The sequence below is a fragment of the Amborella trichopoda genome, chromosome 2 (genome assembly GCF_054954075.1).
Source record: "Amborella trichopoda isolate Santa Cruz 75 chromosome 2, AtrichopodaSantaCruz75HAP2 v2.0, whole genome shotgun sequence".
Classification (NCBI taxonomy): domain Eukaryota; kingdom Viridiplantae; phylum Streptophyta; class Magnoliopsida; order Amborellales; family Amborellaceae; genus Amborella; species Amborella trichopoda.
Window position 1 is genome coordinate 7,585,123 of NC_142337.1, and position 72,089 is coordinate 7,657,211.

General features: G+C 37.7%; 3 protein-coding genes and 1 non-coding gene across 14 annotated transcripts in view; 2 read left to right on the plus strand and 2 right to left on the minus strand.

Moving 5' to 3' along the window:
* Window positions 1-6,709: 6,709 nt before the first annotated feature.
* On the plus strand, window positions 6,710-32,421 carry LOC18443209 (putative E3 ubiquitin-protein ligase RING1a). Of its 8 annotated transcripts, none has more exons than XM_088857749.1 (11): window positions 6,710-7,014; window positions 7,109-7,148; window positions 8,284-8,774; window positions 11,469-11,527; window positions 28,667-28,748; window positions 29,107-29,227; window positions 29,361-29,402; window positions 29,517-30,053; window positions 31,299-31,406; window positions 31,705-31,923; window positions 32,040-32,421. In XM_088857749.1, exons 5-11 carry the CDS (start codon window positions 28,693-28,695, stop codon window positions 32,079-32,081), a joined length of 1,125 nt encoding a protein of 374 aa, XP_088713875.1. In that variant the 5' UTR covers window positions 6,710-7,014; window positions 7,109-7,148; window positions 8,284-8,774; window positions 11,469-11,527; window positions 28,667-28,692; the 3' UTR covers window positions 32,082-32,421. The 8 variants fall into 8 exon arrangements, with proteins under 8 accessions (XP_088713875.1, XP_088713874.1, XP_088713878.1 ...); XM_088857748.1 differs by lacking the exon at window positions 8,284-8,774 and adding an exon at window positions 9,765-9,926; XM_088857752.1 differs by lacking the exon at window positions 31,299-31,406.
* A 3,732-nt stretch (window positions 32,422-36,153) lies between these two features.
* Window positions 36,154-38,920, minus strand: LOC18443210 (uncharacterized). Its single transcript, XR_016049013.1, has 2 exons — window positions 38,015-38,920; window positions 36,154-37,849 (listed from the first exon to the last, which is right to left on the minus strand). It is a non-coding gene; the product is annotated as an uncharacterized LOC18443210 (transcript).
* Window positions 38,921-39,473: 553 nt separating this feature from the next.
* On the minus strand, window positions 39,474-41,391 carry LOC148783072 (uncharacterized). Its single transcript, XM_088857754.1, has one exon. It carries the CDS (start codon window positions 41,139-41,141, stop codon window positions 39,927-39,929), a length of 1,215 nt encoding a protein of 404 aa, XP_088713880.1. The 5' UTR covers window positions 41,142-41,391; the 3' UTR covers window positions 39,474-39,926.
* A 9,022-nt stretch (window positions 41,392-50,413) lies between these two features.
* Window positions 50,414-72,089, plus strand: part of LOC18443211 (translation initiation factor 3 (IF-3) family protein) — a 29,685-nt gene continuing 8,009 nt past the window's right edge. The window contains exons 1-7 of one of the 4 annotated variants that reach the window (XR_016049014.1): window positions 50,414-50,716; window positions 55,693-55,820; window positions 55,896-55,992; window positions 56,412-56,479; window positions 61,591-61,689; window positions 62,458-62,514; window positions 62,675-62,798. Coding sequence is in view for 3 of the 4 variants with exons in the window: in XM_011628348.3 (XP_011626650.1) it covers window positions 55,695-55,820; window positions 55,896-55,992; window positions 56,412-56,479; window positions 61,591-61,689; window positions 62,458-62,514; window positions 62,730-62,798 (516 nt within the window). In the remaining variant the exon portion in view is untranslated. The remainder of the gene's footprint in view (window positions 50,717-55,692; window positions 55,821-55,895; window positions 55,993-56,411; window positions 56,480-61,590; window positions 61,690-62,457; window positions 62,515-62,674; window positions 62,799-72,089) is intronic. The other 3 variants (XM_011628348.3, XM_088857757.1, XM_088857755.1) reach the window with 3 other exon arrangements.

Below are 72,089 nucleotides of genomic sequence, written 5' to 3' on the forward strand. Positions count from 1 at the left end.
TTTTAAATAATTTATTTAATGTAAAAGTGTATTTCAAAAAATCATTTTACTTTATATAATAGTCCCGATAAATCAGATGCCTTTTTTATTTATATTACTTTTTTTAAATTTGATCCATAAAATTATAATAAAAGGACTTCTTAAATTTTATTTAATTTAACAATTGTCTATTCATTATTCCCATGATACTCAAATTTCAAGTAAAGCGTTTGAAGTGTACACTATCTCGAATATAATCCCATAATTTTCTATTCATTATTCATTATTTCATTTTTTCTTTTAATTTTTTATATATATTTAAGTGCATCCTTTGAATGAAAATGGTGCACGTAAGCTAAAGTGACATTAATTGTGACTTTTCTTGTGGAATACAATTTTACTTGTGACTTTTGTTTTGGAGTTCCTTAGGGACTTCAAGAACCTCAGACCAATAACTTAGACTTTGGTCAATTGTTTGAAAATGTATGGCAGCCATTGCATTGAGTATCCTGAACAAGACTTTGTCAATTTTCCCATTAAAAAGATAGGCACTATGCTTTAAATAATGGGAAAATATAATCTAAGGGGTTCAAACCTTAACAAAATCATCGACGCATTAAAATTATTTACAAAAGATTTACTTTTTAACTTTTATTTCAATTTGTTATCTATTCCAAGTATTTTTTCAAAAGTACCCAAACTACTTTGGTCGAAAGCTTTGAATAAGTGGGACCATTTTAGGAACTTGACTCATCTTGAACAAGTAGAATTACTCCTCGTAGATGGGTCAAATTACTAAATTATCGTGTTTGCGTGTTAAAGGGTTTCTAGCCATGTATAGGGGTAATTTGATCATTTTAAATTTTTTTTTAAAGGATACTGGAGTGAAATAAAAATTAAAAAGCAAATCCCTTAACATCAGCTGCGATGTTTTGAACCCCCACCCCCCCTAATGATTTTGTAAAGGGTTTTGATCTCTAAATGGTATTTTTTTTAATGATAGGTACCGATTTACACAAGGTAGATAGAAGATAACAATGTTTCACAAAATCAGAATTGGCCAAATTCTAATTCAAAACTGTTAATTGAAAGATAAAATAGTACAAAACGACTAGGACATCCAAGCGATTTTAGTTTTTTTAATTATTTTTTATTTTTAACTAGAATCATCAGTGACACCACTCCATCCCTCTCAGACAATTTTGAGTTAGATTAGCAATGGTTTAATCATTAGAAAACATTCTAAGTGATTTTTAAGGAAAATTTGATGGGCTCTACTCGAATACTAGATAATAACTCTTAAATAAAAAAGATACATGAATAATAACTGATTTTAAATGAATTGCATGAAAAAATGGATTTTCAATAAAATATTTGTGACATCAGTGGAAATTTGAGTTAGTGACAACATAATCAAGACATTTTAGGATTTTAAGCAAGGGTAATCGATCTTATTGAGTATATTGCAAACATTAATCGATTACTTGTATAGCATGTTCAACTGGCTCTTTTTTGCTATTTTGGTTTTAAATGACTATGTCTTTAATTTTGTTTAGCCTTGCAAGAGCCCTTCTAGTTTCATGGTAATATTTTAGAAAGGAAAAACATTGTAGGACCCCCAATTTTTAAGCTTATTTGCGATAGGCCCTCCAACTTTTCTCTTTTAAGTGGCGTTAAATTTTTCTTAAAACTATGAACTACCCTGCTTGTCCCCACTCTCCCCTTTTTTCTCGCAATTTTCACTTCAAATTTGGTATTAACAATTTCTCTTATACTACATGAGATAAAAAAGAATGGAAAAAGATGTTCTTATGTGGTATAAGAGAACTTTATTCCAATTTTCATGTAAAAAGGTTAGAAAAGAAGGGAGGGAGGGAGGGAGAGACTGAGAGGGGTGGAGGTAAGTTAGTTATATGAAAACTTGAATGCCGCTTGAAAAATAAAAGTTAAGAGGGGCTACAACAAAATAAGTTTGAAAATTGACAAATAATGAGGGGCCACATAAATATGGTTATGGTGAGACATGTGGCAAGGCATTTGGGCAGCGAGAATTCTGACAAATATTTTTCACTGTGGTTATTAGTTAGTTTCTCCAAATAAGGCATTTGAAGTATTTACCACAGTGATAATCCTCAATATACTAGGGCGACTGCATGAGCATCACAAACAAATTAAAAGCACCCCGAAAGCTGAGTGTCTCGTTTCTGAGCCTCGAATCTTGAAAATAAATCCATCTATGTCCTAAATCTCTCTTTCTGCAAGAAAATAAATCCATAAGTCTCTGTTGGGTTTATGTTGCCTTTAAAGGCCTTATGAGTGCTTGTAAAATGAAATGATATATTGGAACATGAACTCAGTGGGAGTGTGGTCCCTCGTGGACCATACTAAGCAAATGATGGTTTGTTGATACCAATCTTTGCTTAACGATCTAGGCCAGTCGGTTGAGAAAAATCTATGTTACCTGGGCATGAAGAACAAACTGATGAGGGTTTATGGGTTAGCCTTTGATGAGGTTGGAGAACATGCTCGGATGAGTGAGCTGAGGGACTGTATGACCCTTATGTGTGATGGTGGCCTATTGAGACGGGGGCCAAAACTTTATCCATGTTCCATCACACGGCATGCATATTGATAGATCGTTCGGAAAATCTATGTATCCACCTTTGGGTGAAGTGTATGTATGTGCGAGAGATACTTCTATGCGCGATAGAGCTGTAGTCGCATCAGGTCGTGGTGACATTGACTCGTCTCTAAGGGAGGACCTGTAATCCACAAACTAGGATTGCGACCCCTTGATTCATCGACCTGATTTTAGTAACCTGCTAATGAGCCCCTGCTTAGAGTGTGGGTCATGAAAAACACTGGGTCGGTTCGATAAAGCTAGTGTGGTCTGTAGTCCACAGTTGAAGGTGGAGTACCCCGTTATTACAGATTGGATTCTTAAAACCATATAGATCATTTTCCCATCATATTAATTTAATTGTGTTCATTTTATTATTGAAATGATTTTAGTTTTATTATTTGAATTTTTATGAATCTCTCAATATTTTATTTGTGATTTTTTGACTTATAAAAATACAGTTATTGTTCTTACAAAGTAATAAAAATTTAAATATATATTGTAAATTGTTTTATTCAATTTTAAAAATAATATTTTTTCCATGGGGGCCTATAGTGCACATGGGCCCACTAAAAGACATGTGGGTGGGGGCCCATATGTGCCACAAAAGGGTGGCGAGCCCCACCCTCTTTGGATTCTCTTGTTTGCTTTTAAGATAATGTTAGTTTGATTTGTGGCATGTGGTTAAATCTTGTAAGGGATATATTGATCATGGCTTTATCTATTTTGTAGCAAGTTTGTTTTAAAGAGATATAGTCAATTTGAATTGATATGGATCTTATTTTATTTATATTTGGTAGTATTTATCTACTTGATATTATTTGACATATCCTTATGGGATATGTGATATGGATCGTGCAATTTTATATAATGCATGATATTTTAAATATATTTATGGGAAAATGGTTTAGAAAAGGGGGATAATGGTTCATACACCTTCTATAATGTTGATGGCTCATCTATGAAATGGAAGGCTCAGATCTCTCACCCCATAAGTCGCCCTTGATCAACGGTCTATGTTCATTCTCACAAGAAGAGACAAGCTAAGGAAAACCCAAAGAAATCACATTGTGAAATAACCTATCTCATGTTTGATCTCTCTCTCTCACATTGTGAAAGAACCTAAGCGTTTAAGTTATGGAGTTATTCTCTCCTATATCTTAAATATGAATTTACAGCTAAGGATTTTAGGGTTTAGCAAAAAGAGAATCCATATCTCTTAAATTAGGTTGCTAAGATAATTCACCTAGAGTTTGAGTTTGTGATAAAAGGAGTTCATGTTCCATTGATGTGGCTTGACTGAAATTTGCTTTTCCGATTTGAGATTGAAGCTAGATCGTTGATCCCGCACCTTCAGATAGTAGTGACTCGGTGTGGGGTGTAATAAGCCCGGTTGAAGTAATCTATGTCACTCTTCCTTTTTGTTTATTGCAATCTTGTCTTTTATTCTTAAGCATAGTGTATAGTTGTTTCAATGACATCAAGTTGTTAAGATCTTGATTTTATTGTTATATTGATTTTATTTTGAAATTTATCTTATTATAATAAAGACCACCTGTAAGTGATATTTTGCCAAAAGAAAGTGGTGAAAAAAATAAAATAAAAAATGTATTCCCCTGTTAAATCCCATAGGTCTTTCTTTCAGTCTCCCCAAGACTAGTACTCCACTAGAAGTTCTGAAATATAACTGGGGGCAAACTAGACAAAGTTCCCCACTCGTTTGGAGGAGATATTTTTATTTACAAGTAAAAATAATTTAATTTCATAATAATAATAGGCCCCTTCTTCTCATATTTCTTAAAAAATCCCACATATCCTTAAAATACAATGAGAATGACTCACATTTGACAAAGAAGGTCTATCACGTGTCCATCAGATACACTTTCATACGTGCATTGCATAAACACACTGTGGACAGTTAGGAATGTCACGAGAGAGAGAAATACGCTCAAGAGCCGTAGAGAGAGAGGGAAGCCTTAGGTGACTAGAGAGATGCAAACACAAGGGAGAGCCATAGTGTTAGAAGAGAGAGATTTTAGAGAGAGAAAGAAAAGTTAGAAATTAGAGAGCAGTTTGAAAGAGAGAAAGAGGAGTTAGAGGTTAGAGAGGTTTTAGAGAGAGGGCAAACCCATGCTGTGTCCACTCAATCCTTGTTTTAGGCAATATGAAAACTTGAATACCGCTTGAAAAAGAAAAGTTAGGAGGGGTTACAACGAAATAAGTTTGAAAATTGATAAATAAGGAGGGGCGTAGCAAGGCACTTAGGCAACAAGAATTTTGACAAATATTTGTCATTGTGGTTATAAGTTAGTTTCTCCTGATAAGGCATTTGAATGATTAACCGCAGTGACAATCCTCAGGGCCAACTACACGCACGTGTCAAGCACAAACAAATTAAAAGCACCCCAAAAGCCGAGTGTCTTGATTCTAAGCCCTGAATCTTGAAAATAAATACTTCTCTATCCCAAATCTCTCTTTTTGCAAAAAAATAAATTCATTTCTATCTCCCCAAGACTATTACTCCACTAAACGTTTTGAAATATAAGTAAGGGCAAACTAGATAAAATTCCCCGCTTATTTCTATATTTGGAAGATTTTTTTTATTTACAAGTTAAAATAATTTCATTTAATAACAATACTAGGGCTCTTTCTTCACATATTTCTTAAAAAAACCCACACATCCTTAAAATACAATGAGAATAGAATGATAACGAGACATATTCCTTAAAATACAATGAGAAAAACTCATATTTGACAATTGAAGGCCTATCTCACCTATGTACATGAGATACACTTTCACACGTTCATTGCATAAACTGGCTTTGGACACTTAGGAAGGACACTTGAGAGAGAGAAACACAAGCGAGAGCCATAGTCTTAGAGGAAGAGAGAGAGATATAAGAGAGAGAGAAAGAAGAGTTAGAAGTTAGAGAGCGTTTTAGAGAGGGAGAGAGAGAGGAATTAGAGGTTAGAGACAGGTTTTAGAGCCACCTCAATCATTTTTTTAGGCTAATATGAAATCTTAAATCCCGCTTGAAAAAGAAAAGTTAAGAGGGATTGCAACGAAATAAGTTTCAAAATTTTAGAAATTGACAAATAAGGAGAGGCTAAATCAATATGGTTATGGCGGGACACATTGCAAGGCACTTAGGTAGCGAGAATTCCAACAAATATTTTTCACTGTGGTTATAAGTTAGTTTCTCCAAATAAAGCATTCGAAGAATTAACCGCAGTGACAATCCTCAATAAACTGAGCCGATTACACACGCGTATCAAGCACAAACAAATTAAAAGCACCTCAAAAGCCGAATGTCTCTTATGAGACCGAATCTCGAAAATAAATCCATATCTGTCCCAAATCTCTCTTTCTGTAAAAATAAATTCATCTCCAACCCCACAAGATTATTTCTCCACTAAAAGTTATGAAATATAAGTAGGGGCAATCTAGATAAAATTCCCCGCTTATTTCTACATTTGGAGGGATATTTTTCTATTTACAAGTACAAGTAATTTCATTTTATAATAATAATAATAGGGGCCCTTCCTTCACATATTCCTTAAAAAAATCCCACATATCCTTAAAATACAATGAAAATGACTTATTTGCAATAAAAGGCCTCTCACATGTGTACATAACACACAGTTTCGCACGTGCTTTACATAAACATACTTTGGGCACTTATGACACTCGAGAGAGAGAAACACGAGCCAGAGCCATTAGAGAGAGAGGGAGAGATGTGAATAATAAATTTTATAGAGAGATTTGGAGTGTGAAAGTTTTTAGAGAGAGAAAGAGGAGGAAGGCTTTGGCGCTTAGGGAGATGGAAACACGAGCGAGAGCCATAGTGTCGGACGTTTGAGAGAGAGAAAGAGGAGTTAGAGGGTAGAGAGAGAAAGATTTTAGAGAGAGAAAGGAGTTAGAGAGAGAGAGAGAATTGCAAACCCATGCTGGTCCGCTCGTGCCACCTCAATCCTTCTCTTCCTTTCTTTCTTCTCCTGATACCAAAGGAAAGAACGAAAAAAACGTATCGTGGAAGAAATGAATGCATGTGCTACTCGTTAAATTATATAAATCCCGTATAAGGCCGACCCATTGTAGAGAGAGAAAGAGCAGAGGAAAGAGAGAATAGGTGAGAGAGAGAGAGAGCAGAGAAGAGAGAATAGGAAAGAGAGAGAGAGAGAGAAGAATTCAGTAAATCTGTGCTCTGAATCCTGATAACTCAGGAACTAAGCACGATACACAGGGAGTCTCAGAGAGAGAGGAGTTAGAGAGAGAGAGAGAGAGAGGGAGTTAGAGAGAGAGGTATCTTCTATTTCTTGGTGTTCTTGTTTTCATCAAAATCTGAGAGAGAAAATGCCTGCCCAGAAGCGTTCAGTTAGTCCAGACTCTCCTCCAATGGAGCACAATTCGGATGGTACTTTCTATCGATCGTTTTCTCTCTCTTATTTCCACTTTCTCTCTCTAGTTTTTTCGTATCCTGACCCACAACGTACACTTTTTGATCTCAGATTCACAGGAGAGCCCTTCTTCAAGCGGGGACAAGGACGAGTATGTTCGGACTTGGATATCACCTCCACTCTTTCTCTCTCTACACATCTCTCTCTGTTTCATGGATTTTTTGATAGACCTGTTTGATGATCACCTGATATGCTTTACCGTTGTTTTCTAACATGGTTGGTTTTGTGGGGTTTGAGCTTTTGGGATTGAAACCAGCTTTGAAGTTTGTCGTGTTGAATGTTCATGGCGTGGAGATTGTTAATGCAGAGATGTCGTTATGAATTGTCTGATATTTTGAGATATGGTTCCTACGTAATGTGGCCGGCTTTGGTCCGATTGTTTCATTTGATCAATCTGATGAGAGAGAGAGAATTATTTGCTAGTGAATGGGGCAGACCAATGTGCTGTTCATACGGGTTCTCTTTGGCGTTCAATCTGCATTATACTTGCAGTCGTGGGGTTAGCTCCTGGTTACCTGAAAGCTTCAGGGGTCCTCCATGAATGTGTGTGTGCACGGGTGGGCTAGAGAGAGAGAGGTTGTGGGCCTCTGTCTTTTATTGTTTATTAGCTAGAGAGAGAGAACTGGGATGGGGGTTTCATGTTTCTTAGATGGAGAGGGCCGGGTTTGGGGGGGGCTGTTTCTTGCATATTTCTTTCACACCGTGCTATTTGGTGTTCAATCTGCATTGGCGTTGCTTGTCTCTCTACTTGTGATGTGGGGGTACTTCTTGCATGGAAGCGTAGGGCCCATTGGATCAAACTTATTTGCATCCTGGAGATATCCACTGCATATATTGGAATAACATCTTAAGGATAGTTGGAATAACATCTTGAGTGTAGTGTGTTTTATTATATTTGGTTGTGATTTCTGGGAAATTTTGAAACTTGGGTTTTGTTACGCAAAACCAAATTCAAAAGATTGTATGCTATGTCTCTGATGATTTGATTATTTTCTTCTTTGGATAAGTGTCCATGTTCATATAATTTTTAACCCCCCCCCCCCCCGCCTCCCTCTTTCACTGCTTCTGTGCATAAGTATCAAAATTAGATTTGATTGAAATCATAAGTGGTGATTGGGTTTCTGATCCTTGAAAATTTTATAGCTCATATAATCTCTGCATGCATAATGTAGCCAACAAGGAGACTGATAAAGGGCGTGCTTTTTCATTTTCTGTTGATTGACTAGACCTTGAGCATTCTGAATTAAGGATTATGCGGTTACGAAGCAGTCATACTTGCATGCGGTTACGAAGCAGTCATACTTGCATGCGGTTACGAAGCAGTCATACTTGCATGGAACTCTATCAAGGCATGGACAACAGTGAGGGTTGAAAAGACTCGTTGTCTTACTTAAATGAAGTGCTTTCTGAGTTTCTTTTTCTCTATGAAATTAGCCACACCGTGTTTATTTGTGACTTTCAATGGTCTCTTTCCTTGATAGTCACTGCTTTAAGTTGTGGCTTAGAGGAAAACATAGTTCTGTTCATGGTGCCTATGAGATTTTATCATATTTCCACATTCAAGAAGTTACATGACATGTTCACTGCGGAACTTGACAGCCTATCTCTAGTTTCCGTGGAGATTCTTTGCTTATTTTTTGGGGTTAGTGTCATCCTAAGTCTTCATAGCCTATGATCCTGTTGGTGCCATCCCAAAAACTCATGCAACAGTCCTCAGGTGAATGCAAAGGTTTTTCTGTTTCAGTGTCCTAGCTTTAATAGTTTCCTTATTTTCACTTCTAATTAGATCCCTCTGAGTCTCTCTTCATGATTGTAAAGGCCACCAGTTATGATTTTTAAAAAACTTCCTAAACTCCTCTATGATAAAGATAAGGTTGGAATATGAGCTGTAATTTTGAACCTTTTGGAAAATGAGTGGAAAATTTTCCTTTTATGCTTTTAAATCTTCATGCTTAGTTGATCAAAACTTACCGAATGCTGTTACTCATTTTTATTATGGCAGTCATCTCAATACTGACATCGTAATATAAGTAACAATACATGAGAAGTTCAAGAACTTAGCATATGCCAAAGTTTTATCATGGGTTTACACTCGGCGGATGATGTTGGATTCTTAAAGTGGAAGCTCAATAAGTTTAAATTTATTCTTGTCACTATTTCATTTTGTCCTTAAATACATCTCATTGATCAAATTTTGTGGCCTTTGAAAAGAATAATACTAGATCCACATGTAATGCGGTGTTGGTCCATCGATTAAATGGGTTTAGTCAAATTGAATGGGTATGCCATCCGCATGCTAGTCCAAGTCATTTATGTTACCTGCATATGCTCTGCTCTAATCATCTTTCTGGTACTCAAGCCAGTGACTTGATATAAGTTTGACTCATTTAGTCTCTCTTGTAAGTCCTTAGATCCCACACTTGGTCAATCAGTACCGATCGATATAGACACTAGACTTATGGTCCTATTTTTTCGCACCTTGTAATTTCTTTACCAGTTCTTTCTATACTTGCCTTTTAATTAATGAAATCTTGTTGCTTTAACAAAATGTCTTAGTTTTGCACATTAGGACAGTGCACCACTAGCTACTAGGCTATGACTACATAAAATTTTGCGGTATCTTCATTCATAAAGAACAATTATCACCTGAAGATAGAGCTTCTAGAAGTCAACTATTCACTTGCACTTGTTGTGTGGAATGTGCAAGGTGTGATTCTGTTTGCGGCTATGAATCATCTTGGGAATCCTAGATCACTCAGGAGAGATACCTACCACCCCACATACCAAAAAGAAAGAAAAAAAAGAAGAATAAAGAGAGAAAGAAAGAAAAGCAAAAAGAAAGATGAAGTGAGGCTTTCTCTCAACTAGTGTGAGTTACACTGCTCTTATGTGATCACAAACTTGCATGATTTTACATGATCTTCGAATAATTGCACACTCATTGCAACTCCAAATTAGAAGCTTATTGGCAAGCTTTATTATTTTATTTTCCAAAAAAGAAAAAAAGGAAAGAAAAACTAGATGCTTACTTTCAGTTAAATGATATCACAAGGTTAAGATTAAAAATATATAATCGCCAAAACTATTTTAACATCTTCTACCTGTCTTTTTTTATCCTTTCTGTAATAATTTAGTTGCCCATCTAGCTGCATTCTTACAAAACAGATCCAGCCCCAAAGCCATAATAAGTGGACTTGCATGTATCTCACAAGAAAGATGATAGATACAGTAATTTGGCAATTATCCACCATGTTGTGAACACAATGCAACTTTCTTCTATGTCCTTAATCTCCAATTGAAATGAATCTAAATATTTGGCATTTGTTTTTTTGCCTAGTCACAAAATTGATTCAGTAGCTTTTTCTTGATTCAGTCATACGTGACTAGTCCATATAATGTAAAAGTTATTTGGCTGCACAAGTGTCCTTTTCCTCTTTCATGGATAGTATGTTTACAGAACTTCATTCTTTCTGCAACAGGATGTGATTTCTTCTTCCATGAGGAATATGCAGCTTAATGTTGTCACTTTTTTGTCTAGGTTTCCCTCCTTGCTAGGTGTTACCAAAACACCACAGGTTGATGTCAATGCTAGAATAAGCAAAGAACTCTTGGTTCATTAGATGTTTCTTAGTTCGCATTCAGTAGTCTACAGTGAGCCACATTTTGGTGCTTGTTTTTTTTTAGTGTGTTAACTGTTATATTAATTAAGCAAAAGGATTACAAAGCAGATCGTGTACAGATAGAGCGTGTACATGATTGGGTCAGCCCCTTGGCAGGTGCCCTGTACAAACCCCCAAGGGACCAAGAAAAAACTCTACATTGAAACGGCTTAAAAAAGAGAAACAAGAAAGGGGGGGGGGGGGGGGGGAATGTAAATTTGTAATATCCTACAAGCCCTAAGGATTGAGGCTTGTGCCTTCCCTAGCTAGAGCGTCGTACCTTCTTGCACAATTACCTTTGGGGGAGGACCATACATACATTATTCTAAACTTGCTTGGTCATTTCATAAAGTAATGTTTGTGTGATCTTGTTTTGATGGAGCCGAGAAACCCACAAACTTATTTTCTCTTCACATGCCAAATAATACAATGTAGGCGGTGTCCTGACTTGGTCAGAAAAAATGATGAGCTGACTGTTAGCTCACTAGTAGCCATTTCTAAAATCTTGGTCTTCGTCATGAAAAGTCTCCAGATCCATGATAACATCATGGGGTATACAGATACAAATGTCCAAAATTTTCAAAAAAAGGATAATATAACTTTTCTTTTCCACCTGACACTATTATTATAGTGGAAATTGTATGATATGACTCGAATAATTTAATACAGGTTTCTAGCATACAGTCCTAGCTGTTGCTTTTATGATTTGATTGCAATTTGAATATTGACAAGTTGTGTTTTTGCTTATACAGGTTTGTCCTGGTCAAACTGTCAGATATACGCAAAGAAGTTCAATGCCCCATTTGCTTAGGTAACTTTGCTTTCTATTCAACTATTTTTAACTCTTTGTTTTACGTTTGAGATATATGCAAGTGCTCTTCGTAGTTAGAAATGCAAATGCTTAATGGTGTAGAGGAGTTTTGAGTCATGATTCTCTCTGTTTGGGTGTGCATGTGCATGGTTAGAGAGAGAGAGAGAGTTTAGAACTGTATAAGCACAAATTTCAGATGTACCAGATGCACTATTTGTCCCATTTGTGGACCATTTCCTGAAATCCCTACTATTTATTCAGTTTGTTTTTCACTAGCATGTCAGCATGGTTCTGATTCCTTCATACTGACCACATAAAACACTAGGGAGTGCATGGGTAATTCCTTTAAAATATGGGACTGCATTGATGCTTATTATTATTTGTCTTCCCCGGGGTGTTGCAGCTTTTATGGCAATGAGCAAGTCATTGGGTCTATGTTTTTCTAGGTGAAAATAGGTTTGTGGTGGGAGAGGCCCTTTAAGAAAGTAGTTCATTCATCATGTCTTTGATCTCATGAGGGGTCTGTGATCAGGTCAACATCCTGACAAATGACATGAAATGAAGGGCATTGAAGAAAGTGCCCTTGGTCGAAGTAGTCCTTTCGCCAAGCTTTCTTGCAGTCCTCTTGAGTATCAGCTCTCCCAGCTTATCGAGTTGGACTTCATATTCTTGAACCACACATAAAGGCAAAACTTGGTAGATGGAAATGAGACTAATCACCTAAATCTTGGCAGTTCAGCCACCTCTGAATCTTTATTTTTTACTTTTATCTTATTGCATTTTGAGCTACAGATCTACTCTTGATTAATCTAATGTTGTGTGTGGTCCTCATCACACCATGACACAAGTTTGAAAGCAAAGCCTGTCAAATGGGACTTGCTATCCATAGCTCTACTTGTGGAAGAGCCTGGAATTTGTCTCAGTGTGGTTGCTTTACTAGGCATCCTAAGTCCTAACCCAGATCCATCAATATAGTGAATGAGAAAGGTGACTATGGGTGTGCTTGCCAAGGCATTCTGGAGATCTTGAATAGCCTTTATGAGTCCCAATTATCTCAACAATAATAAATAAATAAAGAGTTTCAATTTTCTCAATGGAGAAGGTCACATTGGAGCCAAATTATGCATCCATCCAGTTCGGTTCACGTTTTAGATGTCACCATAGTCCATTTGTCCCATCATATAAGCAAGAACTTCCAATCAACATGATCATAGGCTTTATTTATGTCAATTTGACGTCAGATGTTTCTTCTTCTAGATATGGAGTCTGAAGACTCATAGCCCACAAGGGATTTACCCATTTTGCGTTAGTGTTTCTTCCCCCACTCTTCACTTTTACTAGTTGAGAGAAAGCATAAGTTGCTTCATTGCTATATGTAATTCTTCAGACTTGAATTCCTCCTTATGTGCTAGAGTTTCTCGGCATACTGTGATCCTCTGTGAAATGGATGTTGGTTTCACTGTGTCAGAATCTAGAGAGAGGAGAAAAGAGAAAAGAAAAAAAAGAAGAAAGAGGAGAGAGAGATGAAAGACAAGAGAAGAGAGTGTCGTGAGATCCACACAACCATTACACTCCTATCAAACTATATTATTAAAAAATATGTGAGGGACAAAACTACCCATTCAAATAAACTTAGGAAACTTAGATCCTAGGACCTAGATAATAGAGGTCTTGTAGTACTCCCCCTCAACCTAGAGCATAGGTGTCACCCATGCCTAGTTTGGAACATATTACGACTGAGGCCTTTGGTGAAGATGTCTACCAGCTGCGGATCCTGAGATTTCACATATGGAGTAGACATTTACTTTCTAGCAACTTCCTCTTGGATAAAATGCCAGTCTACTTCAATAGGCTTAGTCCTTTCATGAAACACTATATTAATAGCTATATATGTGGCATCGTTATTATCGCAATGCATCTTTCTAGGTTTAGCAATGGTAAACCCCATCTCCTGCATCAGTGTTTTTAGCCACATCAATTTACATGTAGTTTATGACATTGCTCTATCTTCAGCCTCTGCACAAGATCCATGACATCATTTTTTTTCTTGTTTTTTCATCTTACGAAGTTTCTACCAATAAATGTACAATAACCTATGGTAGAATGCATGTCAGATGGTGAACATGTCCAATTAGCATATGAGTAACTTTCAATGGCTAAATTATTATTTGGCTTGTAAATCAAACCTCAACCTAGGACTTCCTTCATATACCTTAAAATTCCATGAACAACATCCCAGTGAGGAATCCTGGGAGCATGCATAAACTTACTCACAACACTCACTAAAAAGCAAAATCAGACTTGGTGATGGTTAGATAAATCAGCCAGCCTACCAGTCTTATGTACCTGCCTAGATGCTCAAACAACTCTCCCTAATCAGCCAATGATTTTGTATTTGAATCCATAGGCGTATCCACCAACATTCCAATTTCTGTCAACTAATCAGTCATGTATTTTCTTTGAGACAAACTAATGCCATGCTACCTAGCTACTTCAATTCTTATTTGATGTCTCTTTAAATGACTGATACCTTCTTGGTCATGGCCAGTAACAATAATATCATCAACATAGCCAAACTACAACAATTATTCTAGAGTCTTATTTCCAAATAAACATTGAATGATCTGAATGACTGCGCTGAAATCTATTGTCTATAACAACTTCACTGAATTTTTCAAACCATGCACGTGGGGACTGTTTCAGGCCATAAATGGCTTTCAACTTGCACAATTTATCCAACTACCCCTGAGCAACAAAGCCAAGTAGTTGCTTCATGTACACCTCTTCTTGTAAATCACCATGGAGGAAAGCATTCTTGATATTAAGTTGCCATAAGGGTGGTCATCTCTTGTTGGCAGCAGCAAATATAAATATACAAACTGAATTAAGTTTAGCAACAGGGGCAAATTTTTTATAGTCAATGCCAATTGTTTGTGTATATCCCTTGGCTACCAACCTGGCTTTTAATCTTTCTATGGTGACATCAGGCTAATATTTGACTACATAAACCCATTGACACCCGACAGTCCTTTTTCCAGCTGGCAACTCAGCGAGTTCCCATGTATCATTTGTGTTCCTCGACCTTTGCTGCCATCCTCGGCCTCTTCCTAAGTCAAGACCATGTCCTCGACCACTGCCACCATCACCTCTCCTTACAACTGTATTTAATGCCAATCCATCAGTGATGCTTGAGTCAAAAGGAGTGGAAGAAGAAGATATTTTCACAAATTGAATGTGCGTGCAAATATTACTGAGATATGGGACTTCATTGCTTGCCAAGATCTGTCCATATACAACATTGTACATATGACTAAGGCTAGAAAAAAATTTGGCTACCCTAAATTCTCACTCACACACTTATCCTGTTGCAACTGAAATATTCTCTCATACAGCTCATATACCTGACCGATATTTTTATTTGATGAATATGTTTCTTTCAAGGTGTCCCAAATTTCTTTAGCTGTTTCAAGAGACATCACGTTGGTACTATTAAGGGTTCCATACTACTACACAACCAGGTCATGATTATGTAATTCTCCGTCATCCCTTTATATCTACTATCAGATTTACTAGGCTTGTCCTCATTCGAGAATTTCAGTTTCCTCCATGCACCAATGGATACTTTGACAGATTGAGCCCATACAGCAGAATTGGACTCATTTAATTTTACCGAGGTGATTTGTATCCCCGCAGTTTTAGGAAGACTAAGGATTGCAGGTTTAATTTCCATATCCATGAACATTTAAAAATAAAGAGGAAAGAGGACAACTAGGATTGGCAAATTTCAATCACACACACAAGCCCAGTACGATGTTCGGAACCACTTAAAAGGGTAGAGATACTTAACATTCAGGCATCGATTAACAAAGCTCTCTCTGCTATAACTCATAGATGAACCCAAATAGGCCTCCTATAGCTTCAGCCACTCATTCGAGAGGAATAGTTGCTGAAAGAGCAACACAGACATCCACAGCACCCCAATGGCACCATATGCATGCACACACACAAAAAAAGGGAAAACTAGGAACCCCTTGATGAGATGAACATCAACGGGGTTTGGGTTTCCTGCTTTTTAATTTTTCTTTCATTTCTTTTCTTTTCGAAAGGAAAGAGGAAGATGAAAGGAAAAGGGAAGATCAAAGGAAAGGGGAAGAAAGGGAAAAGATGAAAGGAAGGGGGAAGATGAAAGGAAGGGGGAAGATGAAAGGAAAGGGGAATATGAGAAGATCAATTCAGATCTGCTCTTATACCATGTTAGAGAACGTAGAGAGAGAAAAGAGTTGAGAAAGATGAAGAGAGAAGAGAGATATGAGAGAGAGATGAGAAAGATAGAGAGATATGAGAGATGTGAGAGGGAAGTGAATGTCGTGAGGTCAACATTCACCTCACATACCTCTCAAACTAATATATATTAGTAAGATATGTAATGACAAAATTGCCCATACAAATAGCAAAGGACACTTAGGTCCTAGAACTTAAATAATGAAGGACTTTAACAACTCTAGAGTCTTGTTTCCAAATAAGCTGTGAATGATCTGCATGATTGTGCCGAAATCCATATGCTATAACAATTTTACTAAACTTTCAAACCATGCATGTGGGGACTATTTCAGTCTATAAATGGCTTTCTTCAGCTTTCTTCAACTTACACACTTTATCCTTCTTAGCAACAAACCCGGGTGGTTTCTCCATGTACACTTCTTATAAATCACCATGGAGGAGAGCATACTTGACATCCGGCTGCCACAATGACCAGTCCTTGTATGCAGGCACAAATATAACCACTCAAACTGAATTAAGTTTAGTGACAGGGGCAAATGTTTCAGAGTAGTCAATGCCAAATATTTATATATATCCCTTGGCTACCAATCTAGTTTTTAATCTTTCTACTGAGCCATCAGGTTGATATTTATTGTGTAAAACATTCATTTTTCTGGCTGGTAATTGGGTGAGTTCCCATGTATTATTGGAATGGAGTGCATCCATCTCTTCTTCTTCTTCCACCTATTATGACAAAATGCTTCTTGATAGGTCTTAGGAACATAAATAAATGAAGGGGATAAATCAAAACTTTGATATGATGAGGATAAATTTGTAAACGCAACAAAATATGCAATCGGATGTTGAGTACAAGGCATGATACCTTTACGAATGGCAATAGTTACATCATCATCACAAGGAGGAAGTGGATGAATAGGATAAGATGATGATTGAGTGGCTGGCTGAGTTGGTGGAGGATGTCTACCCTGCATTTTTTCGTCTGGTGTAAACCTTTATGGGCTGCTCCTAAGAAACATCATGACGTGTAGATGTAATAGATTTAGTGGAGTTAGGTAATTGTGTTGAAGAAGAAGTATCAATAGGAATAGGAAGAGGAATCATAGAAGGCAAGGACTTCGAGATTTCTTTATAAGTAAGGTAAAAAATATTTGTATCTTGCCTTCAAGATTTCTTCATAAGTAAGGTAAAAAATATTTGTATCAAGGATATGACCCTCTTCTAACAAAATAAGGAGTACTTTAAAAAAAGTAACATCAGCACAAACAAATTTCTTTCGTAAACCATGGTGATAACAACGATAACCTTTCTGGAAGCATGAATACCCTAGAAAGACACACTTGACAGCCCGGGGATCTAGCTTATCATTACCAGTACCTAGCATATGAACAAAACTAGGACATCCAAACACGCGAGGAGGAACAACCAACAATGGAGCATCATGAAAGAGAACCGAGGCATGGTGTTTTTCCATTTAAGTCTAAAGAGGGCATACGATTAATTAAATAACATGAGGTCAGCAAGGCATTTCCCAAATCAGCAGAGAATGGGTCAACCCTTTGATTTGTACGCCCACAATGTGTACAGTGTGTGTTGCTCGACCTCTGCCCCCATCACCTCTACCTTATCCTCTTCCTGGGAGGGGTAGATAAATTGACATGTTGAATGCATGCATAAACATTAGAGAGAGATGGGATTTCATTGCTTGCCAAGATCTGTCCACATATAGAATGGTACTCAAGATTAATGCCAGATAAATTGGCAACCCTAAATTCTTCACGCTGCCGCTTTTGTGGTTCCGCATCACCAATATAGGCTGATATAGATTAATATCTTCCCACATACCCCCGAGGGTACTATAATACTCACTCACACTCTTATTACCCTGTTACAATTGAAACATTTTCTCAAACAGCTTACATACCCCAGAGATGTTGTTATCTGATGAGTATAATTCTTTTGTAGTGTCCCAAATTTCTTTGGACTTCCATACTACTCTCTACAACCAGGTCATGCTTGTGTAATTCTCCCTCATCCACTTTTCATATCTACTATCAGATTTGCTAGGCTTGTCCTTAAATGTATTTCAATTTCCCCCTTGCACTGAGAGACACTTTGACAGATTGAGCCCATAAAACATCACTGGACTTATTTAATCTTACTGAGGTGATTTGTATCCCCACAGGTTCAGGGAGACTAAGGGTTCTAGGTTCGATTTCATCATCCATGAGCATATAAGATGAAAGATCAAGAGGACAACCAGGATCGGAAAATTTTAGTCACTCACACAAGCCTAGTGCAATGCTAGAAACCACTTAAAAGGAGATAGATACTTATCATTCAGATCTAGTCACGTTCTCACACTTGATCGGATTAGGGCAACACCATATTGAACACATCTGGGCATCACCACAATGCCATGAATTGGACTGGCAGTATCTTGAAACTAGTTCACAATCTCTTTGTGGATCTTGATCTCGAAAGAGGAATCACACATATAGCAACATCATTACACTAATCGCAAGCATTTAAAAAAAAGGTCCACCTGGCACCTAGTTGGCCATTTGGGCACCCGGAGGACCTCAAGGCCCTCGCTCAGGACTAGGCGGCCCTCCCTGGGCACTAGTACTCCATGTGGGTGCTAGACGCCTAGTACTGGGCCCATTTTTTAGAATAAAGGCCCCCTAAGGGCACTTTGGGTCATTTTTGACCCACAATGTTTTCATAAAAAGCTATAGGGGGTATTCTAAACCCCCAAAGTGAAAAACAAAAATGGAATCTAAGCCCCTAGTCTATTGACTTTGAGATTTCTATGAATAAAAAAAAAAAAAAAACTAAGATTTCAAGAAACATCCATAAGCCTACTCTTCATTGTTGGAAATGTTTTTTAGTATTTCATCTTGTCTTGAGTATGGCATCCTCTTGTATTGGACATTTGGGCTATTGATTTTACACTTCGCTTTTTAATTTCATCTTTTCTAGTCATGATTGTGTTCATGTCTCAGTATGGAGTATGCCATACTCAGTTTGGATTGTATAGTTGGAGGTTAATACACCATGGACTTGTTTATGTTTTTGACTTTTTTCACTAAATTTTCAATGATTTGAAGTTTTTCAACATTCATGCATATTTTGCATGGAAAACGTTGGAATATCTATAAATGCAAAGAGTACAAAATTAGCGAGACATATATGCAGTGTTTCACCTCAGGGCGCCTGAGGTTTTAGGCCCCCTAGCGCTTGGGAACTGGGCACCAGGATGGCTGCTTAGCGTTTTTTAAAACATTGCTAATCGTTGATCTACATGGTTTTTTGCACACCAAACCTTAGGAAACAGCCGTAGGGTTTAGATTGAATAGTCCTACGGTTTTATGATTAAATAAAGGTTAAAAAAAAAATTGGGGCAAAGAAGATAGAGGAAGAATGAAGAGGATGGTGGAGATAGGCGTTAAGGTGCTTGCTTTGGTACCATGTCAAAGAATTTGAAGAGAGAGAAGAGAACAAAGTGAGAGAGAGAGGGAGATGAAAGATAAGGGAGGAGAGAGTGCCATGAGATCTACTCAACCCTCATGCACCTCTCAATCTTATATATTAGTAAAAAATATGTGAAGGACAAAACTTCCCATACAAATAAACTTAGGACACTTAGGTCACAAAGGACATTTAACACTCCGCTGCATGCTCATGCCTCAAGTTATATGGATCTATCTTGATATTTTTGCTGTGTAGATAGATCAGTTTTCTGTTGGAGGCCCGATTTCTTATCCTAAAGCCATAACCAAATTTTTTCTGACAATAGAGATAACTGGTCTAGTAATAATGAATTTGGAACTTATTTAACCTGGTTAAATAGTCTTAGGAATATCCTAGCCTTAGGCACCAATTTAGATAACTTGTACTTTCTGAGGACTCCAAGTTCCATGGATTCCTATTGCTAAATTATGCCATTGAAATTTTATAAAACTTTCCAAGTACATGTGTGAATTTGTAGAAATGTGATCAACCGGTGTTTTCAAAAATAGATTGGTAGAGTAGATCGCCCACCAACTGGTCCCTATCCAGATCGGCTATTCAGAAAAATAAAAGATAAAAATAAAATAAAAACACAAATGAGTATCAGTATATATATAATTATCACTATATATTTAATAATATATAATTCTAAGGAAATAGCTTGAAGTGTGTTATTGGTTAGACCTTGTGGTCAGGGGTGGTAATGGACCCGGACCCAATCCGAGACTAGGCAGGTATACTTGACACGGTCCTGGTATGGGTCCAAGTTTTGGACTCGCAGGTAGGGTCCGGGTCCAATAAATGATGCCTAAATAGTCTCGGATCTCGGTACAGGTATGGCTATACCCGACCTGACGAGTATCCGGACCCGTATTTATTATATATAATTTAGCTTTAGTTTTATTACTTTATATGATTTAATTTTTTAAACCAACCCTAAGTTCCCCACCCCTTTTATAGAGCATACACCCTGGGGATTCTATACATCTCTTCGATGTGGGATTAATCCCACACACTGACCACCTTTTTCTTTTCCTTAGTATCCATTGATTCTTACACCCCTAGTATAGTAGTATTCATTGATATCTTGCCACATATGGCATGTGCGCGAGATATAAGGCATAAAGCAATTAAATGGGATGGTTTGGAAAGCACAATGCATGAGAAAAGCATATTGATAATGCTTTAAAAGCATGGCAGGCTGGCAGCGTGGGGCATTCAAAAAATTTTAATGAGTTGGTGTGAGGTAGGCTGGCAGAGTGGGGCATTCAAAAAATTTTAATGTGTGGGGCATTCAAAAAACAAAAATCTAGAGAGAGAGAGAGAGAGTTTTTGAATTTCCAGGATGGGCAGTCAGTGCGTGGGTGGGATTAATCCCACATCAAAGAGGTGAATAGGTTCACAGGAGCGTGAGAACTATAAAAGGGGTGGGGGACTTTAAAATCAAATACATAAGAGAAGACTGTCGGGTATGGTTCCAGATACCGGGTCCTTAGTACCCTCTCGGGTACGGGTACTATATTTTTGGACTTGTCGGGTATGGATACGGGTTCAGCAGTATTCGATCCATACCAAACCCGTTGCCACCGCTGCTTGTGATTAACAACCACAAGGACGAAAGTTTGAATCCACCCCTTTCCTTTTAGCATTTAAAGAAAAGTATACAATATGTTATCTACAGAATCTAATTTAGTATATATTAAAATAACAGATTAAAAAAAAAAAAAAGTATGTATTGAAAGAAAAAGCGCCTAGGATGTTTGGAACTTCCAACCTTGTGTAAAAGGTGGGAGAGATCTCACCAACGAATGTATTTAAGATTTGTTGTATGAGTTGTATGCATTATCTATTATATAAAGTTTTTGAGCGGCCGACTCAGCCCAAAAACCATCATGTTCTTGGGCTATTCTCTATCTGGATAGGCAAACTTTTTATCACTGTGGTTCACAAAAGATAAAATCAAGAATGCATATGAATTCGTCCTAGAGAAGTGTATTGACATGAATGCCAACTTCTGCTAGTCTTTGAAGCATCCTAACTAGCATTCAATTCCAGTTCCACTATCCTAATTGCATTGTTGCATGCATATCAACATGGGTGTTGGCGTATAGTAGTATGTGCCGGAGTGTCCACTACAGAGGCCAAAAATCGCAGTACTTCCTCAACACATCCGTACAATGATTGCAAATTATGTGTTTCCTATTAATTACAGTGATTTTTCCCTCTCAAAGTGCTTTTTTCAAAGATCATCAAATCCTTGACGGGGTTCTTATGGCCCATGAATGTGTTCACTCGAGGCACATCGCGAAAGAAACCTAGTCTTATTGTCATATTAGATTGGGAGAAGGCCTATGACCATGTAGACTGGGCAATCTTGGAGGAAACCCAAATTAGGATGGGGTGTGGGAGAGGTGGAGAGGATGGATGAAAGCTTGTTACTCACAACCTTTCTTTTCAATCCTCATAAATGGTTCACCAAAAGGTTTTTTCCCTTCCTCAAGGGGTTTGAGACAAGGATACCCACTCTCTCCTTCCTCTTCGCTATTTCAGTTAAGTATTTAGCCAATCTATCTCTAGGATGTTTGCTGCTGGGTTGATGAGTGGATTCTCGTGTGGTAACAATGGCCTTGTAGTCCTTCATCTTCAATACGCGGACGACACTTTGGTGTTCTATAATGCTCAATCCGATGAAATTGACTATCTATTCTGGTTCCTTGCGTGTTTTGAATTCGCTACTGGATTCAAAGTTAACTTTAAGAAGTCTAAAATGATGGGGATAGCTGTGGACCACTCTGTGGTGACAAACTTTGCAGACCTTTGGGGGTGCGAGGCAGAAGAACTCCCTTCGAACTACCTTGGCTTACCCCTGTGTGTGGGTAAACCCAAAAAGAGGTTATGGTCCCACATTCTGGACAAGGTGGACCACAAATTGGCAGGATGGAAAGGAAGGTTCTTGTCCCCAGCAGGAAGGCTCACCTTGATCAAGGCTACGTTGGCAAATATCCCAATATACCAAATGTCTCTTTTTCGTTTGCCAGTGGCAGTCAATGTTAGGATTGAGCAGCTTATCCGTAGGTTCTTTTGGTTTAGTGATGCTGTGAACCATAATTCCACCTTATCCCCTGAGATAAACTTTGCCAACCGAAAAGATTGGGTGGTTTGGGTATTAAAAACCTTAGACAACAGAATGTGGTTTTCGTGGGGAAATGGTGGTGGTGTCTTCATACTTTAAGAGGCCATATGTGGATAAATATTTTGAGGTTTAATACCAGATTCCCTCCTTCCCCTGCTACCTGAATGCAGAACCAATCCTAGAGCTTTGGGGATTTGGAAATCCATATCCTCTATCTATTCCTCCTTTTCAAGAGGTATTTGATTTCACCCAAAAGAGGGGAACATGGTTCGATTCTGGCTTGACCTTTGGCTAGGCCAGCAAGTTCTCAAGGACAAGTACCCACAATTGTTCTCATTGGCAAGATCTCAAGGGGAAACCATTGCAGAGGAAATGACTTTGATAGGGTCCTGTAGATCTTGGAATCCTCTCTTTAAGCGAGACCTTACCGACTCTGAGGTCAAACCTTTTTCAGACCTCGGAAACAGGGGCAGGACCAATCATTTGGACTCGTTCAGCAACAGGGGTTTTATCGGTGTCTTCCTTTTATTCGCAGCTCACCCAATAGCGTCCCAAGCGTAGAATTCCTCAGCCCTGCCTAGAATCCAGGTGTTCTTGTGGATTGGACAATCTAAGAAAGTTCTTACAGTAGACCACCTTCAAAGGAGAGGGATCCCCCTACCCAATCATTGCATTCTCTGCCAAGCGGACGAGGAGTCTAATCCCTACTTATTTTTGCACTGCCCTTTTGCATTTACGATTTGGGGAAAGCTTCTCTCCCTGTTCAAAGTACAGTGATTATCCCCAGAGAAGTACCCCTTATCCCTTGTTCTATACAACCTTTTCCGTGGCCCAAAGCAGGTATTCTGTTATGGAAAATAGCTCTAGCAGTACAATTTGGGCGCTGTGGACAGAGCGCAACAATAGGATTTTTCGAGGGGAGTACATTACCCAGAACCTTCTCTTTGCAAAACTTAGGTCTAAGTTAGTCTTTTGGGCCACTAACCACAAATGATTTAAAGGGGTCCCTACTGCGGCCTTCTACCAGGACTGGACTGCGATCTTACAGCACTCCACAAGAGTACCTAGAGCATCAAATTGGTGTCCACCCAGCGCGGGACATTTTAAGCCCAATTTCGATGGTTGCTCTTTTGGGTTTGGTTTCTTTTAGTCGGTTGCGTTGTAACTATCAATGTAACCTTCAAAAAGAAGGCTTTTTATTCTGTTTCTCTCCCCCTACCTTCTTTTGAAGGGTCGTTGTACTTTTGCTATCCTCTCGTGGAAAGCTTCTCTCTTTCTTCTCTACTAGCTGTAATCCTCTTACACATATATAAAGTTAACATTCTCAAAAAAATTATAGAAAAACTAGAAAGATTGAAAAATCAGAAAAACAAATTTGTAGCACTTTGGTTGTAACTAATTTTGAAACTTGAGTGAGAACTGTTGTGTGCATAGCTGGTAGAGCCACCATGCACAGAGCGAACAAGAGTCTAGAAGTCATAGGTTCAAATTCGTCCCATTTGAGTACATATATTAAATGTTTGCTATTATATCATCAAACCTTCACTTGGTAGATTAACCTAATCTTGTTGTTATGTCTTGTGTTCAAACCTCAGCAGAAAAATATGTGGTGTCCCCCTTATGTTTTGTTATAATATAATCATAGGGACACAACGTGTCCATAAAAGCAACACTTCATTCAGAGTTGTTGACACATACTAAAGGAACATAATGTAGCCCAACATGTAGGGAACTAGAGATGGAGTGTCAGTGGAGTCTTGGCTGTGTCAGCACGTGTCTAACTGTTGAAACTTGACAAAACAAGAAAATTGAAGAGTCTATGTAACACTGCGTAATTGAAATAGGAATCTTGAAGGTCGATTTTTGTTGTAACCATTGGGCCCTTTTCTCGTAGGTCCTTTCTCTCACTCAATGCAGACAAGGGTGGGTGTACACATCAGGCAGGGTCATAAACCCAAGGACTAGGGCTCATCTTATCTATTCATGTGGCGTATCATCATCATCATTAACGTCAAAACCTTTTCCCAACTAATTAGGGTCGGCTACATAAATCTCGGTCCGTCATTCTGCTCTATTAAGGGCCATACCCCTAGTGAGGTCATAAATCCTCATATCTTTTCTCAATACTTCCAACCATATCTTTTTGAGCCTATCCCTTGCCCCTTTTTAGACTTCTACTTGATTTAACTCGTACCTCCTAACAGGTGTTGTACTGGTCTTGCGCCACACATGGCCAGCCCACCTAAGTCTACTTTATCTCATTTATCGCCTATTGGTGCCACACCTAAATTCTTTCGAATGTATTCATTTCGAATTCTATCATTTCTTATCTTGCCACTCATCCATCTCAACATCCTCATCTCAACTACACTCATTCTATGGGTATGTTGTTTTTTTACCACCCAACATTTCACTGCATAAAGTAAATTTGGTCTCACAGCTATCCTATAGACCTTGCCCTTCAACTTCATTAGTATGCAGCGATCACATAAAACTCTGGTTGCACATTTCCACTTTGCCACCGAGCTCTAATTCTATGTGTGACATCTTCTTCAATCTCTCCATTTTTCTGGATTGTTGATCCAAGATATCGAAAGTGCCATCTTTTTGTTATTTCTTTGCCGTTAATCTTAACTACTTCCTTGTCTCTTCTCCTATTAATAGTATACTTGCATTCCATATGCTATCTTAGTCTAGCTAATTTTAAAATCTTTAGATTCTAGAGTATCCCTCCAAAGTTCTAACTTTGTGTTGATGTTGTTTTGGGTCTCATCGATCAAAACTTCATCTGCAAACAACATGCATCACGATACCTCATTTTATAGGTGCCTAGTTAAATCGTCTATAACTAAGGCAAAAAGGTAAGGACCTTAAACTTTCCTTAACCCGTCCCAAGCCCAAGTAAAAAGGATGGGTTGTGTTAGGTAGGCAACCACTTAAAACTTTGTCAAAACTTCTTATGAATCCGGAATATACATTATCTGCTTATTGATGTGGCGTATATGATGATATAAGTCTTTGAAGCTTTGAGAGATAGGTAATGTTTATCAATATACTCGCAGTTCAAATTTTGGGTACATACAAAAAATGATTTCTCAGCCACTTTCTTCACTGCCGCTATTCCATATTGTCCAATAGATTGGTTGAGATGTCATCATTGACCTACAGCCACAAATGTGGGACACAGAAGCAGCCAATGAGGCTTGAGATCTGGACTCAAATCACCTTTTAACATTTTGTCCTGTCCTGTTTGATTGGTAATCCTTAGTCACTAATCTCTATTTTCTAGCTCACCTTGTAATTTCAAAGTTTTTCTCGGCCTTCTCATGCCATGGTGTCATGAGAGCGTTCTTAAATGGCACATTGTCTTGTAAATAGATTTCCATTTTTTAGTTTCTTTTTCTGGATCAGTATCAGGTTTATCGTTGGCAATGTGTTATTCTCGTACCTAATGTGCTTTTAAGCAAGAGTTGTCAGGTGTCATGATTTTCTTATGATTGTTTGATCGCGATCTAATGAAGCATCTATATGAGAAAATAACATTTACGTACTAGAGGCAGTCACAGTTCGGAAAACTGCAGAACAGTCAAACTTGCCATAATTTGGAAAGCATGGAGGGGGCTTTACTCTACAGAAAAAGAGTTAACAGCTACGTTAGATTTAGGATAAGGGACGAGAGTGGAATTGTTTTCTAGAGGCTATATTGTCCTTGCTTTTGTTTTCAAGGTGTATGTGAGGTAAAGTATGGAAAGGTTAGAGGGCCAGGGTGGTTTGGCCTTCTGTATTTGAAGGAACTTGACAGACTCGGAGATAGAGGAGCTAGTTTTCTTATTGGAATGCATAGGAGGAGGTATTCATCCTTAATTGAGGTTCCCAGAAGCGGGTGGCAGTCTTCTGATATATGTTTCTTGGCTGGGAGGCTGAAGAGACTGTAGACATTCTCATTTACAATGTCCCCTTCCATGCATTGATCTTTGAATCGTTCCTTAAACCTTTTCTTGTTGTCATGTCTGAATTTGTTGAGGAGGGGGTCTCACGAGTCTTTGGTCACGTGTAGTTGCCCAAGTGAGATTGCCTTCCATAGAAGATGTGCCCCATTGCTGTCTGTTGTTGAGATATCTCAAAGGACAGAAACAAGATGAATTTTGAAGGTACCTATATGATTGCGAAGGACTTGGTGCATGCATCAGGACTTTCTGATCTTGTAGGCTTTGGTTAAGAGTTAAGGCTCTGGTTTGTGAGTGGAAGGTGGTTGCCTGTACTCTTACTGTTAGATCTATAGGTTGGGCTAGTGGGCAAAGCACCATATATCTTCTTCCAGGGGAAGCATGACCCATTAAGGATGAGATCTTAAGTCTTCACTAGAGATGGCCTTGATTGGACCTCAGATTTTTTACTACTGTTCAAGTTACATTCTTATTTGACGGCAATGTGGCCCCTTTTATTCAACTACAATGTGCCCCTGAGCAGGGCTAATGCGAAAGGGCTTCAGTCTGGTATGATCAAGTCGACACTAATGATATGCAGTTAACGCCTCAGGGTGGTGTAGGGCTAATGCGAAAGTGCACCACTTGATTCTTTTTTCTTTTTTTGAATCTGTTAACTGTTGTATTGAGCACTTCGTTGTGCTAAGTTTTCAGAAACTTTAATGCTCTTAAATGGCTTTAAGTTACAGGAATGTGTAACGAATGAAATTTCCAACTCTGCATTGCCCTTGTTTGGCTTTTATTTTCCGAGTTCCAATTACCTGTGTCAGATGAAGATATTATTCTTAAAAGCATTATGAGCTCAGAACAACTATAAAATTATAGTATGAAGTATTGACATTCAACAATGTAGATTTGGTTGCCTAGGTGGACACCTAGATATCTGGCAGTCTAGACAAAAAGAAGAGGGATTTTTTTTCTCGGGGTGGCGGGGGGTTGGATAAACCCTCCGGTAACAGAAACTTAATAAATGAGAGATAAGACAAAGAAAAAATGTTGTCTCACAGTTTTTTGTGTGTTATTTTGTTGTACACTTATATTATTTCAAACTCATTATATTATTTCAAACTCATGCATGAATGAGTTCGAAACTTAAAATTGAATTCCTAAAACTATAAAAGATTGAAAGCTGCCCAAAAATTCATCCATTTTGCCACAAAAGAAAGTCATAAAAGCCACATGTCAATACGCCATAGTCAATCCATACATTACCATCCACATCAACCATCATATATTGTAATAGAAATTCACTACCCCGAAACGTCATATCTCAAAGGACTTAAAACAACAACAATACTCAAAACAAAAACAAAAAAACACTGATGAACTCAAACATCACTAGCTACAAGATCTCTATTTCTATGACCACCACCAGATGCATATGAATCTGTTGATGATGCCTCCATCATCATAGTCATCCCCCTCCTCATATTGATCTTAGTCGATGGCATTCTGTGGGTTACCCAATGTTAATAAAATGTCAATAAACTCAATCTAGACCCCTCTCTTCAATAGGGGCCAATATTTCAAAGCCAAATTTGAAAATGAAAACACAAAAGAAAAAATCAAAATTGAAAAAAGAAAAAAAAATCAAAACTCAATATTAACAAATATTACTAAACCCTAAACCAAGAAATGAAATGCACTATTGTTTCAAAACCCAATCAAACTTGGCTCAAATGATGACCCTTTGGTTGCCGAAAGACCTCTGTTGCGACCACTTCAAGTCTCAAAAACTATTGGAAATGAATTTCAAAAGATTTTCAATATTCAAAAAATTGAAATTTTTTGAAAAGTTTGTCAAGAAACCAGAAAAAAATATCTATCTTGAAAAAAATTCTCAATTTTTGTTTAATCTCTTTAAAGACAAGCCTAAAGGGTTTTCGGGGGCTAAAATTCCCCCCTCTTTCCTTTTCCTTTCCTCCTTTATCTTTCTTTAAGTTGGAGAAATGACAAGTTTGCCCTTGACTGAAGGCTTTTTCCTGCCCTTGGCCAAGGGCATCGAGGCGTCGGCATAGGCAGCGCTGAGACACTTGGCTCACCAAGGTGGCCAAGCTGCTAAATTTTCATTCTGTGAAGTATGAAATAGGTAGTGTGTATTGAGAGTTGAGACATTGACAATTCATGATTAAATGAATCTGCAGAACTTCATATGATTTTTTTTTTAATTAAATATGGCTTAGAGATGCCATTAACAATTCATGATTGAATTTCTTGGTTGTGTTGCAGGGATCATCAGGAAGACAAGAACTGTGATGGAGTGCTTGCATCGATTTTGCCGGGAATGTATCGACAAATCAATGCGCTTGGGGTATGATATCTTGACGCTAAATTGGTAGATATGTTCATTTTTGCATGGCAGGCATGATCCTAAATTGGCAATGTATGTTTATGTAAGGAATGGCATGGCGTGAAAGTAAAGATACATGTATTTTTGTTTAAGGAATGGCATTTCAGTTGTGAACGTACATGTGTGTGTGTGTGTGCGAGAGAGAGTGAGAGAGATGGTGTGGCAGGAAGGCCTGGAATATTGTGTCTGTGTCTCTTGATTAATGCCAATGCTTGTTGAAGTTGATTTTTGGGATGATGTTTCTTTGTAATTGCAATGGTGCCATATAAGAATTTGATATCTTCTATGGAATCTACTTTGATTAAAAGCTTTGCTTCAGAAATAACGAATGTCCTGCATGTCGTACACATTGTCCAAGTCGGCGTTCTTTGAGGGATGATCCAAATTATGATACCCTCATTGCAGCTATCTATCCAGATGTAGATAAGTATGAGGAGGAGGTAACTTTGTAAACTAATCATCCCTCCTCTCTCTTAGTGACTAAATTTATGAATGTTCTACAATTCACCTTTAAATGGCATGGATTGCTTGCTGATGCATAAAGCTTACCTACTTCTTCGACCACTATTTCAGGAACTGGCATTTCATGAAGAAGAAAAGAGCCGGAATAAGCAGGTTAGTGAGTATTGTACATACTTTATCTGCCTCAATTTATGGGCATATCCTATGGTTTCTATATTCATATCTTAATTTTTCATAATTTTTTTAACCCTGACTTTGATCGAACAGATTCAAGCAACCATAGCACAGACCTTCAGGCGCCAGTCCGAAGCGTATGTTAAGCGAAAGAGCAGCGCAAAAGCCACCGCTGCTGCTTTTGTGAGGAAAGCAAACTACCGAAATTCGAGACGGAAGAATAGAAGTGGGCCCGATTCGAGCAATGCAGGCTCTGATGATGCTGATGAGGAAACAAATGGGAATGAAGGGGCCAAAGATTCCTCTTCAGCCGATGAGCCCTCTCCTGAGGTCCGGCACAAGAGATGCAGGAGGTGGGCGGGCACCAGGACTTCACATGGCTCAACTAACATTGATGGTGGGTCTAATGAGAATGAAGATAATAATGTTGAAGCGAGTAGAGAGAGCTCTGGGGCTTCTCCTTGTATTGGAGGAAACCCGGAGAAGCTTTCTTGGGGCAAGGGTGGGGTCAGGAGCCATACAAGGTATGGGAGCGTGAGTGGATCATATGAGAAGAACCAAAGGAACAGGCGCATTGCAAGGATTATGGATTACTTTTTCAACAAATCAATGGAGGAGAATGAAGATGAGGTACGTAATGGATGGAGATGTACCATAATCTGATGATCTGGTACTCCAAATGGGTGTCCATTGTCAGTTATGGATGATGATCTGGAGATTAACTGTGCCTGGGTTGAATGTCTTGGTGGGCCCTGTTGTGGTTAATCTCCACTGTCTGTTGTCAGGAATGGACTATGGATGCCTCTTTGGTGTACCATATATTGTGCTCCATTGAATCTGGTCTAATATCCCTATAATGAACTGATGCATGTATGTTTTTTTATACCGAATATAGCAGTGTTAGGGCTATAGGACATATATGCAAGAATGAGAACGGATATGTACTACCTTGACAATTTATCCCTTTGTGCAAGAATGAGAACAGATATTTACTACCTTGATGATTTATCCCTTTGTTTTTAATATTGTTTTTCTTGTTATGTCACATATAGTGATAGATTTTCATTTTTTTTGTCATGTTTTCAGTAAGATTAACTCATCAGAAGATTTTTTGAAATTTGTGTTTTCTTCCAAAGTTCTCAGGGAAAGATCACTAAGTTTTTATGAAAAGGAAATTTCTGAAGTACCCACCCAAAAAAAAAAAAGACAATGAAAAAAAAGATATTTTCTTTTGAAATCTTCCATGTGCATGCAAAATTTTCAAAGAAGTGGCAAATATATTTTTACTAATTCTTTATTGTCGAAGAAAAAATACTGTATTAATTCTTCTCATTTTTATGTGGCAATTTTGTCATTATAAGTAATATGATATAAAGAGATATGTATATTGTTATGCTGGAGTAACATAATATATCATGACTACGGCATTGGCATGTCACGGTAATTCTGCTGTACAAAATGTATATTTGTGTATATTAGCTAGGGAAAGTATACCGTAGTCCCATGCATTATGCCATATAATATGCAAAGGGTATCCACTCTGTCTCCAATAATAGTGGAGATTGAGTGTACCTGGGTGAATATGGTGTGTGCCCCACTACCTCTAATCTCCTCTTTCCATCACATGGAACAGATGGTGAGTGCCCCTCTGCAGACTTTAGTGCTGCCTACCATTGGCATACTCCCTTAAATTTTGGTATATAATACTTTCCATGGTGCCATTTAGCAAAGCTTAATGTCCTGAATTTTAAGTAAGCCTCGAGTTGTAGCTTCATATATGGGTCTATATCTGGGCATTTGAAGATATTCCATGAAACCCAAAATCATACTGCATTAGCATGGTCTAACATGAGTGTGTAACATGGTAACATGCAGTTCGATATACATCTTACACTTGTACCTTGGGACGAAGAAAGTATCCCGAGTTTGCAGCGACCTTATATTTGCTGCCGGCCCACAGTGACTGTCAATTACTTATGTCAAGTAAAATGCAAAACTGAACCCTTCTAACTATTTGGAAGGCATACCATAGTCCTATGGTGTATGGTCTTCCATTCTTAATGGATGGTGGAGATAAAACTGTGGCGGAGCTCACTGGGATATTCACCGAGGCACAGTTACTCTCCACCATCCAATGCTGTGAACGGAAAGTGGATTGCCTTTTGGAATTCTGACTACCATACTCTCTTGGATTATGTTACACTCTTCCTTAAAACTTTTGCATCTTATGGATTATGGATCCTGTGTCCTTTTATTAAGATTTTTGTTTGTTTCTCTGTAGTATATTGCTGTCGAGACATCTGTTAAAGCAGAGGACCTTGAACTCATGGTAAGGAAATCGAGAGATGGAATGCTGAGTGATTGCCTATCTCAACCAGACCCTTCAACGTCCGCCGATCAAAATCCTCGTCCCTCAGAAAATGAAAATCTGCAAATACTGCCAACACAGGAAACATTGGCAGGGCTGCATGCTTGTTACCCCTGCTCTCGTGGTGATCTGGTCTCTCTCTCTCTCTCTCTCTCTCTCTCTCTCTCTCTCTCTCTCTCTCTCTCTCTCTCTCTCGCTATTGGTTGATCTACTTGCATTTGCCTTATTCCTTTTTTGGTCACCATTAGGTTTTGATATATCGACAAAAATCAACGAACCCCATCGAATGAGCTGGCCATGTTCCATTGCGATGTGGCATAGGTGCTGTACATATTATCAAGAAATGAAGACCAGAGCTTTGGTGCCTTGTGAATGGTTCCAGGTATGCACAGTTTGGAACTATAAAATCTAATGCCACCCCTAATTTGGACAGGGGTTCCAAGTTTTGGGGGTGAAATTTGTGTGGCTAACCTATATGGCCAAGTTTAGATAAAAGATCCGAATGCCAGCAGGGCTTGATTTTCTAGCTGACTCATTTGTAGCTAATTTGGCAATGGCAATGTGTGCCTTCTGCAAATGTGGGGTGTTGTGACCTTTTGGATGATCTATAACGAGTGTAATTCTTTCAAACCTGAATGGCCCGGTTAGTTGGGCCCAAGTTTGGTGAACCTTAATAGTGATATTTTTGGTGTCTGATATTCGAAAATCTGGCAAAATTGCGAGGTTTTCATGAATAGATATGCTTTCCAAATATAGCTACTTTTTCGATCTTCAAAAAATTCAATATATTTTATAAAGAAAATGATCACATAGTTGGTCTCTTCAATGTGATTCCATAAGGGTTCTTTTGTCCACTACTGCATGAATCCAATCATCTCAAGGGGGTCCTAAATGACGTTTGCGATGAAGTTAGATTAAGAAAAGAGATTGTATATTATGAGACCATTTATTTTTTGTAAAAGGACAACTTTTCTGAGCTATTGGATGTGAAATCTAATATATTAATATGTATCATAGCTTTCAAGAAAATTTGTTTCAAACTTTGTGCTCAATTAGTGGTATATCACCACCCATCTGATTTTACATCCAACAGTTGACAACGAGTGTGATTTTCTTGTATCAAAAGTAAATGGTCTCATCAATACATTTCAATAAGAAAAATAGGAGTTTATATATTTTGTTGGGTAGATTTATTCAATTCCAAACTCCAAGATTGTTTTACTCTCCCTGCTCAAAAAAATCACTCATCTGTGAGTACCTGTCATCTCACCTTTGCCGCTTAGTAACTCATCTGAATTATTAAGAATCATCCTTGAACCCATAATCTAGCCCGCTCTTCCGAATCCAAAATCCCATCTTAAGCATCTGTGAAGAAATGGAGCTTTCTCGCTCACATCGCTTCCCAACCTTAAGCCATGTGAATGGTCGGCCTCTTGTGCGGAACAAACAGAAAGAGGCAAGAAAATCTCAATTCTAAGAGAGCTAATTCGATTGCTGGATATAAAACCAGTCCAGAACCTATGCTTTCCATGGGAAAGAGGATGAATTTCCCCATTGTAAGAGCATAGACAGATGCTACCTTGCGGGTGGGTGTCTCCTAAAGGAGTTAATGAGAGAGGACTTGATGAAAGCTACCTTAAATATCAGGAAGTTCTTGATTCTGCAACTTAAATTTCTTTGTAAATAAAAATGGAGGGAAAAAAATTAAAAAAGGAGTTAAAGGAGAGATTATGCGCTCAAATTCTTGGAGGTGTTTTACTTTTAGGAGAGCGATAATACATGCAAAAATTTTAAGAGATGAGGCACCACAAATTGTAAGTGGTTTGAGCCTGTATTGCAGGCAGCATACACAGATTTGTTCTTGAAATATTATCATAGTCGTCAAAGTTTTTTTTCAACTAATTGATACGTCTACAAAAACTCTTTGAGATTTGTTCTTGAAATATTATCATCATCGTCGTTAAAGTTATTTCTCAACTAATTGACACGTCTACACAAACTATTTGAGATTTATTCTTGAAATGTGAGTTATTATTGGAATGGGCTTTAATGTAGAGTTTTTTAGAAAGGTTTTTAGGAAGCAAATAAAGGGCTCAACTTGCAGGCTAGAAACACACACTCAGTAGGTAGTAGGTGGCATGGATTCGAGAAGGCCAAAGAGAAAGAGCTCAAACAAATTTTTGTACAATCTAAATTAAAATGTAAAATTGTTTCATGTGGGTTGGACCGCACATTCATCTTTATTGTGGTCCATCTAAAAACAATTAAAAAAAATGTTTTTTTAATAAAATTATTATTTTTATTTTTAAAATTTATTTATTTTTTCATATTCATGATCTCCATGTTAGAGATTACATATCTTTAAAAGTAAGTCCAACAATCCATTTCAAAAATAGATTTATTAAGGGGCCCACATTTCTACATTTCAGGCTTCACCAGCATGGTAACCGCAGCCATTTACAATTCTCCATGAATTGAATAAAAGCTTTGATTAGGTAGTAATATACCATTTGATATCATTTAAGGGCTCAAATTTTGATCTCATCTAAAATTTTCCTTGAATTAAATAAAAGCTCTGGTTTGGTAGTGAGTGGTGAGGGCCTTCAGTATTGCATTGGTAAGCAGGGGATCGCCTCCATGAAAATGTTGAGAAACAAGCCTCTTAAGAATATTTGCTTTCAAGGACAAGGTTTCTAAGTCCCCTCTTAAAAATCCATTTTAGAGATCGATTCAGGACTTAAATTTTATGGAATATGTAGTCATAAATATGTAAAAATAATAAATTATAAAAATTACATATGATAATTCCATGAAGAAAATGTGAGGGCCTTTAGTTTTTAACTTTTTCTAGAGGGACCACACATATGCATCCATCTTTACGTTTGATGTTTTATGCCGCACATGTAGAAATGCATCCTCCGCATAAACACTTTTTCTTTTTTCAATTAGCTGTTTTTCCTTTCTCTAATCACCCTCGAAAATTCTCAGGAGATCCGTCAATATATACATGACAATTAATATATCATTGTTCAAGGTACTGCTATTCGTTTTTTTGCTATTGCCACCAATGTTTTGGGTGGGTAACTGAATGAGCTCGAACAGTTTATCAACACCCATTTGGGGTTTCCTGATAAAACAATATGGGAGTTAACAAAGGAAATAAACAATAATTTTCAAGAAAAGGAGAATAATGGCCATTAAAAATTAAAAAAATAAAATGAGGCAAAGCACGTAAATACGCCATCTTCATGAGCAGATAGGTCAATAGATGGTTCACCCTTAGTACACAAAAATAACACTGGCCAGGTACTTGAAATTTGAGAAATATCACTGCCCCACTCCCTCTTCCTAAGGCAGCTATGATTTTTCCCCAAAGAGCCAAGAAAGAAGGAAATTAAGGGTTCCTAACAAGCTTAGGATCTACTGGTTAATGGTTATATCTGAAGTCAAAGACCGAGAAACGAAGAAACACAGTTTTATTCCTAACAAGCTTAGGATCTACTGGTTTATGGTTATATATGAACTCAAAGACAGAGAAATGAAGGAACACACAGTTACTCCCTAATTCATTTCTGTTACGACTTGCATAAAATAAATTTGATGTGAATTGTCACTCTTATGAAACACAAAGAGTTGATAAGTTTACTGATTGAAAATCATGGTTGAGCTGTGAACTTTCATCAAACAAATGGTGGCATATAACTTTGAAGTTGAAATGGGCAAGCAAGAAGAATGATATACATTCTGCGAATGGTTTGACACATAAAAACAGGAAGACCTACCATTCAACATACTAATTACAACCACAAAGTTTGAATTAATAGTATGTTAATTTGAATTAATATTAACCTTGAGAATATTTAGAATAATTCAACCCACTTCTCAATGTGAATGAAGCTAAATAGAAAGAAGGCAACCAGTATGGTTGCAGCAAATTCATAACAGAAACATTCTTTCGTTAATATAGATGACATATTCACTTATCAAGAAAGTGCATGTGCAGATCTAAATGTCCTTCATCAAGCTACACCTTCATATCCTTCAGAAAAAATTAAACCAAAAGTACGCTACTTTATAACAGCCATGAAGCAGCAAACCAGAAACTTAACATTCACTACAGCGTGATGACTGATAAGTAAACAAAAATAGAAAAAGAAAAAAAGTAGGACACCATAAAAACAGTTGGACAACCAAGTTTCAGATAGAAGATAGCCAAGTACCAAACCAATGAATACAAACCATACTTGGCCAATGAAATCTACACCTCCAAAGAGTGTCATAATAGTTAATGAATTCAATGCACTAAAAATAGTTTTTCATAAAAACATCCTCTCTCTCTCTCTCCAAAGAGTGTCATAATAGTTTTTTTAACATGTTAACCTTTAATTTAAGAAGAGAGTGTACAAAACATTGGCTTACCACAAAAAAAGGTGCTCAAGGTGAGATGGAAAAGAAAAAAAAAGGCATCTAAAGCCTCTTTCGAAAAGTTACTGTTTTGGAACAGCAACCTGAGAAAAGAAGCAGACCCTTGGAACAGAAAAAGCCAAAAAAGGCAAAAAAAAGGAAAGCCAAAAAGGGAGAGCTGTTAGAGTCCATCCATCTCCGCTGCAGCTTTTGCAAGGGAATCAGCGTCGTGGTTTCCTTCCCTCCAAGAGTGCGTCTACACAATGAATGTATTCCTTTGAAGGACATCTTAGAGAGACTGCTGAGAGTGGAGGATACACCGTCTGCCGAGGGGAAAGAGAAGAGGAAGTCATCGTCAGACAGCTGCCAGCATTTCAGACCTGGTTCTCTCCACACTTCTTTGGCCCAGCGTTCAACACCTTTGGAGTCGTTTCTCTGGGGCTGGAAGGCTCTGACCAGAGAAGACTGAAAAACTTGGCAAGATTGGCGGAGGTTGAGGAAGGTATGGAGATAGGAAGCAGAGAGAGGGATGGAGAGGGACAAGGGAAGGAGGAAAATGCAGAGGCTCCACTCATGTTTTTGAGAAGGCTCAAGAGTGTCATAATAGTTCATCAATTCAATGCACTAATATAGTTTTTCATAAAAACATCCTCCCTCCCCAACAAAAACAAACACAGAGTCACACAAGTATTGAGCATATGATTGTAATGTGGCAACCTCTGGACCTCGCCACTCTTCTGTCAAATATCATGTTCTCCAAATTGTGGGGAAAGAATCTAGCATCAGTCCAGAGCCCTCGATAAAAACCATACCCAATGAAATCCAAATCCTTGAAATCTGCTCTGATAACCTCCATTCACTTCACTTAAAACCCAGATCCCTGTCTTCAAACTTTCCCAACATTCCCACTACATGAGAAAGTTGACCACTCCATCCGTGTATTTTGTGGAATGCAAATTGATGTTCCTCCATAATATCAGAACTCATTGAGGTGTGGATGAACTCGTAATCATCACTCTTCCCAATCTTCCCATCAAAATGCAGTATATATAGAGAGCCTAGGCACAAGCCATACCAAGCAAAGCCATTATACACAAACTGATGCATGGGCAGCAAAGCGTTTTGGTTCGAATGATATACGCACTCATCTTGAAGTTCCATATTTCCTCGTTGTCGAAAAAGATCTTGAAGTTTCAGGTGATGAGGTAGAAGGAAAACCAATATTCAAAACCAAAAAAATCCAATTCTATTAGACAAATGAACTCCTTTGGGTTAGTGGGTTTCCTATGGCAAATCGCTGCCTTCCATCTCATCATATACCTGCAACATGCGATGCTGTCATGCCATTACTGCGAGATATATCATGCAGGTCTCTGTTCTGATACTCTATTTCTTTGGCAGCCAAGGTAGAGCTAAGGATGACATCCCAACCACAGGATATTTGCTTAACACAATTACATGATCCAATGAAGAGAGCAAGGTTGTGGAGATGAGATAGAGGAGGGGACAGAGGAGTGAGAGGAGAGAAGGCCTTCCCATGATTTGCAAACAGCTTTGAATCTACATAGAGACTTCACTAGAAGTGCCTATCATGAGCATCAGTTCTTTTGATGAAAAGCAAGTAAGAGAATCCATACCCTCTCTGTTTCTATGTCTGAGAAAATACAAAAAGTTCGAAAGGAATTCATTATATGCAATGGAATTGGCAACAACAGTTCCACTTCAGTTTTTCTCTCTAAAAAAGAATGGACAGTGAGACTATCAACATAGGATTGCAAAAGAAATAAAACTGAAACTTAAAAGGAGAGTGCAATAATACCCTTTTCCAGCAGGCAAAGTTTGGGCCACAGTGGTTACCCAGCGAAGTCAGTTCTTCAAATGGGTTGCGACCATGGAATGGTCTTAACAGTAGACCAACTTCAAAGGAGGGGAGTGCAATTCCCCAATCGATGTATCATGTGCCGTAACAATACCAAAACCAACGCTCACATCTTGCATTGCGAGCTCACTTCCCATCTTTGGGGCTCCATCCTTAAGCTCTTTGGGTGGTATTGGGCCACCCAGCAGCCCATTCCGCCTCTATTCTCTTTCTATTTGTCATCTCCATGGGCCAAATCAGGTATCCTCTTATGGAGAGCCTCGATTGCCACAATCCTCTGGGACCTCTGGCTGGAAAGGAACCCGAGAACCTTTAGGGGAGAGTTTTCTCACACCAAAACCCTCCTAGAAAAGGTGCGATCACTTGTCATTTTTTGGGCAACCAACCACAAATCCTTCAAACACCTCTCTCTTGTGAATTTCCACCAAAATTGGCGGGCCTTATTATACCTTAAGCCTTCACAAATCCACCTTCACCAAAATTGGCAGGCCTTGCTATACCTTAAGCCAACCACAAATCCTTCAAATCACCTCCTTCCATAGATGTTAATGGGGTTCCCTAAATTGCCACCACCATTTGCCTAGTATTGCAAAAATTGGATTATTGCAGCTGTTTAATTCTTGGCCCTCTTATGGCCTTCATGATTGGACAACTTGACTCACCAAAGTCATGCATCAACTCAACAGCAAGACTAGTCTACTCCAAGAGGAGTGTTAGGGAACTATCTTACAAACTCCATGATGGCAATGTGAGGATATGAATGGTTCACATTTGGTATGTGATCATCATCATCATCATCATCATCATAACCTTTTCCCAACTATTTGGGATCGGTTACACAAATCCTAGTCCACCATTCTACTCTATCAAGGATCATACCCTCAGCAAAGCCATAAATCGCTATATCTTTTCTCACTATTTTCAACCATGTCTTTTTGGGCCTATCCATTGCCTTTTTTTAGCCTTCCACTTGAACCAACTCGCATCTCCTAACAGTACTAGGTGTGCGTTGCACATAGCCCTCCCACCTAAGTCTACTTTCTCTTATCTTATCAGCTATTGGAGCCATACTTACGTTCTCCCAAATGTATTCATTTCGAATTCAATCCCTTCTTGTCATGCCACTCATCCATCTCAACCTTTGGCATGTGATGAATACTCCAAATGCGCTCATAAGAAGGTTCTCCGAATAGCTAAAAGGAATGCTCATAATGCTCTCAAAATAAACACATGCCATGCAATACAATAAGAAGGTATAACTGTCTTGCAAATAAAAAAAAAAAAAAAACACAACTAAATCGATAATATAGAATAACCTAAGAAGATAATACATGGGTTACCAAAAACAAAGCTTACTTCCATGGGCAAGAATTTTACATGCACAAATTTGAGAACCATCTTTGCAAAAGGGCCATAAACTGATTCCCTTAATCACAAAATGAAAGAAAAAGGTGCAGGCAACACCAGCTCAGTTTATATGACAATACTTTTAGTTGGAAGAAAGAAAATGAGATTCTCAAAATACCTTGACAAAATGCTAAGTTGTCTATCGTTCAAACCATACAACACAAAAAACGAAAAACAAGTATCCTTGCTTCTCATACATACAGCTCAGAAACCGATTCTTCTCTCACATCCACAGTAAAATACTTAGCAACAGAAATTTAAAATGAGATACCCTCAAAATCTGGAAAACTGTGATTGAAAAGGAAAACCTTTCAGGAAACTCTAGAAAAACCTTTAATTAGTGAATAATGGACCAACATAAGGATCCCACCATCTATCTCTCTCCCCTATGGTATTGCACTAGGTTATTTGGTATTTTATGATGCGATACAATTACCAGAGCATGTCAGACTTCTTCCGCAGGCATCTTCAAACTTTCACGTAAGTATCTTTTTGATGATCCAAGCTCCACAATATTTTTGGCTCTTTCAACCTTTGAATCCTCGATTAGTTCATCGACGACCTCCTGAACTATCCCGGCACCAATGGAGCACCCAGCTCTAAGACCCTCCTCACACAACTCGGCAGCCATCTTCAAATCCTTTGCCTTGCAAAGTAAACGAATGAGCATCTCATATGTGGTCCTATTGGGCAAACAACCGTTATCTCTCATCTCTCTGTAAATCCTCTTCACTTCCTCCAAATCACCGTGGTTGTAAAACCCTTTCATCACACAATTGAAACTGAACGCATCAGGCTTCAACCCCTTAGAGCCTAATTCACCCAACAAATCATTGGCTTCCATGGTCCTGCCCTCCGCAACTAACCACCTTATCTTTGCATTGTAGGTCGTAGTTTCGGGTTTGCACCCACGTTTCTCCATTATCTCCCAAATCTTCTCAGCATCTTCACACTTTCCTTCCCCATAGAAAGCATTGAGGAGAGTATTAAAAGTAACAATGCTTGGGTCCACCCCTTTCTGTCTCATCTCTTCAAGCATTGAAAATGCAGAATCAAGAGAACCAATCTTGCCCAGAGAAAACATGAGTATATTATACGATAAAACATCAGGCACGATTGATAGGGCAGTGGATAGCTCTTGAAAGAGCACAGAGACCAGTTCGCAATTCTTCGAATTAACACACGCGGAGAGAAGAGCATTAAACGATTTCACAGTCCACTTGCAATTGAACTCAGGAATCTCTTTAAATGTATTGAGAGCCTGATCAAACATACCAGCCTTTCCATAGAGAGAGATGAGCCTTATGAGAAATCCCTCTGTTGCTGTGGCCTTATACTTCTTCTGTTCTTCAAGGATTTCCTCAATGGAGCTCTTTTTGTTGGCTTTTGCGAGGCGCATCACAGTGTACCCATAGATGTTGTGCGTGCACCGAAAGCGGTACCTCTCAGAGGCTTTCTTAAACTTTTCAACCAGTGTGTCCAGGTCATTTTCTTGGAAGAGATCGGCTAGGGCTTCCTCGACTTTGGGTCGTCGGAAGAGCTCGTGCAGGTTTTTCTTTTGCGACGAATGAGAGGGCTCCGACTCTGAGAGGACATTTGAGCAGAGGCAACGGATTGAGCGAGGAGCAGGACCTATGACACAGCGAGTTGCAGAGTACATTGCTTCTTCTTTTTAGTTGTGAGAATGGGTCTTGAGTTAGGGCAAGAGATAGCTATCTGGTTCAGTGCCTCCTCCTGAAAGAGAGGTGGCTGCTCTCTAACTTGGTTTGAGAGAAGAGAGAGGGTTTTGGGCTGAGATAGAGTGAGAGATTGGTGCTTGGGGATTTGCTCTCTAACAGTGACTGCTCTCTCATGGGAGAAGTTCAAATTGGGTCTAGTCATAGGGCGGGGCGGTACCCTCTAAAATCCAAGGGCGCGTTTGCTAGAAGTAGGCAATGAGATCGTTTACTGTTTTTTTTTTTTTTTTTTTTTTTTGAAGGAAGTCATAACTAATCTGAACCATTGAATGCGAAATTGGATGGCTGCATTTATTTGATTTATCATACATTAATTTCAAAAAAATAAATTTTTAAACTTTGTAACGTACCCAAACTATTGGATTTCATATTGGATGGTTATAACTAATTATGACGTCCTTATATTATATATAAAAGATCTTTAATCCTTTTTAAAAATACTTTTTGAGAAGTATTTTCATGTGAAAAATCTTGTCATAAAATATGAAAGTTTCTTACACCAATTGATCCCCGTATAATTTTTTTTACACAAGTTCGCAGTCAAATAGTATGAAAATACTCCCTTTATCACATGAGGAAGGTTTTTTTTTGCATGAAAATACTTTCAAATTTCATGTGTATCAAATGTGTCGTTTATTAGGACTTAAGAAGCCTCATAGATGCGGAAGTGTGAATCCCAAAGGTTGAACCTCACCAAGATCATGTACTTATCCAGTTAAAAACAAAATATGAGAGAGCACAAGCCATACTATGATAAATAAATCATAAAACACATGCACCATAAGAATACAAAGATTTGCATGTTTCATCCAAATAGAGCTACATCCATGGGTACGACAAACTAAAATCCACTATATCGATGAAAGTTACATTACAAATTTTAGAACTTAGAATTACCTCTATTACCGCCGACAAAACTCAGTTGAGTAAACCCTTGTAGACCCGCTCTCCCGATAGGTAGAACGCTTTGTGCTCTCTTCTCTATTCCTCCGCTAAACTATTGTCCATAAATAAACCATCTAAACTACTTTTCATGAAGAGAACCTTGAGATTTCTCTATTCCACAACTAAACCACTGTTCAGGAAGGGACCATCTAAACCACTGTTCAAGAAAAAAACCTTGAGACTTCTCTTTTCCACAACTAAACCACTGTTTAGAAAGGGACCGTCTAAATCACTGTTCAAGAAAAAAACCTTGAGAGCAATTGGGAAAACCACCCAAAATCTTCATGGGAGGCCTTGCCTCACCTCTCTAGAAGAAGCTACTTTTCTCATATGTTGACCCAAATATGACACATCAATTCTCTGCACTTTCCTCCCATATTTAAAAGATTAGGAATCCACATCAAATATGATACTTCCTATAGATGCTATATATCTATCACTTAAGTAGGGATATAATCTAGTCCTTTTATTTCTATTTCCTTTAAAAAACTTATCAATATCAATCTCACTCCCACATAATATGGGATTTCTTTATGTAGGTGATTTTGGATATCAACATATCTAACACCCTTATAAATGAATGGCGGATAAAAATCACATTTTAACTTACTCTAGATGCACTTTTATGTTGTTTCAGTGATGATGCAGAAACTCAAAATATAGCATGAGATGGGATTGTATACAATGAGACTATTTATCTTTGCTACAAGGTCACAATTGCTAAGTCATTATATGTTAAATTGGATAGCTTGGAGTGTGTCACAAAGTTTAAGAATTTTGTTTTTTAAATTTGAGTCTAGTTAATGAAAGACTTACAACCACTGAATTTGAAATATAATCATTGAGAGTGATTGCGACATCTTTGTATTAAAAATAAATAGTCTCTTCATATATTTTTCTATATAATATAGATTTGATGATTTAAAAATAATTAAAACCAATGGTTAAGAAAGAATACAAATATAAGTTTTTTTAACAATTTATTGTAATGAAAAGTATATTCATTATCATCATCAAAACCTTTTCCCAACTAATTGGGACCGGCTACACGAATCCTATTCCGCCAATTTGCTCTATTAAGGACCATACCCTCATAGACTATTTATTTTGGGTATAAGCTGATCACAATCATTCTTGTATGTCAAATTTCAAATCAAGTGGTTGTACGAATATCATTGACTAGACTCAAAGATTAAAAAAAAAAAAAAAATCTCGAACTTCATGACATACCCAAAGCCAACAAGCTTGACATTTAAGGGCTATGAGTAATTGTGACCTCTTTGTAATAAAGATAAATAGTCTCATGGTATACAAAACCCTTATTTTAAAAATTTTAATTTATTTGTTTCTAAATTCATGATTGTGGTTATCAAGGTTATTGATCAATGAAAGTTTAGGTCCAAAATCCCTCTTCGAATTTTAAGGAGACACATTTGTGATTACGCGCCAAAACCTAGTCCTTCTCTAGTTGAATTTGGGGATAAAGACCAATCATGGTATTTGTCTAATTTTGTGATCACATGACAAAAGAAAGATAAAATACACTTTGCACTTCACTCACTCACATGCAAGAGATGCCCTTAACATATGTATAGCGGTTGCACGTTCGTACGTTGCACATATATTTTTTGTTACGATGCAGTTATTTTGCTGAGAAAAATTACAAAACGGTCCAAACTGTGTAGGAATTTTAATTGGTTGTGAGTTGTGAGCATTAAGGGAATTTGATTGCGTTCTTTGTGCTTATTTTATGGTAATGTTTGGTAACTTTGCCGAATAAAAGGGAGAAAACTTTCAGGCAACTCCAGGGGAACCTCAACCCTGCCTCTCCGAATCCAAAAGCAGCCTTAAAGCTCCCTTAACCTTCCTCTCACTGGCAAAGCCTAAGACCACCATAGCATTCCTTGCTTCCAAGGCCGGCAGACATCTAACAAAACTCAATCAAATAGGGCACTTTACTGGCGCATTTGTTTTTTTGAAAGATTTATTTCTAATATTTTAAAAATTTTGTGTTTGACACATGGTTTTCATCTAAAAGTTTAAAAAACAATCTTCTAACAAAGTTATCATTCTTTTGTTAAAACATAAAAGATTAAGTTCATAAGGAAGGGTAGGAATTTAATCTTTCATAATGTTTTGGTGATCACTATTCACTGTACATAATATAAATACGTAATATTAATATTATTAATATGATGTAATATAATATAATATTACTATAACATAATATTATATAATGTAATATTATATTATATAGAACATATAAATATCTTATATTATATTATACATTATATATAATATATTTTTATTATATTATATATAATATATAAATATTTTATATTATAATATATATTAATAAAATGTATAAAATATATTATATTATGCTATATATATTTATATTGTTAATATATATATATATATATATATATGATCCAATGGGACCCTCCCACACCCATGTCTGTAGGACTCCAAAAGATCACCATTAAATTTGACACAGATCTATAGAAAAGTTAAATCTCACACCATGTGATAACTTTTATAGAGAAATGTATCAAATTTAATGGTGATCCTTTGAGGTCCTACACACATGGGTGTGGGAGGGTCTCATAGGATCATTATATATATATATATATATATATATATATATATATATATATATATATATATATATATATATATATGAAAACACCACGCAACACCTATAGGTGAAAATGAACAGTTATTTCACCTACCCCCATCACCGTCAAAAGTTCATCGCGTGGTCACGATTGTCAGGTAGTGTTTTATTTTTTATTTTTTTAAAAAAAATCAGAATGACCTGAAATTTAGAGCGTGTATTCATCAAAAATAGGAAAATATTCAAAATATATATAAAAAAATATTTTGGGGGGATTTTGATAAAAATAAAATACGGATAATTTTTTTTATATTTTTATTAGATGCACCTCAATAAGATGTACATTACCTTCCAAATTTCAGATCATTCCAATTTATAAAAATAAATGAAAAATAAAACACTATCAAACAATCGTGACCACGTGATGAAACTTTGACCGTGATGAAGGTAGGCGAAATCACTATTCATTTTCGCCTATAGGAGTTAGGAAGATTTTTCTATATATATATATATATATATATATATGAGAAAAACTGGGATTAGTTCACTAGCTCATATGAACATATGAGCCCAACGGTCCAGATTGAATCTGAGCGGATATGACGATCAAGGATGTCTGGTAGTATTTGAATTGTTTTTTTTTTTATACAAATTCAAATTACTTAAAAATTTATGTATATGTTTTTTTCATCAAGGCACACCAAATAAAAATATAAAAAAAAATTATTCAAAAAAAATAAAATGACCAAAATACCCCCCAAATATTATCAGGGGTATTTTAGTCATTTTATTTCATGTAAAATATTTTTTTGATATTTTTCAAAGATTTACCTATTTTTTATAAACACACCTAAAATTTCAAGTGATTTGAATTTGTAGAAAATAAAATAAAATTCAAACACTACCAGACATCCTTGATCGTCAGATCGGCCCAAATTCAATCTGAACCGTTAGGCTCATATGTTTATATAAGCTTGTGGGCTAATCCCAACTTTTCTTTATATATATATTATCAAATACAATACCCATAACTTTCTAAACATTCAATAATGTTATCAAACCCAGTGCTTCCATAACAAAACGTTCAAATTTCTAAAAGATATCTTTTAAAAAAAACAAATGTGCCCCAAAAGATAATAAAAACAGTCCCCTTGCACCAACATTATTTTGACTCAGATGGTGCCGGGTTTGTGGTCCTAGGTTCAAGCTTTCTAATCAGTTTTCGACGATCTTTAGTTGGCGCGGACGGTGATCCATGAAGAAGGTGTCTTCTTTCAGTCTATTCCTCTTGGATTATAATTTCACGGAATCTCTCTTCCAAAATCATACTGAGCATTTTGCACACATACTTTATCGTGCTATATAGGATTACTTTTTCCATATGAATTTTTGAGATCGACCTAATAATCACCATAAGAATTTTTCAGACAAAGGAAATCGATATTGAGTTTTTAAATACTCAACTATGATTGTCCAAATTCAATGAACTCTATTCAAGTTTATGACATTATATTTTTAGGCACATGCAAAATGCGCTTATTGTAAATTTTGTTTTTTCTAAGGGAAAATATCATTTAAAGGGATTTGTTAAAAAAACCTTTGCAAAATCATTAGAAGGGTTAAAAGATCCGAATTAAGAGGCTTTACCTTTAAATGTTAAGTACTTCAAACAATACCATAAAAAATACCCAAATTGCTTTTGTTCAGGGCCTAGAACCCAAACAAGTAGAACCAATGTGATAATTTGACCCGTCCCAAACAAGCATTTTACTATTATTCATCAAATTATTTAATTACTATTGCTTGATCAAATTCCCAAAATAGGGCAATTTGAATAATTTTAAGATATTTTTTAAGAGGGGTGGAATGAGATTTAAAAAGTAAATATTTTTTATAAATCTGGATGTTTGGACCCCTTTCTATGGGATACCCATGGTATTTTGCCAATACAATTGAACCGGCATGTTTGATGCATGGTAAGACGTATGTCTGATAATTATTTTCCTAGGGCGTATTGACTACTGCGAAAGTTGGGGAAAGTCTTACTATCCCATGGCTGTAGCCTTCCCCAGTTTGTTTTAGGGGAGAGCTACAAGAAAGAGGAGAACTTCGAAGCCTTAGCTTTTACCCTATGGAAAAGTGTCTAGGCTTAATTGGTTAGCGCTCGAAGATTTTGCAACGCTATGTCCTAAACCCAATTCTTAACAAGAATAGTGGCCCTCTCCCAACTGAATCACTAATAATCGTCATCTTAGGCTCAATTCCTACTAAAAGTAGAGGCCCACTCCCCACTCACTCACCCAAAAAAAAAAAAAAAAGCAACCCATGGTCACTCACTTACCTAAAAAAAAAAAAAAAAAAGCAACCCATGGTCACTCTGGGCTCTAACTTTTTGGATAATTTTTATGGGGCTTATAAACTTAAAACCCTCTCGCTCAAAATTTTATTTGGAGAAAATTATGCATATCTATTTTTTAATTTGTATTATTTAAATCCTATCTAAATATGTATTACTATTATATTTGTACTATTTTGTTCACATATTTTATTTTAAAAAAATACCATTCAACCCATAATTTGAATATTGAAGATTTGAAATTGATCATTTTTTAATGTGAATGATTTGTTTGCATTTTTCTCATAAGGATTTTCAGATTTTCAAAATCTAACAATTAAAAGTTTTCATATTTTTGAAAATCCAAATGCTCTTAACCTTGCCTATGAAGAAAGATTGTAAACAAATGGGCCAAATGAAAATTTTGAATTTTGGAATAAAAAATTTACAAATAATTTCCAGATTTCGAAAATTCTAAAAGGGTAATTTTGTAAAAGAAATAAAACAAAAGATTAAGCTTTAAACAAAAGGTGAGGTTTGTAGAAGGTGTCAATCTTATACTACTGAAGTAAGATACACTTCAAAACTATGCCAAGAATGCAGTTTTGGTGCCGTAAAGCCTTACGACGGTATGAAAATCTATTGTTGCCCCCAATTATAAATTTGAAATTTCATAAATGGTGATGATCAAGCAAATTTATAAACACTTGAAAATCTTGAAAATAGACTGTCCAGATAAGTATTAGAAGATGAACTATCTTTAGAACTAGAAATCCTATTTTTTCATGTCTACGAATCTCGAGGGCGAGATGATGGATTTTAGGGTTTTCTAGCATTATATTAGGTTTTTTAGGTGCACCTTACTTGTACAGTATAAGGTTGACACCTTACATAAATTTTTTTCTTAAGCAAATTATTTGGTATAGCTTTATTATTTGGACTTGCTAATTTTAGGTAGAGCTAGCCATTTTTTAAAGTTTTTTATTTAACCTTAGACAAGATCGCTTTCTCCATTGAAATCCTCATAAAGTTCTATTGCTTCCAAATCAGAAACTTCCCCTCAGCTTTGTAGTTGGTCTCGATATTGGTTTTATTTGTTCCTTTTTAAGAACTTTTCATTGGTATATGGAACACCAGCAAGTCTTGATATTGGTTTATTTACTCATTTTAAGCACTCTCATGGAACACCGGCAACGTGGGTCCAATTTCTTGGGAACTTCATAGATTGGAGGAACATCATTGATAAAAGGATACGGTTTTTATTAGTCCATGTAGAAATGAGTCGGCTCTTAAAAATCTATATTTGAGATGAATTTTCGGACCCAATTTTTAAAGAAATGTAATCTCTAACATGGAGATCATGAATACAAATAAAATATTTGGACTGTTAGTTTCAATTGCATCCATCTTTAAGATGGATGCTTTATACTTTTGGACGACATCATCATAATTATCATCGTCATATATTTTTTCCAATTAATTGGAGTCGGCTACACGAATCTTAGTCCGTCATTCTGCTATATTTAAGGCTATACCCTCAATGAGGCCATAAGTCCCCATATCTTTTCGGACTACTTCCAACCACATTTTTTTGGCCCTACCTTTTGCCATTTTCAATCATTCCACTTGAATAAACTTGTACTTCCTAACCGGTTATGCAGTGGGTCAATACCATACATGGCCAACTCACTTAAGTCTATTGTCTCTCATCTTATCTCCTATTAGTGCTATAGCTAAACTTTTCCCAAATAGATTAATTTCGGATTCTATCCCTTATTGTCTTACCACTCATCCATCTCAACATCTTCATCTCCGCTACACTCATTTTATTGATATATTGTTTTTTGTCTGCTCAACATTTTGCCCCATAAAGCAAAACTGGTCTCACAACTGTCCTATACAATTTACCGTTTAGCTTTATTGGTATATGGCGATCACATAAATTTCCAGTTGCATATCTCTACTTCGCCCACCCAGCTCTAATTCTATTTGCAACATATTCTTTAATCTCTTTATTTTCGTTGATTATCAACCCAGGGTATCAAAAGTACAGTCTTTTTTGTACTTCCTGGCCGTCAATCTTAACTACCTCTTCGTCTATACTTCTATTATTATTAAATTTGCATTCCATATACTATGTCTTAGTCCGACTAATCTTAAAAGCTTTGGATTCTATAGCATCCCTCCAAAGTTTTAACTTTGTGTTGACGCCGTTTTGGGTCTATCGATCAAAACTATGTCTTCTGTGAACAACATGTACTACGGTACCTCATTTTGCAAATGTCTAGTCAAGTTGTCCATAACTAAAGCAAAGAGGTATGAGCTCAACGCTGACCCTTGATGTAGACTTATTGTCACTAAAACCTCACTTGTGTCTCCATTAGATGTTAAAAAATTAGCTAGCGCTCCATCGTACATATATCTCACTTTAGGACTACATATTGTAGAAATATGGTCCAGCCCCGCATGAAACAATTTTCCTTGATAAAAGAAACATAAAAAATTGAGGGTGTTTCAGTCAAGGTCTCTGATAATTATTTGTATGGAACTTTTTAGATTTTTTTTTTTATTTAAATTTTTGTTATTTTTTATTTTATTTTTATAGATTTCGTGTGATCTTCTTGGGAAGATATTTTTTGTTTAGGGAAATGTTTCTATACTTCCCTTATAGCATAGAAGTTCTATCCTCTCCTATCATCCACCCGTTCAATTTTGATCAAGAGAGCTACTCACCGTTTGATCTTAGATCCGATGTCTCAAAGTATTTTATTTTTAGTTTTTTTATATAAATTATATTAATATAAAATTTGGTACGTACCATCTTCTCATGGGGTCGCACTAATAAAAAATATTAAAAATAAATTTTCGATAAAATATAATGACCAAAATATCTTTTGAAACTTTCATAAGTATTTAAGTCATTTTATTTTATTGAAAATATTTCTTGTGCAAGTTTAATAGAGGAATAGACGTCTAAAATTTAGTGCCAAAATAATTCATAAAAAAATAAAATAAAATAAAATAATGTATTGATGTGATATTGTGATTGGGATAATCTTAACCCTCCATTCAGAACGGACGGTTGGATAAGGGGGTGGATAGAACTTGTATGGAAAGCATAGAGAGCTTGCCGTCTTGGTTTATAATGGATGAGATACTAAATACTACATTTAATTATTTTCAGGGAAAAAGAAAAAAAAAGCGGAAAGGTTAGGGGGTTATCTGCTCGCTAAGAAGCCGCTTTAGAAAAAAAATCCAGCGAGGGAGTATATTTACGGACCTTAAAACGTACAACCCCGAAACCTAGAGAGAGAGAAAGAAAGAGAGTACATCTTCCTCCATTGATGGAAGAAGGAGCCTACAAGCTCTAAACCAGCAAATTAATCTTCCTGAAAATTCTGAAAATTTATCCTAACTTGAAAGTCACTTTTAGCTTTTTGGGTCTCCTAGTTCATTCTTTATAACGGGAGGCCCCACGATGACCTGGTGCTCATAGACCCAAGCCAAAGATCTGATGAGCTGACTGTACTCAGTGTAGATTGGACTTGGCTGTGATCTTTGTCCAATAGTGCCTGAGATTCGCCTTAACATTGGTAGAGGAGGTTGGTTCCATTGCACAATTGTTGACCTTCAACCAATTTTTACATTGTTCCTTGTATCAATTTCTGGGAAATTTTAGGTTTTTATTGATGCCATTGATAGGTTCCATGGGTATGTGGATTTTTGCCCTCACTTGATTGTGCGTTTTTCTCCTTTATTGATGAGTCAGGCAATTACGTTACTTGGTACAGTATTGCTTTGCCCTTTGATAATACAATATAGAGCTAGGGCTTTCTCCCTGTATGAATTTTTTTGATAAAATAGTTAAATGGAATTAATCTCTTCATGAATGTATGGATGACTGGAGAGAAAAAGTGTTATTATTTGTTTGTACACATGCGTTTGATGAAAAACTAGGAAAAAACTTTCCCATTTGATTGCATCTTTTTTTTTTTCTTGGTTGATCTCATCAATTACCCTGTAGTATGCCTTACTCCACCTTAAGTTTGTCTTCTAAATATTAAATAATGCAGTGTGCCTTAATTCCAAACCATTCATTAATGATCTATACACTCGCTAGTTTAGAGTATGTATTAGGTTTTAGAGTGTATGATGGGTATTAATATTAAACTTTAAAACTTCGTGTACAAGTGTTGGCATCTTTTTCCCTCTGTTTGTTATGGTTTTATAAGAACATTTTGATTTCATTACTAAAGGGAACATGTATTGTACATAATTTCATATTGAGGCGGTTTGCCCTATTGTAGGTTGTATCAAGAATTCTCTGTCTCTCTTACTCTGGGGAATTAGCCATCTTGTTGGCATCTAACTGGCCATGATACAATTTGTGGAGTCTCTGGTTTTGAGAGTCATATAAATTTTGTAGCAAAATCCTCAACTTCTTTCCTAAACCTCAATTGATGATCCTAGAGATTACATGAGTGATAACTATACTAGAAGATCTCTGTGGTTCTTTCTTCCTCTTGAAGTGATCTGGTGTGATTCTTATTCAGTTAAGAGCACATGAGCTTGAGTTATTTTTATAATTGCGATGATAAAAATATCATGAGGTCTATTGTGAACATACCTTTTTGGATTGATGATTTCCCTTGTGCATTACATGAATACATCGATAAAAGATGAAGGAAAATGTCAGACAAAGTGATAATATTAATTGTTTTCGAACTCTAGAATAAGCAATCATTTCTCTGAACTTGTAATTTTGTTGGATAGTTCTTATCCTTCAGAGACAATTAGAAGTGGAAGGTACAAAGCTGTTTACCATGTGGAGCAAGTTTTTCTCATGTCAAGTTCAACTGGAACTGTATGGAGGTTACCTATTTTGGATCAATAATTAACTACTTGAACTGTCTATTTTGTATGTGCGACTAAATGAGTCGATTTAACTTCTAAAGAGCAAATCATGAAAGAAAGATATCATTATCTGATCAACATCTTATGATGAGGGAGGGAGGGAGGGAAGTTTATGAAAAACTGAGGTACCTATTGTTATTCTTCTTTTCCAGTGCATGCATTTAGAATGTGAATTTCCTCGCAGTATATTCAAGAAAAAACTGTTTTTTACATCCCTTCATTTGTGTCTCAAAGCTTACCAGGTATTTTCCTTTGAAACCCTAGTTTATGAAAACTGAGGTACCTATTGTTATTCTGCTTTTCCAATGCATTTATTTAGAACGGGAATTTCCTCTCAGTACATTCAAGAAAAAGCTGGTTTTTACAAGTAGAAAAAAAACCTCAAGTCATAGCGGATTCCCTTTCCTTGGGAACTGATCCCTCGCTTCCACAACATAAAGGCACAGAACCCTGCTATTGGTCAAGGCAGCTCGAAAGGAGGGAGTTGGGTGAATACCTTACCATCGAGACTGGAACTAGGGACGTGCTCTAATCCTAACACTTCTTTGGCTGAAAGATTGGGTATTTTTTGGTGAAATTATGCAGTTATGGATCATTTGGATTGGGTATTTTTTGGTGTAATTATGCAGTTGTGGATCGGTTGGATTTGTTTCTTCAGATGAAAACAAATGGATTCATTCTTTTTATTGTCTTATTGATCAAAGTCTTAGTTGTAAAGTATCTGGAAGGTGTTTTTTTTAGTTTATCCGAGTTCTAAATCCCGGCACTGGACTTTCTAGCTTTCTTCTGTATCAATAAATTCAGGAATTTGGTACATGGTTGGTTTATTATTTCGTGTAAACCCTGATTGCTCTATCTATTGAAATCTGGACTTTGATTTCTGCTACATTTCTCCAAGCAAGATTGCCCAATTAATGAGATTATAAATTTATAGTGAGTGGGAGGACCTTTTTTTACCGTCACTCTATGATATTTGATACTTATTTTCTTTTCCTCTTCAGGCTTGTGAGTTAGGATGTATATGTGACAATATATAAAATTATAAACTTTAAATTATGACACAAATGGAAAAATTTGTAACATGACACCATTGCTTTGTTTAAAAATTGGTCATTAGCTACCTCTAGTCCTTCAAAATCCCCCAAAATTTTTGATGATTTTTGGGATATTATTGTTGATGAAGTGGAAAAAGAAAATGTAGCAAAATACCCTCTAAGGAGAGAGAGAGAGTGTTTTTCGCGTTCAAGTTATGGGTGGATCCTTGGAGTCATAGCCCATGGAAACCACTTGGTCTATTAGTAGATACGGGGGAACATAACCCATGGAGGGACAAAAAAGAAAGGAATGTTAGAGGAACTAGAGTCGGCCACAATGCCTCTTGATAACATTGAAGACAATTTCACTGCATAAGCGATGGTCAAGGAAATTCGGGCCTTTGGGCTTGGGACGTGGTTGCCAATGCCAACATGAAACACATACCTGGTGGGGACCCCTTACAATTGGGAATACTCAAAGTTTCAAACTCAACCTTTGACCGTATTTAGCTTATTGACCTAGGTGACTAGCATTGGTGTTGTTTTCTAGAGTTAGCATGAATAACATTGAAGCTTTCTTGGGCCCCATGGGGACTTCCATTTCCGTTGAGGTGGAAGCCCTCTTCATGGGTAATACTTATTCACAATTCTAGTGCCCCCCCCCCCCCCGAACAAACAATCCCACCCACCCACCTAAAAATTTAGAAAAGGAAGCCCCTTGAATGCGAGTAGATAGGCAACTTGCGAATCAGACATCATGTACTGCTTTCTGTCCATCTCATAGTCACAGGGATCTTGCAACCAAGGGGTCATTTCTGCTCCAGAAAATGCTCGTGCAGTTTAGAGAAGGGAATTTTGATTATAAACTTTGGAATCTCACTCCTTCCTAATCGGGATCAAGATCATGAGCTATAGAGGATACGGATCCCCCCTATTTAGTTTTTTACTGGGGTGCCAAGCTCATTGCCCTAGGACCGCCTAGGTTGCCCACGTAGGCAGTCATATGGAGCCCTTGGCCAAAACAAAGCCCTCGACCAAGGGCTCGAGGTGTTTGATGTGAAGCGCCTCTCTCTCACTCTGACAACCATTTTCTGCCCATCTATCTACGCATAAAAAGAATAAGACATCCTCCAAGTGTTCGATTGGAGGCATCTCTCTCTCTCTCACACACACAAGCACACATACACATATGATCTCTCTCTACCTATAAGAAGAAGAATATGAAGATGACCTCCAAGTGTTGATGTGTGGTATCTCTCTCTCTCTCACACACGCACACACTAAACGTACCCATACTCTCTCTACATAGTAAAAGAAGAAGACGTCCTCCAAGTTTTCAGGCCCCCCCTCTCTCTCATGGACCCATATGGTATCTCTTTTTGTCAACTATAAGAAGAAAGGAAAAAAAAAAAAAAAGACAACCTCCATGCGTTCATTGGGAGTCTCTCTCTCACGCACACACACATGTGGACCCATATGCTCTCTCTCTATGTATCTCTCTACATAGGAGAAGAAAGAAGATGGCACCGAGCATTCGATGCCTCATTCTGCATCTAAGAAGATGACCTGTAAATGTTCAATGCGAGGCCTCTCACATACACATAGACCCCTATGCTCTGTGAGTGTGGTGTATTAATGTAGTATAGTGTAGTAGTATACACTCTAGAGTATATCATATATTTGAATACAGTAGCATATAGCATAGTATAGTAGTATATAATTGTAGTATGGTATTTCTATTATTGTGTAGCAGTGTGGTATAATACTGTAGTATATAGCACACTACCATGCTAGGTAAGTGCAGTTGGAGGCATTGATTTTTAACTAGTTGGAGCTCAATCCTGTATAATTTATCAATTCGATCCTACTTTAAGTGGATTGAGCTCCCCCACATATTTGCATCAAGATCCTTAGATTTCAATGTGGACAGACCATGATTCCCGCCATAGGGAAGCTTCCTGCCTGTTATGATCCTGCGGTCCCGATCCCAATCCCAATCCCAATCCTGGTTCTGATTCGATCGAACTATGGTCCATCTCTGGGAACTTGAGTTGTGTGAGGTGGTAGAGTTGCTCAAAGTTACTTGCCCTTTGAGTGGTTAATTACTTGATTAACTTATTTGGTCAGAAAGTTTATACTCATTACTCTTTATGTTTGTTAGACTCTTACCACAATAATTATGTCTGTAGGACATGCTGCCCTCATTGTAATTATTAATGTCTTGGAATAAATAATATATTGCTATAAATAAGTAGTATCTAATTTTCTGAGTTTAATCCTTTCCCAATTAAGTTGATCTATCATATTTTAGTTTTCTCATTTATCTAGAGGTTTGGGATTTCTTCTTTTAATCTAACGGCCAGGGAAGTGAAAGAAGATTTGAAACTGGATGACCCAAAATTCATGATCTTGCACGTGCTTCAATGTTTGAGCTGTCCCTCGCTTGTTTTACCTTTATTGGAAACATTATGCAATTTTTTAGAGTGAAGTTGATTTTGAGGCAATTAGTTGGGAGGGAAGTTCAGGCTGCTGCTCAGCCTGAAACTGGATAACCCGAGACTCATGATGTTGCATGTGGTTTAATGTTTGAATTGTCTTTCTCTTGTTTTAATTCAATTTATGGACTGTAGGAATGATGTTGATTTTGAGGCAATTAGCTAGGAGGGAAATTCAGGCTGCTGCTCAGCCTGGTTTGCTTGCTCGTTTGAGGCTTGACAAGCAGCTGATCGCCACTAGATGCTTTGCTGCCCCTACTCAGGTCGTGGCTTCTTCACTTTTATTTTAGTACACTACTGAAATCTTATATAATTAGGGTCTGGTATCTGAATCACAGGTGAAGCCGAAGCCAAAGCCAGATGTCAAAAATACGAAGGGACCTCGTCGAAATGAAGGAATCACGGCCCGCTTTGTGAGGCTTGTCACTGATGAAGGTGAGGGGATGTTTACGTCTTGTGTATATATATTTGGAATGATCATTAACTGTATGAGAATCTTGAATATTAACCTTATGTTTGATATTGATTAGCACCATCTTAATTTTATTTTTCACTGGTTCTTTTGAATTTGAAATGCTTTTTCTCTGGTAACGTGTCTTGTTTTGTTCATTGACTTTATTCTGATTGCTGTGCGTCATACTTAGATAATTCTTATAATGAACTCTCAAAAACTTTGTATGCCTCACCTACATAGATATCATTTTATCCTATTTTATTTCCTATAGACTTAAAAATTCTTGCTTGCTTTTTTCAATGAAATTTGGTGATGGATGCTCAGTCTGTATGTTTCTCTATTTCTTAAAACAAAAAAAAAACGGAGAAAATTCCTACAATAAAACAATGTATCATTGCAGGGCATGCTATTGTTTCAAGACATGAAGCACTAGATCGTGCATTGAAACTGAAGCTTGATTTGGTTGAGGTATGCTGTCTTTTTTATTGGTGTTTAGATTATTTCTAACATTTTATGTGCTATAGAAATTATGGTGCTTCTTTGTCATCCACATAAAACATCAACTTTGATTTATATTCCAGTTCCGAATTCATTATGGAAAATTCCTAATCTCAATTTTTGCAGGGAGCTATAAGAGGTTAAATATAAACACCTTATTTCCCATCATAATAGAATGCAACTCTATGAAGGGAACTTTAATGAAATATGTTAGTTTCTGTTGACAATGTGGACATTCAACAGAAATGCTTGAGATAAAAGACTTAATCACACGGATAGGGTTAGTGAAAAGACACCTTTCAACTGTAGAAGAATGGTAATTGAAAAAAAAAGGCCACTTATTCCTCCTTATCACTGGTTAAATTTAGTACTTTTTTTATGCCGTTCCTTTACATTGCTTATGACACTGGGTTTTGGTGAATTCAAAGGTGTGCTTATCTGAAGGAATTGTTATTGTAGGCAGTAGATCCTCTTCTGTAGGCAAATGTATACTTATCAGGAGGAACTGTAGACTTCTTCCACCTCACGGGTACAGGCAAAAGCCATAGAAGATTACATTATATTGGAATCAAGAAAGGTTTCTGTGGATTTTGAAAGGCTGACGCATTCTAAGCTTGATGCATCTGCCATATTGTTTTAAAAGTCTGATTCGGTTTTGGCCTTGGACATGGCCTGGGCCGAGTCGGCTGTGTGATTCCTAAGTCCACTTGGCCAGTCCTGTCTAATCGGTAAAAAAAAGCATTAAAATTAGAAAAATTGCAAAAAATATGAATATGAGCAAATGTAAAAATTAGTAGAAAATTTATGTATATTGATGAAAAAATAGAAAACGTATTGATACTGAGGTGTTATCTACCAGAGTGGCAAGCAATTTTTCAATGGTCCTAATTGGAGTACATCACAATAATTAGTTCCATAAGAGCATCCAAGATTACTAATACATGTGGAACACTACTACCACTAATAATGACAGGGAAGCTCGAAGTCACCCTGTTCTTGGTCATCTTGACGATCTCCATGACAGTTCAGTTGTGTAACTTGGGTCACCCTCGTCACCCATCCCCAAGTCTAATCAAGCCCTCGTGCTCACCCCCACCTTGCTGCCCATGCTCTTAGAGGCCCTTTTGTCTCCATCCTTTGGTTCAATTGTCTCGTCGTAGGAATATTGATTTCAATTGGGTGGAAATTCGGTTCCAAAAAAGTATGAATCTCGACTTCAATTGGGGTGGTGTGCAATTCCAAAGAGGTAGGAATTTTGATTCCATTTGGGTTGGAATGCGATTCCCTGATAGGGTAGGAATATTTATTCTTGCAATTCGCATTTCACAGATGGCAATTCCAAAAATAGGAATCTTCTAACCATTCGCAATTCCATGCTTTCAATTCCTAGATCGATTTCAAATATCAGGCATTTCCAACAACTATGGGCCTGATGCATGGACTGGCTATGGTCGGTGGTTTGAGTGGGTTGAAGAGGTCTACCTTGTAGTCCTCACTTCCCACCCATCTCCATGAAACTTGTTCTCCTGAACAAACTAGGAGTGCAATGTCACTACAACGTGGTTCGAGCCCTTGAGGATCTCCCCTTTCCACTTATACTAGTCCTTGAGGACCCTGTCCTTCCATATCTCCCTATACAGCTTTGCTAGTGGTACATATCCTCTAAACTTGCCCTCCTTGCAAGTTCAAGTTGGGCCTCAAGCCCTATATCATCATCCCTGGCTTGGTAAAATTGTATGCCAATCTCATGAATAATCCTCTTTTTTGCAACCTTTTTCTCCTTATTCGTCGTGATAATGGCCATGATCTTTTGCCTCACATTCTCTGGCACGTTTGGACATGATACTTCACCCCACATACTCGACTGGGGATGTTTAAGGTGGTTGATACAGCCGCTTGCATCTTGCACCCAAAATACAAACCTATCCTTATCTTTCTTATTGGGATGCAACATACTTCTAGTAGAAAGGTAGACCAATTATAAACTTGGAACTAAGCAATCTTTGACATGAATAGCAAAAAGCATTTCAAGTCCTCTAAAATTGCTCATTCCCTTTTTTTCTGATAAAAAAGATTCTTAGTTGCACTCATGCCAAACACTCATGAGTGGGGATTTGCTTACTTAAAAGCAGCAAACCCCCAAAGACTTAAAAGAAAATGTGGGGGAAATGCATTTTAATAGCCAAAAAATTGCGTTATTCCAATGTGATGTCCAAAAAATTAGAAAATCCCAATTGTTTTGAGGAAAATTTTCGTTTGGAACCCAAATTACACTTGTTTATGTTTAATTTGTATCCTAAATTCACAAGCACCCAAGACATGTGAAAATATATGAGAGCATTTGATGCCCAAAATGGGAAAGTCCCATTTTCTTACAATTCAAGCAATTGAGGAATCCCTCTTTTTTTGGGGAAAAACTTCTCTGAACCCAATCTGAACGTGATTGGTGGGGATTTGTGTCTATCAAATGCTCAAGTACATGTAAAAGAAATACCACGAAGAAATATCTTCGAAAAGAAAAAGGAAAAAGTAGAAAATATAAAAATAAAGTAGGGAAATGAAACTATGTTAACTTCTTCACAAAAAAGGTAGGGAAGAAAACCTTAAAAAAGAGAAACAGATATGAAAAATCAAGAATAATTTGCATTGTTCAAAATAAATTGGCGAAGACTAATTATAATACAAAGAAATATAATCAAGATTATTTCGATGCTAAAATATAATTTATAAAGAAACTTTTCTTCCTAAAATAAAAAAATAGCATTATTTCTCATTTGTATCGAAGACTTCTACAATTTTCTCAGAAAGAAAGTTTAAAATTGAAGAAAAATAACATGTTCTAGCTATTGGTCAGCAAATAAAACCTAGATATAGCTGAAATCTAGCAAATGAAACCCAGATATAACTTAAATCTAGATTGATGTAGATCAAAGTATTTTGAAGAAATAAAAATGGTTTTGGTTTTACAGTGAAAAAAATAAAATTGCAGAAGCAAAAAATGAATTCCTAGTCAAATTTTGAATTTTTTTATTTTTCTAGACTTTTCAGGTTTCCCTATTTTTCATTTATCCTTATTTTCCTGAATTTTTTAAATTATTAAATTTTAACCTGTGTGACCTGTGTATTGGTCATGTTTGACCGAATGGTCTGGCCCGGTCTTAATAACATTGCTATACACATTTAATTTCCATTTTATTTCCTGCTTCAGTGAAGACTAAATTATAGCCCGCCCCCTTGGGTAGTTTTTGTGTCCTCATACTTTGATGCCTGTACCTCAACTAGCATCAGCCCCACCCTCACATAAAACCCAGAAATTGTCAGACATATCTGGTTTATTCCAATCCCTTGGCTACCAGTAACAAAAGTTTTTTAACTGCGACCGAGCACAATTGCAAGATCCTACCTGCAGCAAGCATTTGAAAGAGAGGTTATCAACTTGAACTTCAAAGATTTATTTAAAGGCACGCAGGTCCAGCAGGTATTGGAGGGATTTTCATAAACCATGATGGAGTCCACATCCTCACATACTCAGGTCTTGTGGGCATTCCTTTTGCCACACTTGCCAAAACAAAAGCTTTGTTAACAGGCCTCCAACTATCTGACAGGACTTGGGTTTTCAATTTGCTGATTGAAGCAAACTCGAAAAATGTTTCATAATGGCAATAAAAATAGCTTTCGAATGTTTTAGAAAGGCAACTTGTAAACTGCTGATATGTAGGGAGAAGAGCACAAATTTTTCCAAAGACAAGTTTTTAACAATGGCCTGTGAATTGAAGGATATCGAATTAGCTCCTTAATGTTTTAGAAAGGCAACTTAGGGAGAAGAGTGCAAATTTTACCAAAGAGAAGTTTTTAACAATGGACTCTGAATTGAAGGATATCGAATTCAAAAATATTTGTCTGTTGGCCCATTGCGATATTGTAAATTCAAAACAATTTTGGAAATGCTATTAGTATGCTTAGAGCAACTATTTGCTTCTGAAAGTTCAGGATATGTTTTACCCAAGGGAGAATTTCAAGCCCCCCGAATACTAAGATGAGATTTGAAGCTTGGGCTTGCACTAGCCTGCCATTTTTGCCCACATTAATGGGGAATAGGGCCTGACCAAGATGCTACCATCCAGACTGATACTCACATCTAATGGAACATTTTCTCGACGATTTCTTTGTTGTTGAATATGCTGAGGAGTGGGTAATTTTTTGAACACATTGAGGATCTTGAAATCTGATAATTAAATGTGATGGATATCTGTGGATTCATTGTGTCTTAGCCAAAAATAACAAAGCCTAGCCTAGGTGACAAAATTTCAAGGGCCCTGAAAAAAGAAAAATGGAAAGGCCTGAACTCACAACCATTCAGAACTATGTTGGATGAATGCCCAAAATGAAGAAAAAAATGACCATAAAGAGCAAGCTCATGGCCTTCAAGTACTACACAAAATAATGGATATTAGTGCAGAAAGAAAAAGAAAGTGAAAGAGAGGAAATAATCAGAGGCAGGCAGAATGCAACTGCATTAGGAGCTGTCCCTGTTGGCTGATGCACTCAAAGAGGAGGCCTACCACGATATGCAAAGGATGGTGCAGGATCCAAGGCCCAAGCATGACTCATTTGAGCTTAGATGTCCCATGTGCTCAAGATTTCTTGTAGCCCTTCAATTTGGGACTCTTAAAGAACTACCTAATCTCCTCCATTTTCCATTCAAGGTTTGGCTAGTTTATATGTCCGGTTTAGGTTAAATCATAGGGAAGAACTGAGGGATCTATAAGTAAAAATCTATACATTTTTCTCTCAGGCCAACTCTCAAATGAAAATTGAAATTACTGCCATAGTTGTTCTTACCAGCTGGAAAATGAATATCATCCCAAGTGTCCTAAAAGGCACAACTCCCTCGTGAACAGCTTTCTTCTAATACTAATGCATTTTCCATTTACTTTTAATTGGTTGCGAATGTTGACAAAATATAACCATGATTCTTGTCTGTGGATAGATTTGGTAATCCTTCTTTCTGGATCTCTCAAATGTAGACATGTTCTTTGGGTAGAGAACTTAAACATATACGTTTTTGTTTTTTGGTACAGGTTCAAGGCTCAGCAGATCCACCTGTTTGTAAAATTATCGACTTTCACAGAGAGAAGTACAAGCACCAATTAAAGGAAAAAGAACGTACCATGAGCAAGGTATGGGTTGTTGCATACTTGGTTGATCTGCATCAAGAGACAGAGAGGTTTCCTTTTGTTTCACCTTGAGTGAGGGGGGTTCTTTATCCAAATGTGGTTGCTAGTGGCCTCAGGTTTGATCAACCTAAGCTTGACCTAAGAGTGCTGCACTCCCATCAGCTCTTGATTTTTCTAGCTCTAATCCAAAAAGAAAGGACATAATCGAATCCCTTTTGATTGTTTAATTTACACAAAAGCTTGGCCTAGAGTTACTATGGCCCATAGTCAGGATAATTAGCGAAGAAAAATCATTTACTTTTATTTGGAAATTGTATTTCATTTTTTTTACGCCAAATAGTATTTTTATCCATCTTAGGAAACGCCAAAACATTATAGATGCCTATCCATTCTTGTGGTAGAAATTAATATTTTGCATGAGAAAAATAAAAGAGAGAACCAGTAGATAGTTCTTGAAGAAAAATAGTTTTGGAGGTCAATTTTGGTCTTCTTTCTGATAATTTCGACTTGGAGTAGATCTGCAGTGTCTTCTTCGCCCCCTTTTTGTATGCAGCACAAGAGAATAATACCATTCACACTTGGATTATATCAGCAAATTGCATGATGAATGAGACATGTAAACTGATGTTTGGTTTATGTGCCTGTTTGCCATGAGTCATTGTTCTGTAATATTTGATGTCAGTATTTGGAAGTGTCTTAATTTTGGAGATTGTTAGTTTGGTATGACATATCTGTGGAAGAACTTATGACTAGTTTGTTATCCAATTGTAGTCAGATCTGACTATGCGCAAGGGGGAGCCTAAAAACATCCGCTTTTCACCGAAAACTGTAAGTATCATGCATTTGTATTTATGGTTGCTTTTCTGTGGATTTCGACATCAGTCATTCCTTAATTTCCGTTCCCTCTTTTCCCAAATAAAAGCCAAATAAATCCGTTGTGTATCCAATTTTGAGCTTCATTATCTTTGAACAATGAACACAATTTCAGGTGGTAGAAATCACTTTCAAATTATTGGCTAAAACCTCTAGTGATATCTATTTAGGAACTTAAGGACCTACAAATGAAAGCAGAAATGGTGAAAAGACTATTGGAACGTGGTTACAGGGTTAAGGTATTGTGCTTTTCTTCATCAGTATGCATGTCCTCTTAATTGCTTATAACAGTCTCTTTAGCTTACCCTTGTATGAATCTCCCTTTGCTTGACAATGTTATATAGTCTTATTAAGAAAATTGTATTCCTGTTTTGAAGTGAGATTTTGTGCATTACCATCAATAAAGATAAAAGTTGTTCTTCGTTACATATTCTCTAGAAAATAATGTAGGGTTGGAAAATGGAAAATCACCATATTGTTGGGTACTGTCTGCTACTGAGTTACTCAACTATTTTGATGAAGCTGTTTTGTCCTATTAAAAATACATGATCAATTTATTATGTTACTCGAGTGCCATACATGTGTGGTTTAGGTATTGACATGCGTACGGATACAAATTCTTTTTTTTTTTTGAAACTGTTGACTGTGCTGACACAGATTCTTAACCATTTATTTCATTGTTCTAGAGACCGGCTACACGAATCTTATTCTGCCAATTGGCTCTATTACCCTCAGTGTTCCAAAAAGTCAGGCAGCGCCTAGGCTGTCAGGGGGTCCAGGCCGCCCAGCGCCCAGGCGGATGCCTAGAACCTAGGCAGCCCAGTAGAATAATAGTTGATTTAAGGTCAGATTTTGTGTAAAATATTTAAAAATACATATTGAGACATATTTTAGTCCATAATTCCATGCATTTCAAATTCAAAAAATCAAACTTTGAAGTCTAAACTTCAAATCAGTAGGCATTAGAGTATTAGACCATATCCATAGTCCATACCATAATCCAAGATCCATGCACTCCATAGTCCATACACATAGTAAAAACTATATCCATAGTCCACATATGGTTAAAACTTGAAAGTTTAGAAACCACAGTACACTACCAAGAGGAGGAAAAGAGAAATGAAAGAAATATAGGCTTGAAGACTCAAAAGGCTCTTTATCACTCATCATAAAAAAAGCAGGATCAGCTACATCATATGCATTGAAGTTGAGGCCATCATCATCAGAATCATCTCCCTCCTCAACATAATGGTCGTCCTCCTCTGTCTCTTTTGAATCTGCCTCTGGTTCCTCCTCCACCCTTGTTCTTGGGAAAGAAGATCTAGGGGCCGTAGGAGGGTTGGCTGCTATCCTTGAGGCCTCCATGGTCATATCCGATGTCAATCCTTCATGCCCCTAGACCTCATCATCGTCAACCAACCATCCATAGCATTATCTATATTTTTTGTATGAGGGGGTCTCTCATATCTCTCTTAGCAAACCTCTCCTTCAGGTATCGATCATACTTGACATAGACTAGGGCATTGAGCCTCTTTGATTCAAGCATGTTCATTTTCTTTGTATGAACCTTATAAAATCAAATGAAACTAATTAATATTAATATATAATACTACAAAGCTACAAATTTACAATTGACATAGTAATTAGTAATTACTAAGTAACTAATAACTACTAAAGTAGTAACGCAAATTAGTAAATTGTAATTTGTAAACTAATAAATTAAACTAATTACCATCTCAAAAGTACTCCAATTTCGCTCATAGTTGTACGAGGTACTGGTTAGGCTCAAGATCCGAATTGTCAACTTCTGTAAATTTGGAGCACTACAACCATGTTGGCTCCACCAGTTGGCGGCAAATTGATTATGAATTACAATTGTTAATTATATATGAAATATAGATTATGGAAAACAAACAACAAACATGAAATGGAACTTGAGGAACTTAAGAATATTATTACCTGAATCAATTTTGGTCCTTTGCCTCACCACCATTGGACTCCTGAAAGGCTTTAATCCTCACTTGTAACTTATTAGCTCATTAGCGCATATAATGTCCTGGGTATCCGGATTAGGGACTAGCACATCTACACACTTATTAGATCCAGTCATAATTGTATCATTTGTGTGTATATTTCTATCAACATAAAAAATAGCTGGGTTAAAAAAATACCCAGCTGCATGCGATGGCCGATGTAGCTACCAATCCCACTTCTCATCAATGATCTTCCAAACAGGCTCATAGCAGCTCACATCATCATCTAAATTGTGGGCTATCTCTCTCTTGCATGTCTCCATTGCATCATAGATGTAGCCCATGGAGGGTTTGTCACTATTAACCATGCAAAGGACTTTGGCAAGAGGAAAAAATACCTTAAGACTCATCACCAAAAAGCCTTTAAAAAAATAATCTCTCACCTTCTTCCCTTTTTGTTCCCTAGACCACTTGCATTATCTCTACTCATCCATGGTAAATATCTGCCTCAACTGGACTCTCCTCGAATGTATGTTATCTAGGCATAGGTATTAGATAGCAAATCTCGGGACCCCGGGCCTCACAATATCTTTCTTCTTTGTAAATCTATGCATCAGGCTGAGGGTGAGGGTGTGGCTATAAATGAAAGTCGTAACTGACTTTGCCTTCTTAACTGCACCTGAAATATTGCTCAAACCGCCAAGAGGCTCAAGCATGAGGTATATACAGTGTGTTGTACATGGTGTCCAAAAGATACTAGGGTAAGCTATGCGCAACAAATTAGCATCAGCCACATTAGGAGTAACGTTATCTGTGACAACCTGTATAAAATTCTCTATCACTTGAAATATGTAATGGGCATGGTTATAATCAGAGGCATCAATAGACCTGAAAAAAATACAGTGTGTTGTACATGGTGTCCAAAAGGTACGAGGGTTAGGTTATGCGCAACAAATTAGCAGCAGCAACATTAGGAGTAATATTATCTGTGGCAACTTGTATAACATTCTCTATCACTTGGAATATGTAATGGGCATCATGGTTATAATCAGAGGCATTAATAGACCTCAAAAAAATAGCCCTTAAAGGACAATTCACTAGCAAATTCATTTGGCTTCTTCTCGTCTTATCACTCCAAGTATCATTCATAACATAAACCCCATATTGAGCCCATGCATCCTTCTGCGACTCCCTCGTGACAATCACCTGTTTTCTAATAGATCATATGGGTTTGGAGGCTTCAACCCAAGCCTAAATTGGCCAATTTCCTCTAACAATGTGTAGAAGCTGCTTAGGCGAGCGGCATTGAAAGGAATGCCCGCCTCATAAAACCATCTAACAATATATTGTGTAGCTCTGTCTCTCGCTTCCTTCTTGATTCTATTCTCAATAGTTGTTCTCTTTGTCTTCTCTCTTGCAACCTCAGGGTCAGGTTGGGGCAAAAAACAATCCATACGCTCTCTAGCTCGAGGCCTCTTAGGTCCCCACTTCTAGAACAAGTACAATTCCCTTTCCCTTCCCCCTAGTTTGGGATACCCATGCTGTTCCACCTCTTCACACCCCTCCTGATCACTATCATCATCATCAAAATTGACACGAACCCCAGACCTCAACTCAGCTATGGATATCTCTCCTTTTTTTATTTTTAACTATGCTCATTTATTTTTTTATCTCGTCCTTAATAGCATTAGAAACTTTTTTACATAGGGCAACATCCCCTTGATACTGGCAAGATGTTTCTTAAACCGGTTTATGCCCCCATTTGTATTCTTTTCACAATAATTGCGTCTTATGTGATTTTTATCCAAAGGATTCGGGTTATAGCCATATTTTCGACCTGGTTCATCACTTACGTTAGATCCCGAATAAGACATCTCAAAATAATACAAGCGGTCTAAAAAATAAAATTTTTCACGAACTTTGATTGCTCAATCTCCAAACTTCTACCTTTGAGATGTTTTCTAATATCAAAATGTTCTAAAAATCCCTTAAAATAGACATATAAAATCACCAAAACTAAATCTAAAAATGGGTGATGTTTAGATCGATTTCTCGTAACTTTGAGAAACGCTTCGATCCTATGGAAATCACAAAAATCTAGTTTTTTGAGGTTTCTATCTCTCTAAAATGGGCTCTAATAGGGTTTAGGTTTGAAACGAACCTAAACACCACCCTTTTCCCTACTTATTTTTATAAAACAACCCAAAAATACCTCTCAACAAGGGGAATTTTTGCCCTTAGGCAGGACGGTCGTGTAGGCTGCTTATTTTTACTGCCGCACCCAGGCCCCTTGACCGCTTGGCGCTAGGTGGTCCACCTTTTGGAACAATGATTACCCTCAATCAGACCATAAGTCCCTCTATTTCTTCTCTCTACTTCTATCCATGTCCATTTGGGCATGCCTTTTGTTTATTAGAGCCTTCTACTTGAACCAAATTACCTCTTCTAATTGGTGCAGTTCTAGGTTGACGTTGTACTTGGCCAGACCACTTAAGTCTACTTTGTCTTATCTTATCGCCTATTCGAGCCACCAGTAAGTTCCCTTGAATGTATGCATTATGAACTCTATCCTTTCTTATCTTGAATTCTATCCTTTCTTGTGTTGCCACTCACCCGTCCTAACATCCTCATCTTTGCAACACTCATTCTATGGATATCTTGACCGCCTAACTTTCCATCATATAAAGCATGGTTTGTATTACAACCATTTTAAACTTCAGCTTCAGCTTTGTTGTTTTGCGACGATCACGTATGACTCTAGAAGCATCTCCACTTTGTCTACCCAGCTCTAATTCTATACGTGATATCTTCCTCAATCTTTCCATTCTCATATATTTTTATTTTTTTAGAATTGTTAACTTTGTATTACTAAGACAGTAATAGTTACAAAATTGTGATGAAACTGAAGACACCCTCTAAATATGGGTATCTATCAATAAAAAATACATCAGTCATTCACGTACAAAAAGGCTTATGAGATCCGCCCATGTATCAAGATTTACAATAGTTTTACAAAAAAATACAAAGGAGCTGTTGGTTGCTCGAGTGGGGGCAAGCTATGTAGTGCGGCTGTGGTCCTGAACAAAAAAGGAGGGGGACCTAGCCTGGTTTTCCATGTGGGAGCTAGTTCCCTCCTTTGCCATGAGATCTGCGAGTTCGTTGGACATCCTCTATGTATGCTTCCATAAGATGTTGATATCCCTGCATATGTAAGTAATTTCATCAAAATTGTTGTCAATTGCCAAGGGGGGGAGATCATGCTACTTGCCCAAGATATAGTGTTTTGAGAGTCTCCTTCCACGATCAGATGTGTGCCCCAAAATGGGTTGAATTATTTAATAGCCAATAGTAAAGCCATGGCTTCTGCGTATTGGGAATCATTAATTCTGAGATACACGGAGTAGGTGAGGAGGACATTTTGCTGGTGGTCTTTAAAGACGCCCCCGGCACTTGACTGGCCTGGGTTTCCAAGTGAGCAGCTGTCGAAATTTAGCTTGATGCCACCCTCTGGTGGTGGTTGCCAATTGCTAGCTCTTGCGATTTTTGGTGGCCTATGGTGGAGGACATTTTTCCATTGAGATAGGAAGATGTTCCTCGATAATCCAGAGAAGATTTGTGGTTGGCGGCCCAAAAAGAGGTTAGCGAGGTGACCTTATGGAAGAGAGCTGGTGGGTGGAGTTGAAGTCCATTGAAAATTCTGTTATTCCTTTCTATCCATATTATCCATATGGTAGCAGCCACCGCGGCCTTTCATAAGGTTTTTCTGGCCAAAGGCCACTGAGCTTCCAGATTGTAGGATATAAGGCTCTTGACTGTGGGTGGTGTGACCCATTGGATGCCAAAGAGTTGTAGCACAAGACTCCACAACTTGTGGGTATATTCGCAATGAATAAAGAGGGGTGGGTTGGTTTCCTCCTCACAAAGACACAAAGAGCATCCATTAGGGATTAAAATCCCTCTTTTTGGTAATTGGTCCATCGTGAGTGCTCCTTGGGAACAGGCTATCCGATTGAAAAACTAAATCTTAGGTGGGGCAATGGTTGACCAAACTTTTGACAAGATTGAGGTGGGGTTGAGAGGAAAGGTGGGGGGTAGGGTGAGGCTTTATAGAAGGAGGCTACTATAAAGAGGCATGAAGGGGAGAGACTCCAAACTATAGTATCATTCCCATTTGTTGGGAAGAAACGATAGGAAAGAGCCGTCGAAAGCAGTTGGAATTGGTAGCTTTCCTCATCTAAGAGGTTTCTTCAGAAAGAAGGATTCCATACTCTCCGACCACCTGAAAGTGGCACTTCCTCGACGATAGTGGAGTTTTTGTTGGATGCAAGTGAGTAAAGGGTAGAGAATACCTGGCACAGTGTAGAGTTTCCAACCCATAGATCTGTCCAAAATTTTACCCTATCTCCCCCTCTAGGATGGAATCTTACGTGTCTTCTAAACTTTGACAAGGAGGAGGCTAAAGATTTCCAAACCCTTGACCCTCTTTGTTTGTGGGGCCTCTCTGGTACCCAAGTTCCGTCCTTGATTTTGCATTTGGGACATAATACCTGAGCCCATAGAGACTCAAGTTGAGAAGCTAGGCGCCACCACCATTTGCCTAGGAGGGTTGTGTTTTGTTTTCTAAGGGTCCAGATTGCTAAGCCCCTTTGCTTCCTTGGTAGGCAGATGCTATCCCATATCCCAATCTACGAGATGGAATTTAGTCTTCTCTGCCTGTCCATACCATAGGAAATTCCGCATAAGTTGTACTATGCGGTTGGCCACTTGTGCAGGCATTCGGTATATGGACATGAAGTAGACCGGGTATTTGCCAAGGTGGCTTTGATTAGGGTGACTCTTCCTGTTGGGGAAAGGTATCAACCTTTCCAACTAGCGAGGCGTCTCTTGACTTTATCTAAAACCGGAGACCACAACCTCTTTTTTGGTTTCCCCAGTCCCAAAGGAAGGCCCAGATATGTCAGTGGATGGTCTTCCACTTTACTTTCCCAATTTGGGATGAAGGCTCTTACCTATGCATTTGTCATGGCTACTCTCATCATTTTCGATTTCTCCATGTTTACTTTGAAGCCTATTGCTTTCTGAAAACACAAGAGGAAGAGTTTGAGGTTATCGACTTCATTTGGTATAGCATCAACAAAGACCAAAGTATCATCTGCGCATTGTAGATGAAACACCGTTGGGCCCTGATCACTACTTTTGGAGCCGGAAAGAAGGCCGGAATGTTAGAGACGGGATAAGGATCTAGGGAAAACTTCTGCTGCGATGGTAAAAAGGAAGGGGGAAAGGGGATCTCCTTGTCGGAGTCCCCTCGAGACTGGGAAGTAGCCTTTCGGTGTTCCATTGATGATAATGGAAAAATGGGGATGAAAATAACAATCTCTCATCCAACTCCTCCAACCTTCCCTGAAACTGCATTCTAACCATGGACTCATCGAAGATGGACCAATCTACATGGTCATAGGCTTTCTCCCAGTCTATTTTGAAAATTAAGCCAGGTTTCTTAGCTAAGTGTCTAGTGTGGATACACTCGATAGCCTCCAAGACTCCATCTAAGATCTGTCTATCCTGGATGAAGGCTGATTGAGATGGAGAGATCACAAAAGGGAGGACCTTTTGAAGTCTAGAGGCAAGGACCTTAGCCAATATTTTGTAAGTCGAGTTCAGAAGGCTAATTGGGCAGAAATCCTTGATTTCCTTTGCGCCTTCAATTTTAGGAACAAGGGCTATGAAGGTGGCATTGATTGCTTTGTGGATGACTCCCCTTTGGAAGAATTCCTCAAAGAAGTTCATGAAGTCAGGACGAAAGGTGTTTCAGAAAGTTTTGAAGGGTGCAATCGGGAAACCGTCTGGACCAAGAGCTTTATCGTTGGCTAGGTCATTAATTGCTTGTACAATTTCAGCTTCAAGGAGGGTTGCTCTAGCTAGGTAGCTAGATCGCCAAGGAGGACCAGGAAATCAAGACAGCCATTAAAGGTCGCGGGCCAGCCTGGGCAGTGTATAGAGTTTGAAAGAACTCTATAATCACTTGCTCTATTTGTGCTGGTTGGGCCAGGTAGCTGTAATTGACTTTAAGCATTGCAATAGTGTTGTCCCTTCTATGACAGTTGGCTGTATGATGGAAAAAGGTTTGTGTTTTGGTCGCCCACTTTTAACCACTTTATCCTAGATCTCTGGAAACAGTAGATCTCCTCTTTTTGAAGAGTGGACAAGTAATCCAGTTTGGATTGGGTTCTGAGATTAATTTCGGAGGTGTCCAAAGGTCTGGATTCTTCAAGGCTGTCTATTCCTTGGATGGTATCCAAGAGGTTAGATTTGATTTGAGAATAGTTTCCAGGTATAACTTTGCTCCAAGTTTTGATAGAAGCTTTGAGAAGCTGGATTTTAGTCTGGAGTATTATCCTGCTCTACCCCTAACCTGGGATGAGAAGGAATCCCACCAGGTTGGTATCATAGTGATAAGAGACTCTTCTTCTAGCCACGCTAGTTCAAACCTGAAAGGTTTGGGCCCTCTTCTCACTAAGTTGGTGTCCAGGAAAATGGGACAATGTTCAGAGATAGGTTTGGGTAGGACCCAAGCATGGGACCCCGGGAATTGTTTCTCCCAATTTGTGGAGAGCAGGAAGCGGTCAAGTTTTGAGAGGGAAGGGTTTTGGGCATGATTTGACTAAGTGAAGCGATTGCCTTGAAGAGGAATATCGATGAGTTCATTCCTGCTAATGAAATCAACGAAATTCCTCATGTTCTGAGAGATGGGGGTAACGTTGAAGTCTCCTCCCAGGCACCAAATTGGTTGTGAAAGAGCTGCGACATAATCCAGTTCAGACCACATACTATGTCTGAGTGAGGCAGAGTTTGGCCCATAAACTGTCGTGAATTTCCAGGGAATACTGTCTGGGACACTAGATAAAAGAATGGTCATAGAGAAAACCCCTATGTGTGAAGAAATGAGAGAATGGTCCAAGGGATTCCAAACCACCCCGATACCTCAGTGGCCCCATTCGCCGGTAATGATACCCATTGAGTAGGTCTATTGCCCCAAATTTGGCGGATGAGCTGAAGGGTAGGCTCTGGTTGTTTTGTTTCGATAAGGGCTAGGATAGTGGGCGAGTGTTTGAGAACTAAGTCTTTGACAACATTCTTTTTGGGTTGCTATCCCAGTCCCCTAACATTCCATGTATATTCATGGGTTTGGAGGGGAAGAAGAGAAAGAGGCCAGCCTAGATGACCTCATGGGGAATGAGGTTAGGGGAACTGATGGGGAGTCACATGGAGGCTTATCTTAAAAGAGGTAGAAGAGAAAAGACTAAGTAATTCTCTTTGTCCTTTGGGTCTCACCTTGAGTCTGCTTTGCGTATTTGCCGTTAAGAACTTGTGAGCCGGTCCTTCTGGGCCATCATGATGGAAACCCATGATTTTGTACATCTCCTTCATTTTTGCTTCGATGCTGTTGTTTCTATCCTCGTCTGGCTCCTTGGTTTTCTCGTGGGATAGGGTGGGGGAGCTAGGCCGACTTAGGCTCTCCGTTGGATCTTCCACCGGTTCCGGCTGCACCTTTGT

Coding starts and splice junctions, on each gene's coding strand:
- LOC18443209 (XM_011628346.3), top strand. CDS start 6,954: ATGCCTGCCCAGAAGCGTTCAGTTAGTCCAGACTCTCCTCCAATGGAG. Junction 7,149..11,468: donor TCAAGCGGGGACAAGGACGA/GTATGTTCGGAC, acceptor TTGCTTATACAG/GTTTGTCCTGGTCAAACTGT. Junction 29,403..29,516: donor AAAAGAGCCGGAATAAGCAG/GTTAGTGAGTAT, acceptor TTGATCGAACAG/ATTCAAGCAACCATAGCACA.
- LOC148783072 (XM_088857754.1), bottom strand. CDS start 41,141: ATGTACTCTGCAACTCGCTGTGTCATAGGTCCTGCTCCTCGCTCAATC.